We start from the raw sequence: 72,089 nt of genomic DNA on the forward strand, positions 1-72,089 counted from the left end.
GAATGTAATAGGATTCTGCAGACTGGTCAGCTTCTGCTGGGGTTATCCTTGCCACATAACCAGCCTTCTCCAGTTTCCGTATCTCATTACAGTAGACCTCAGCTCGTTTGGGGTCCTTGGTAAGTCTTCTCTCTATGCTGCGGAGGCATGGCAGTACAGCTTCCTTAGGGGCATGTAGTGGAGTAGCATTTGCTTGCCGAAGCAGGGGAGTAGCGTAGCGCTGGACTCCGTCGACCTTGACCCTGGTGGTGAGTGCTTGGAGCACGACCATGGCTTGCTGATCTTGCTTGGAGCGAGTGACTGCCTTCGCGCTGATGTAAGGGAGAGTGTCGACTTGCCAGAGGCGCTCGACGTTCCTGAAGAGCTCTGTGGCTGGAGAGACAGTGGCAATGTGGAGGCACTGTGAAGAAGATGTAGTCTGGGCAAGGTTTGTAGGACCCTGGAGTGACCAACCTAGTCGGGTGCAAATGTCGACAGGACCGCCTGGTGGGCCTGCACGTACAGGCTGTACTGGGATCAGAAGGTGTGGCATATCTGAACCAATCAGGAGTAATGGCTGGGCATGGTCGACTGGTGGTAAGGGCAGGCCGTGGAGGTGCTTGTAGCGTTTCTGTACTGCGGCCACAGGATAAGAGTGTTCGGCCAGGCTGAGGCCTTCGGCAGTGAAGGCCTGGTGGATCCGATACTTCTGGGAAGGCGTGCACCATGGAGAAATATCGAAGGAGACGGAGCTGCCCTGGAGCTGTTCGACATTCTGCTGGACTTTTTGTAGATGGAGAGTCTCTGGCTTTCTGGGAAGGTTCAGCCGCCGCATGGCTTGAGGCAGAACGATACTTCGTTCAGAGCCATCGTCCAACACGGCATAGGTCTCCAAGGCTTGGTCCCCATTCCTCAAGATGACCTTGATGACCTTTAACATAACCTGTTGTGGACGGTTGGGCCGGTCGAGGTATACCTTGGTGGGTGGTGTAGTGACCATGCAGACTGTGGTTTCACCCTGCTGTATAGAGTCGTGCAGAATGGTAAGGTGCTGTTCTTTGCATGTATTGCATGGGCGCGTCAGAGTACATGCTTCGGCAGAGTGGTGATCCACTTCACGGCCTGGCTGGTAGATAGCGTCTTGAAGTCATCACAGGCATTCGAGAAGTGCTCCTTGTTGTCACAATAGGGGCAATACGGTTTGGACTTGAAAGGGGGTTTGTAGCGAGTAGGCTCTGGGGTACTAGCAACTTCCCCAGCATTGAGAAGGATGGTTGTGGTCTTCTCCTTATAATGAGTGACACGTTGGTCTTGCTTGGCTGGCTTGGGTGCGTCGCACTGATAAAGCGCTGCAGCTCGACTTGAGAGGCGCTTAGCTTGTGACTTCATCTGAAGCCAGGCTGCCAGGTCAGGCAGGGTGTATGTCAGGTCTGACCCTGTCCGGAGAATGCCGCGGCTGAGACAGTATTCAATTAATCCGTCCCTGACTGAAGGAGGCATCTTGCTCAGGAGCCGGTCGACATGGGATCCGCATCTCAACTCGTACCCGTTTTGACCTTTAAGTGTCCCGAGCATGCCCACCAGAGACTGGATGGACAGGGCGAAGGAGTCGAAGGCTTCAGTGTCACTGAACTTGATGGGAGGTGAGTTGAGAATGGCACCTAACTCTGATTGGACGAGCTGTCTGGGTTGACCGTACTTGTCTTGCAGGGCTTGCAATGCAGCGGTATACGGTTGAGGGTCATACATGTAGGCTCTGGCAAGGTGGAGAGCACTGGGGAGTTTCAAGTGGCCGAGGAGCACCTGGTACTTATACTGTTCAGGCAGGTGCCCATTACTGCCCATCAAGTTATACAAGGCTATCTTGAGTAGAGCAAAGTCACTTTCGCGGTCACGAAAGACTGGCAGCATCGGCTGTGGGATGCCGTAGGGAGAGGTAATCAGGATCTCTGATCCTGGGTGCTGTAAATGCCCTGATATAACCTGTGGCGGGATAGGAGCCATGTGAGGTGCAGCAGGACTCACGTTCTGGTATGGTTGAGCTGCAGTAGAGATGGTCGCACCATAGGTAAGACTCTGGATACTGTGTGTAGCTACAGAAGCTTCATGTGAGGTCGTAGGTTGCTCAGTTGAACCAGGCATGTTGGGAGCTGGGTACCATGACACAGGGGGAGCGGCAGAGCAAGACATCGCCTGTGCTGGATGGTGTATCACTGGAGTGATGGCGGCTGGATTAGCCGGCGGGGGATGCATGTTCTGTGGTATGGTAGGAAGTGCTAGAGGCACAGGTGCCACTACGTGGTGCTGTAGTCCAGGTGGTGGATAGGTCGGCTCAGATACTGCTGCGGGCACAAGAGGGGGTGCAGGTTGTAGATGAGAGATGGGTTGATGTGGTGAGCCTGCAGGAGCATTGGCAGGTGGGGCATGCATCACTGGTAGGGAGTAGAAGCCCCTGGGAGACGATGCACCGCTACGTGGTCCCGTCTCTGACTCTTAAAGAAGTGAGGTGACCAGTTTGGCTACTTGAAGTTCCTTCTCCTTCTTCTTAAGCTGCCTCTGCCTGTCAAGGCGTGTAGCGATAGCTTCCCGTGCATCTTGTGCTTCCTGCTGTAGGCGTTGTAAGCGTTGGCACTCCAGGTCGGCGTCGCAGTCTTCTTGTACCTGGCGCTGTAGCTCCTCAAGCTCCAGGCAGTGGATGTGCTCCTGAAGGATAGCTTCCTGGACTGGTGAGAGAGCATGTTGTGGGTGTACACTCCCAGATGAACGATGAGAGCCAACACCTGACCTTATGGTGGGTCTAGGAATTGACTGATGTGAGGACCTGAATGAATGAATGAATGAAAACTTTATTTAACAGATTGCAGAATGGGTACAATACAGTACGGCTCAATACATACAATTGTTAAGGGGATGCAGACCTGAGAAAGACGTTTGTCTTGTTTCCATCAGGGTCCCCCATTTTCAATTCATATAGACATATATGACATACATGACATACAGATAGTCAGTACTGCTACATCTATACATTTATGACATACCAGATTTGCAAATACAGTACTGTTTGTGATACAGAAGGAGTCAAGAAAAGGGAGTATATACATTTGACGTAGAAACTGTACATTGGAGGTTGGGTGGGGGGGGTTGGGTACATTGGGATATTGACAACCATACTGGGTAATTTACATTGGAGGTGGTTGGGGGGGGGGGGGGGCGGGGGGCATACTGTATAAACAAGTAACACTGTACATTGAGGGGGGGGGGGGAGGAGACACTGTCCAAACAAACACAATTGTACATTGAACTATTGACAAAACCATACTAGGTAAATGACTGTACATTGGAGGGGGTTGGAATGATTGGGTTAGGATATTTACAGGGGCCAGTGTTGAATTGCAGTCTCCCGTAGGTGTCCCTTGAGAGAGGTTTTGAAAGTGGGTAGTGATCCACATTCCTTTACAGCTTTGGGTAGGGCGTTCCACATTGATGTGGCATAATTGCGAAACGTGTTTAGTCCCTTATTTGAGCCGAATCTGGGTTTGACATGATTTGTGGAGCTCCCTCTGGTGTTGTGATCGTGGTATTCACTGACCTTTGGGAAGTATTTTGACATGTACATGGGTACCTTGGTCGTGTAGTGTATCTTGTAGACCAGGCCCATTGCAAGTTGTTGTACTCTGTCGTCTACTCTAAGCCATCCTAGGTTGTCGAAGTGGGCAGGGGTGAGGTGGGTTCTAGGAGTAAGGTCAAGCAGTAGTCTGACCAGTTTGTTTTGAGATGTTTGTAATTTTGTTTTTAGCGCCTTTGAGGTGCTTTGGTACCATGAGGTGCAAGCATAGTCGTAGTACCCCTGAATGAGTGCTCCTGCCAGAGTCTTCAGGGTGTTCTTGTTTACCAGAGAGGAGATCCGGTACAAGAATCGAGTTCGTTGGTTGACTTTTTTTATTACATTGGATGCCATTTTGTCACAGGAGAGATTAGCCTCTAGGATGGACCCCAGGTAGGTAATTTCATCTTTCCTTGTGACAATATTGTCACCCACTGTAACTGAGAAGCCGTCGGTCTTGCTGAGTTTGTTATTTGAACCGAAGAGAATGGACTCTGTTTTGCCCATGTGTAATGATAGTTTGTTATCAGCGAGCCATATGCAGATTCTGCCTAGTTCCGAGCTGAGGGTTTTTTCAACCTGTAACTTGTTCTTGTCAGAGACCAGCAGGGCTGAGTCGTCCGCAAACAGGAACAAGTTGCAGTCACAAGCTGACGACATGTCATTTGCATAAATTAGGAACAGTAGCGGTCCTAGTATGCTTCCTTGTGGAACACCACAGCTCACTGTGAGGGGGGGGGATAGGGTACCGTTTACCTCCACCATCTGTTCCCTCCCCTCAAGGTAGGATTGCATCCAGCTCACTGATAGACTATCAAAACCAATTGCTTTTAGCTTGTCAATCAGAATGGAGTGATTGACCGTGTCAAAGGCCTTTTGTAGGTCCAGCATGACCATGCCGCAGTATTTGCCTGCGTCCACCTCTTGTTTGATGTGGTCATTCAAATAGAGAAGGCATGTGTCAGTGGAGTGGGATGTTCTGAAGCCAGATTGGAATTCGTAGATTAGATTTTTTTCCGCTAGGTACTTTTCGACCTGTTCGTAGACTATTTTTTCCATGACTTTCGAGATGGAGGTGAGAATAGAAACAGGGCGGTAGTTGCCTGGGTCTAATTTGCTGCCCTTTTTGTGCAGAGGGGTCACCCTCGCAATTTTGAAGTCCTTGGGGACGTGTCCCTGTTTTATGGAGAGGTTTATTATGTGTGTGATGATTGGTGTGATGGCGGCTGCTGAGTCTCTGAGGAATTTGGAGGGGATGTTGTCATGGCCAGTGGCCTTGTTAGGTGTACTACCTTCAGACGGGGCCCTTGCCTCACTCGCCGGGTATGAACGATGGGAGCCGACACCTGACCTTATGGTGGGTCTAGGAATTGACTGATGTGAGGGCCTACTACCTTCAGACGGAGCCCTTGCCTCACTCACCGGGTATGAACGATGGGAGCCAACACCTGACCTTATGGTGGGTCTAGGAATTGAATGATGTGGGTGCTCGCTCCTCATAGATGGGGTCCTCGTCTCGCTAGCCCGGCGTTGTGATGCGTGGGATAGGGCCTTTGGGGGTTCATCTTGTGGTTGAGTACTGGGTTGAGTACTAGGTTGAGTACTAGGTTGAGTACTGGGTTGAGTACTGGATTGAGTACTGGGTTGAGTACTGGGTTGAGTACTGGGTTGAGTACTAGGCTGAGTGCTAGGTTGAGCACTGGGTTGAGTACCAGGTTGAGTACTGGGTTGAGTACTAGGTTGAGTACTGGGTTGAGCACTAGGTTGAGTGCTAGGTTGAGTACTGGGTTGAGTACTAGGTTGAGTACCAGGTTGAGCACTGAGTTGAGTACTGGGTTGAGTACTGGGTTGAGTACTGGGTTGAGTACTGGGTTGAGTACTAGGTTGAGTACCAGGTTGAGTACTGGGTTGAGTACTGGGTTGAGGTTCATATCCCACTTCGAAGTCACGTAGGTAGCTTGGTAGGTGGCGCTCTCTCTGCGAATGAGCGGTGGTCTCTGTGGTGTCCTGGTCTGCCATAGCGTCTTGAAGGAGCTCTATCCGGCTCGAAGGACCGTGAAACGGAGGGCTAGGGCCTCCACAGGGTGCGTTTGATAGAGCTGGCGGACACTATGGGGTTGTGACTCCGATTAAAGAATCACACATAGGCGTGCTGCAGTTAATGATTGTATTTGGGAATTTGCATGTGTGGTTGTCTACAAAGGAATACAATACAGTATACATTAGTAAACACAGTAGTGACGTACATAAACATAATGTCATAAACATGTGGTCTATAGCTACAATAATATTCATTAGTAATATAGTGCAACTAGTAACTAAGACATTCACTTAACCGGAGTTATTATATATAAACTACATAGCCTATGCAGGGAAATTACTCATGGAGTACATGCAAGCAATATAAGTAGGCATACTGTAAACCAGGTGTAAAGATACATTCAATTCACTAACAGTAATGAGCGAGTTATATTTATATAGCCTAGGCTAGCTAACGTGCGGCTAAGCTAACAACGCAGCACAGCAGCATCTCACTAGCAGAGGTAGCCTAGGCTAGCTAACGTGCGGCTAAGCTAACAACGCAGCACCGCTGCATCTCAATAGCAGAGAGAAACAACATCAACAGAATAGATCAATGTGAACATACTGTAAGTGTAGAGTAAGCTGAATGAATGAATTAGGCAGGAACTAAACATAAGTACTGTACTCACGTCTGTCATTGACGCACACGTTCCTCAAAGGGACAGAAGTAAACTACTGCCGCACCGTCAGACAGCTGAACTGAGCCCAAACTTGCACAACGTTAGAAGAAGAAACTCTTAAAGGGCCAGTAACCTTATCAGAAGACTAGAGTGCGACACTAGCTGGAGCACATCACGCTGAACGATTACACTGGCATAAATCAATTACCCTTTCCTGTCAACAACAACATATTAAAGGGCTATTACAGAACAAAGTAGTCTTATTAACAGGGCTTTCCTACAACGAGTATAGGTGCACTGGTTAGTTTACTTCCTCTTTGGGCAGAGATGTTTGACAGTGGAACGTTGTTCAACTCTCTGCGTCGGAGTATTACTGGTCCCATGAATTTGTTTACATTTGAAAGCTTCAGGTGTCATGATGTTCCACGCCCCCCCCCCATAACACACTGAGCTGGCTGTGCTCAGAGAGGGTGCACTAAAACACTTATAACAATACAATGTATGCACCTGAAGCTGAAAAAAGTTTTTACTCGTAACATTAACATTCCACATTAAGCAGTTTCTCAATCAGTGTACTGGTTCTTTAAGTATCAAAAGTAAAAGTACTCATTCTTTATGTTGTTTTTGTATGTCAGTGCTCAGGAGAATTCAGTCCTCAATTACCTCTAATGGTTGTTGGTGGTCTGGTTATGCTGGATTACTTGTTTTTAACATTGGCAGGCTTTACCAAGCCAAATTAGTTTATTGCACTACTGTAGCAGATTTACATTTTTGTCAGAGCATTTTTGTAATGTGGAGTTCTCTCTCCTGATTGGATGAAGTGGGAACGGTTTACTGCAGAGTGGAGGGATTGAAACCCATGTTACTGACCAAACACTCTAAAAATCACATTAGTGATGGCTGTCGGAATGTAGAGCTATAATTTTAACATGTAGACCACTTATTCTAACAAAAAGAAACACCACACCACAGCACCTTTAACATAACCTTTAGAGGTCAATGGGGTTTGAGGACCGAACGCCCACAAGCACTGGAATACACAAACATCATGTAGAATATGTACTTTTACTTTCGATACACAAGTACATTCAATATCTTGTACTTCTCTACTTTTACTTAAGTAGAATTTTTAATGGAATACTTTACCAGAGATACGCCTAATTATTCATCAAGTGAGTAAAGTCACCAGCTGACTAACATGTCAAATTTTGACATTTGTTTTGTCTGGGTGCTCAAACTCCTAACTGTCAGTTAGTGCAGTTAGTGTCCTGCCCACTGAACTACACACAGGATGACTGGTATGGGAATGCAAAGAAGGTTTGCCTTCGATGCACACACTCAACCTTAAGATGGAACATATCAATGAATGTAGTTCACGTTCCGTGGAGTTCTGGGAGTGACAGAGCGAACCGCAGGGCATAGCTAGGGGCATTTTGCAGAGTCTGTTTTGCATTATGGTGTAACATTCCCCTTCCAGGCCTTTCATTACATCCACAGCCGTGGCCCGAGTAGGGGGTGAATCTTCCCGTCTAACAATTCCTCCCGTTTCCTGTTCCAAAGACTTTGTATTTCGTGTTCTGGAAGCATTTGACGGGTCTTTACCCTCTCGAGGACCTCTTCTTATCATTAGGACATGGGATCGCTGGTTGTCGTCTGAGCACTCCACAGTTTTATCAGCAGCTTCAGAGAGATAGTGTGTGTGAGCCGTACCGAGCCAGCGCTGGCTCCCCCATGTCAGCCCCATCCAACACACATTCCTGTGTGGTTAGTGAGGAGCCCAATTCTGATCCTCCAACCACCATGCTTCAGTGAAGTAAGAAGGAGCATTCAGAGGTTATATTCCTAGGAGAGAATGAGGGGGGGGGGGTGATGAAGCCTACATGAGTTTCAGATCAGAACCTATACTTATAGAATCAGCATAATGGCAAATCCATGATACGGATAGTTGGATTTGACAACCATCATAGTTGGACAATACAAAAAGTAATCATCACAATTATGGGTATTCAATCAAAGGAATAACTTCCTCTGTAAGCAAACTATAGGCTATAATTTATATCATGGGGAATTCAAAGGTTGTTCCTAATACAATGTTTCCCCCTGGTGGATGCTCAAAGTTTTGCTTTCCTCGAATAATACCATTCTCTCCTCCTCATTTTGATATGGTAGCAGCCTATCAGGTTTTGATTGTACACGTAAATACACGACAGAAAAAACTAAAAGTGGGAAAGTGACACACCTATGATCACCAGGGGTGGCTGGCTGGGTGGGGTAGAGGCGTAGGTCCTACCTTAACATAGGAAACACGTCGAAGTCTGTGTGTGCAGGTGCGGTGAGTCCGGTGACTAACCGGTGACGGTAACATTCGTAGCCTGGAGCACTAACGAAACTGACAAAAGGACTTGGGGTCGGGAAGACGGACATTTACTGCCCGAAACTAACCAACGCTGTCACTATCAAGTTTAATCAAACGTTTACCAAAATGACGCGGGATTTCACGTTACATGTTTGCGTGTTATTGGTAAGTCAACAATTTTACATTTGACCTCGTTACTGTAATACAAAATGCTTGATAATGCTACTGAAGTCTGGGCATAGTGTTGTCCTTATCACAATTTTAATAATAGGCCTAAACGTTACCTATTCCAAAAACAACGAGGATTAAAAAGTTGGTTATGCATGAGTTATGAAGTAAAGTACCCTACAGTACTAGTTTATCTGAAAGTTGCTCATCAGACAAAGTAAATGAGGGCAGGAAATCCCGACCTTGTTTATTCATAAACTTCAGTCTGGCTATTCTTTAATAGCCTGCTATTGTATGATGAGCACTTTGTCTATCATAAGTGTCATGTTTCACAAATGGATTAAGATTCAAACGTTATTGAAGACTCCTGTGACCAGTAAGTATTTAATGTATTATGCGTCGGATGTGGACATTTAATGAGAAGTGGAGTTTATTAGCTAAATTACTTAGTTGTTACAATCACAGACTCGTGGGCTGATGGTAACGTATATTTTACGCAATATTGTTTGTTCCCGACACAACCCAAATCAACAGACAATAAAGAACTATCTTATATTATCTCATCTTATTACTTAGTGTTCTGTAGGTATGTTGTGACTGTCTATGGCTAGCCATTGTCCTAGTTTGCTTTATTTATTTCGAATATCTCATACTCGATCCTAGATCCTCGTCCCTTGTATGGAGTCAAGTTCTCTTCCTTGCTCTATCAAAGTAGCTGTACCACAGACAATAGCAGCTGGATATGTCATCTCAAAAGGTATTGTATTGGCCCTTACAGTCTCACACCTTTTTATTGATTTGTGTTATTTTTTAAATGTTTTATTTATTTATGTTTTACAAATGGTCATGGCTGATGGGTGTTATCAGAAAGCTATATATTAATTCAGGGCTGGGCGATATAGCCAAAATATCATATCACAATGGTTTTCTTTGTTTTGATGGCATAATGGTATTTTACTGTATTTTCTTTTCCAGTAGGCAAAAAAATTACAGTGTGATAATAATATGGTCTATTTTCCTTTACCTTTCTAATACTGCTTCTAAACTTTAAAATATACAGCATACAGTATATATTTTACAATATGTCATCACTCACGTTAACTTGTATGTATTTGTTTTCAGTTGATGACCACTGTGACACCAACTCGTTGCACTTGAGTGACCAAGACTTTAAAGTACAAAGTGATGGCAAAATAGTTGCAGCATCTAATGTAACAATATCACAAAGTGGGAGGAACTTCTCTGTCTGGGCTGAGGTTCCCATTGGACAGACAAATAAGATGGACATCTGTCTCTTCCACAACACAATAAAAAAACGAGAGGTGAGGTTGTCTAGATGGAAGTGCTGCAGTACATAGTTAATATTATTTGTAGGTATTGCATTGCTTTTGATTACACACGTACCGATACTTCATATGTCATATTCATTGCCATGTGGTGCTGTTGTCAATTACACATTTTACACTTGTAAAGGTATTCTCTCTCTCTCTCTCTCTCTCTCTCTCTCTCTCTCTCTCTCTCTCTCTCTCTCTCTCTCTCTCTCTCTCTCTCTCTCTCTCTCTCTCTCTCTCTCTCTCTCTATCTATCTATCTATCTATCTATCTATCTATCTATCTATCTATCTATCTATCTATCTATCTATCTATCTATCTATCTATCTACGGTATTGATAACAGGCTCAAACAGGGAATCGGTATGATTACTACTTACTTACTTACTTACCCCAAAACTAAAATATAAAAGCCATGTGTAATGTGACTGAATGTTGAGTTTCTCTAGAATAAAGGGATTATATCTCAGGGGCCCCAGTGGGCCCTGCTGTTCAGTGAAAGTAATGTATGGGTTCAGTTGTTATAGTTTAGGGGTCAGAATAAGTCATGTATCAGTCAGGTCAACAGTCATGTATCAGATCAGTGCATCCCTGTTATTGGCCTAATAGAATCCAAATGTTGACGCAATTACCTTTTCTTTTAAAATCCTCTACATGGTTTGCATGTGATTAGGTACCAGGTGGCTTCTTGAAGCGCTCCAAGAGACGCTGGAGCCCTCCTCCCTTCAACATCATAGAGAACGATATCCCGCCGTTTCCAAAACAACTCGATCAGGTAATGATTGAACATAAAACAGTACATCTGCTGTTGCATACAGCTTCCACCAGTTCACCACACTGGACACACACTGTAGGCTACACTTCGTTGAAAGCATGTGTCCGTGTCTATTCGTATACAATTAGAATACAAATACAAATTTACGAGTGAACATCGACGTGCTACACTTGCCTTTTGTCTCTGCCCATGTTTCCTTTTGATTTCTATCTTGTGGCTGTGCACAGCTAATTTCTACTTGCATACCAACAGAATCAGACACCCAGACACGCCCATTGTATAGAAAACTCTGTTTACTTAGTGCTCAACCCCCCTCCTTTTTTTCTGGTATATCCGGAAAACCTACTGTCATTTATTTGTTGCAACTTGCTGAGGACTAGCATTTAAGTACCCCCCGGCCCCCCCCCCTTTCTATGGAAAGCAAGTACAGTAAGCTGCATCCTTGGCATCAGCCACTTTATATAACTTTTTTAAAATATATTTAAAAACATCACTGAAAGAGGAACTGTTTAAATCATATCTCTAATTAAAATTATAACTTAGGAATACAAACTGTCTGTATTATGTATCTATGTTATATGTCAGTTAGTAGGTAGGTGTGTAAACCTACCCACGTTGTATGTTTTGTTTTGTTTTGTTCTTTTGTTTATTGTTTTGTTGTTTATATTCTGTTTATATCTGTGTTCAGGCTCCATCCAAAAGCTTTAAATAGCTTCTTGGGAGACCTGGCACATGCACACAATTGCGACATTGTTATATTACATGAGGATACTTACATGTAATGTATTGTGTGTGTGTGTGAATAAATTCATTCATTCATTAATTCATTCATTCATTCATTCATAACTATACAAAGTTATATATATGAAACACATCGTTTCAACCGTTTTAATTTTCTTCTGCTACAGATTGGATCCGATTCTTCAAGCATGCATAATGTGTACTACGTCATCAGTGGCCCTGGTGTCACTGAGCACCCAGTGGGTTTATTCAGCGTGGACAAGTTGACTGGGATGTTGAAGGTGCATGGCCCTGTGGACCGTGAAGAGCACCCACATTTTATAGTAAGTCGATTTTTGTCTTTTGATTTGTTGATTGCAGGTATATATACAGGCAATATTGTGGCGAGCTAATGTGGAATGAGTCATGAGACAGAGATCTCGATTTGTAAGCAAATAATGTGCACCTTACACCACACAGTTTCAGGAAATGCTCTTTTTCTACATTATCAACACTGTCCAGAAGCCATCAACCAACATAGAAGTGTCGACCATGGTTAGGATGCGTCTATTCTTATCCTAACGCATGTTTGCTTCCGCGTTCGCGTTTTGCGAATCTGATTGGCCACTGCCGTTTCTGGTGCGATCTGATTGGCCACTGACGTTTCTGGTCATGTGACATGTGCGCCCAATCGCGTGACGCGCCCATTTCCGCCTCGACCAGCAGCAAACTACCTAACGCCTAGTTTATCACTGGTTAAGCTTAGGCGACTCTTTCGAAGTTGGTTAAGGTTAGAGTTTGGAATCAGGGCTGGCGTTCTATCGCCCTGCTCTAAGACAAACTCTAACCTTAACCAATTTCGAAAGAGTGCCTAAGCTTAACCGGCGAAAGAACTTGCCGTCACACGATTGGCGCGACCAGAAACGTCAGTGGCCAATCAGAGCGCAAAACGCGAACGCGGAAGCAAACATGCGTTTTGATAAGAATAGACGCGGCCAGGATTTGTGTTGTCACACAAACACTGAAAACACATAGCATAACCAGGACAATCAAAACATGAAAACAACATCAATAAAACAATGATTAAAACTGGAACATTAACATAAACATAAACAGACCTGAACATTAACAGCCTTTGCAGTGCCTACCCCCACGTAGCTTTGCTTTCCAACATTCAAACTAGGGGCCAACTACGTCATAGTACCAGCACTAGTCATTATTTGAATCCTTGAGACAAAGACATTTTGTGTGTTAGTGACATTTGTGTTGGTAACATTTATAGTTAAAGACAGTAGATGTTGAGTAGTTTCATGTGATTTGGATCTGACCTGACCTTGCAACATTTTAACCCGTTTCGTTTTTTTAAATTTTATTTCATGGAATGGCATTGGAATTTGGAATTATACAGTATATCTGATATAAAAATATAAATGTTACTGCTACGAGTGACATTGAAACTCTTTGCAGTTCAACCGCATCCCCTTAACAATAATCTTTTATTTGCAGTTCCAGGCCCAAGTGTATGATATATACACTCACGTGGAGACGGACGCTTATTTAGATGTCAGAGTGGAGGTGGATGATGTGAACGACAATGCACCAACATTCACAAGCCCACTCCAGTTTACCGTGCTGGAAAAAAGCAAGACAGGTGAGAAACAGGAGTATCATAGCAATCGTTCATGCGTAATTGACTTTCAATGTGGTTGTGACAGTTGCTCTATTTCACTATGACGCTACTATGCAGGAATCAATCCTGGGTCCTGTCTTATTTACCGTTTATCTTAATAATATTGCTTCATCTTTGAGTGGCTGTCAAGTTCAATTTAATTAAATTTAGTTATATTTTGCTTCCTTAACATGTCTTATTTCAAACTAGTGGCAATAAAATATCGAAAACACACAATTAGTTGTTTATTTTACTTCATTTTGTCTGATTGTGTCCATAGATCACAATTACAATACAGAACTTTGAGGGCGTTTTCTCAAAAACTAGTTTTTATGCATTTTACTTACACACAAAGACATGGAACTCCATTTCCCTAGTACCTACACACATCAAACTTTCCACATTTCTTCCCATCCATATCCTGCTTCTACTTCCAGAAGGGTTTGTTGAAAATCGTATTTCTTTTATGACATTAGACAGTATTTCCTGATGTATGGGCTGATAAGAGGACATAGCCACAATCCCTTCTGGAAAAAGTTTCGTTTTTAATGTATCAACAAAATTAAAGCAAGTTTTTGAATCTGGCATTATCCATGTTGGTGATTTGTGACTTATATATATAAACATATATAAACATAAAATTCAGAAAACTTGCAATATATTTTTTCTTAGTTTATATGTACATAACAAACTGGGAACATTTCATAGTGATATCTATTCAAATTTGTTATTTCCCAGACGCTGATTAGCAGGTGGTTTTGCACATTTTGTGTTGGATTGTGGTCTTCGTTTTTTTATGTGACCCCTTGAAAACAGCTCCCTGTTCAATCAATAACTAATCAGATGTTTTTGGTGGTCTGGTGGTGTTCCCAGGGTGTACCCAGACTGTTCCCAGGGTGTACCCAGACTGTTCCCATGGGTGTTCCCAGACTGTTCCCATGGGTGTTCCCACACATACCACCCGCTAGGAAATATTCTTTGTTATTATATATATTTGTTCATTCAGCTTAAAGCTGTTGGTGCCTCTTGGAGTCTCTGGAAAGCGTTTGTTGTGCATGCATGGACTTGAACAGGGATGCAGATGCAGCTTTATTTCTGCTGGGCAGGTAAACTCACTCACTTGCTAAGTTGCCTACTGCAGTTTCAATGACCAACCATTTCACCCCAGTCTGCAGTTGCTATTAATTGTTTTATTGATTGACTTTTCTTGTTTTTATTTTTATATTCATTGTGTGCTGTATATTCTTGACATCATTATAAATGAGTTTGCTCACGATCTTTCAGGCTTGAATAACGACTAATGAATGTCAACTTTTACTCTCATTGAAAACAACTTTTTGTAAATCGCCAAATAATGGCATTTAGCTGAAGTCACTACCACACTACAGAAGGTTAACCCTTTCACTACCACACTACAGAAGGTTAACCCTTTCACTACCACACTACAGACAGTTAACCTTTCACTACCACACTACAGACAGTTAACCTTTCACTACCGCACTACAGAGGGTTAACCATTCACTATCACACTACAGAAGGTTATATACTCGTACTGGCATCGCGTCCCGCTCTTAAGCCATACCGAGATATACCTCATCTCATGTACCTAGTGTACTCCATCAACGAATAAAAACCAAATACACCCAGCACCTTCCAGGCCCCGCCCTAGTGACGTACTATATAGTACTAGGCGTGGTCACCACTCACCCTTCCTCTATTTTCTTTTCCATCATAGCGGATGCGTGCACCCTATGCAACTAGTTGTCAATGAAACGTTTAGAGAAATTAGGTTGAGTGCTTACCGAAGATTTGCCTACCCCTGAAATCTTCGCGGCATGTTCTGGCGGCGCTCGTATGGGTTCTGCGACTCTGCAGCGGGATGCATTTCGATGCATCTCAGCGTCGAGTTCTGTAGTCTCCTTGTCTTGTTGACAGCAGATAGAGGGACGGCGTGTGAGGTGTAGCTATCGAGCTACCTCACACAAGGTAGGACTTGCGCCACTAGGCATTATCGCTGGTGTTAGTAAATGCTGCTTGTTGTGAGTTGTATATCTGCGCCAGGGGCAGGATGTTTGGGTAAACGTCCCTCTGAGGTGGACGTTTCCCAGGCTGTCCAGGAGCGCGCTGCTAATACTAAATGCTATAAATGCTGGGTCACTGTTCTACTGTTCCCCGCTGTGGGATGTCACTAGGCATGACAATGCTGGCGTTTGTGATGTGCTCGAGTTGTCCCGGGAGACAACCGAGTTGTGTATTAGCGCAAGCGGCGGGATATCTGGGTAAACGTTGTTTTCCCCGTTATCCTGGAGCGTGCGGCTAACGCTATGCTATATTGGGCTACTGTTTCTGTTCTGGCTCCCTGCTACGGGAATGTCTGTCTATACTACAGTCTTCCCTCCTCTCAACCATTCATGCTGACGGTCAATCGGTGTTTAGTGGGGGAGTATTGCGGGGGGGGCTTTGTTTACCTTTCATGGGTAAATGGGCTGAGGTCTAGGGCTGGTGTGCTGTTGTGAATATTATGAATGAATGCGGGACTGGTTCTCTCTGGTCCGCATCCCCTTAACGTTGTGTGCATGGGCTTGCCCATTCTACAGTATATTCGTGGTGTTAGTTCATTTATTCATTAACCCCTTCATGGTGCACACCACAGTGGAGGTTTCTGGTTGCAACCACCACTGGTGCTCCGTGTTAGCATCAGTCCTTTGCTTTTGACATGTTGAAACAGTGCCCCGCCCGGCCGACGCCATGAGGTGGGTCGGCCCGGCGAGTGGCTGGTGGGCTGCTAAAGCCTGTACCGCCACGGTATGGAATTGGCAGCGATTAGTAACTGTGTTTGAATTGCTGTTTTTTCTATCAAAAAATGGTGTCTGGTGGCGGGGCCTTGAGGGCCAGCCGACGTCGACACATCGCGCAAGGTTGTTGACGTTATTAGCTTTGACCTAGCCGCAAGCTATAACCGCTCAGGGCTCCCCTCTCCGCAGAGGATCTTGGTCTTCCGCTGGAGCGCGGGCGGTATTTGTCCTAGGCCCCACACCGCCTCACGCCGCGCAGCCAGAGGTGAGAGCACGGCCTCTTCAGCGGCTATGGCGAGGCCCTCGACAGGCGGCCATGTTTTCCCCCGCCAGAGGTATCCTGGGCGTTGAATCGACAGGTGTCCACAAGGCCGACAGCCTTGGTGGCCGAAGGATCGGCCATGTTGGATGAGCTCGGCTTGGAATATACAAGCCGTCGCCGTCCTGCCGCGAGCAGCCCGCTCTCCGATCACTCCCTCCCCCAACATCAGTGGAAAAGGGGCTCTGATTTGTTTCCTTTGGCTGCGGGCCGCGAGCCTTCGTTGAAGCGTATGCGGCCCCACGTTTCGCTTCTCATGGGGACAGGGGCTGACACCCAGTTGATGGCTGAGCCTGGGTCTGTCCGTGAGAATGTTGTGCTGTCAAGCGGCTCCCACACCATAAGCTGTGTTTGGTTGAGCCTGGTGTTACGTCTGTCAACTACAAGTGTTGTCAGCAGGGGGGCTCGAAACCTTTTTTGAGGCACACAGTGCAGGCTTTCCCGACCTCGCCTTCGCCAGGCCGGGTATCATGTTGGTGCCTCCCACTCCTGAAAGATTGGCAGTGGTCTCACAGGCGCGCGTGATTTGGGTGGTAGTAATATCACTGCAGGGCTACGGTGTGTAGGAACCCATGGGGGCCTCACCTTGCATGTCCGGCTGCAGAACAACTCCTCAGCATGTTCTGGAGGGGTGTTCAGTGGGGGAACTTTTGTCACCTAGAACTGATGTCAGCTTCCCCCGTATCAAACCGGCCCTTTCTGTCGGGGTCCCCCCTTGGGTGCGATTGCCTCGTGGGTAGTGTCAGGGTCAGATATCCCGACACGGAACGCTCTGTTCGCACGGGTCCAGGGTTGGCTACGCACAGCGGGTGGGACCGGGCCGCCTATCTACAGTTCCTAGCGGACCTGCGCCACATGGTGGCGGGTGCGTTGGGAGTGTCATCACATATGGCTACAGCAGTACCATATGTCGAGGTGGATGGAGAGAACGCTGAGGCGGGGACTTGTATTTACACAACCCCACCCGTTTTCGGGTTTGGTACAGACCCTATTGTCAGGGTCACCAGCAGTGACAGCTCTGGTCGACGAGATCCAATCTCTGTGGACGAAGCAAGCCATCGTCGTGGCGTTTTCCTCCCGGTGTTCTCTGGTGCCTGAGAAATCGGGAGGGGGGGGTGTCAGACGCATGTTGGACCTGTCCCATGGGAAGGTTCAGCATTTTTTTGGATCGTCTCCTACCTGTTGAACACTGTCAGGTGGGGGTCTGGTTCTCCTCCATAGACCTGTAGGATGCGTGTTTGCATCCCCGATCTTCCGTCCTAGGGCTTACCTACGCTTCCTTTGCAGGGTTAGCGTATGAGTACCAGGGGCTGCCGTTCGGCTTTTCTCTGGCTCCCCGCATCTTCACCAAGTGTGTGGAGGCCGCACTGGGGCCTCTGCGTCGTCAGGGGTTACGAAGTGTATTCTGCCCTGACGACGTTCTGGTCCTTGGCGGTCAAGGTGGATCGTCAGGTCTCATACCAGGCAGGTTTCCTACCAGCCTGGGGTTGCTGTAGACTGGAAGTAGAGTACTCCTCTTCCCAGTCAATGGGTGGAGTGCTATGGGCATCTCTCTCAGAGCGTGTTGCGACACGCTCGGGAGGTTCCGTCCTAGGACGGTTACGCCGCTGTCTGTGATACGCCTGCTCGGTATGAGGGCATCTGCTCATTCTGTGGTCCCTCTTGGCCTCCTCTTTACCCCAGGAGGAGGTTACGGAGGTGGTTCTTTTCCAGTATGGAAATAGACCCGGTGAGAGGCAAGTGGAAGCGGCTAAGGTCCCGTGTCAGTACTGGGGGACCTTGCCCCTGGGGAGGGCCTGGGGTCCTCATCAGGGGGGTCCCCATGGGCAGTAGGCTGTCACACGTCACGTTTTTCACCGACGCCTCCCTCGCTGGAGACGCGTCGGGCCAACGCAGTAGGGGGCAGCTGGCAAGCCATGCTGCCCGGTCTGCGCTACGTTCAATGTGTTGGTATTGAAATCGGTCCTTCTGGTCCTCAAACGGTGTTGATCAGGACGGACAATACGATGTCAGCGTTGTATATCGACAGACAGGGAGGAGTACGCTCCCCCCGTCTGCACCGGGCGGCGGGCGGCTGGCTATGGGCGTTCTCCATCTGCGCGGCCTGAGGGCTCTCCACATCCCCGACAGGGTGAATGTGGGTACAGGTGTAATGTCGCAGGGCGGTCCTCACCCTGACGGGTGGGGATTACGTCCGGACATAGTCAGGCAGGTCTGGGACCGATGCCGTGCCGCCTGGGATTCTTTCCCCCATACATCTGTTAGGTCAGTTGTTGGGGCGGGTACGTTGAGGAGCGCAGGTCCTTGATCCTGATTGCGCCGGACCGGGGCGCAGCTGTGTGGTTCCCGGTCCTGATCCAGCTCTTGGTATCCCGTCATGGCCTGTTCCTTGGTCATCGCGGGCCCTCTCTCAAGCGCACGGGTCTCTGTGTTAGTTCCCTGTGCTGGGCCAGCTGCTGGTGGGTTGGCTGGTGAGAGGGTGAGTCTGGAGAGGATGGATCCTTCTGTGGTTGGTACCATCCGGAACGCGCATGCTCCCTCCACTATCGCGGGTTACGCGGGTAGGTGGCGTATTTTCCAAGAGTGGTGTAAGGCCACCCTCTTGTGAAGCGTTTCCTGCTTGGCGTCCAACGCCTTAAGCCGGTGAAACGCTCTTTGGCTCCGAGCTGGGATCTTCAATTGGTCCTCGGTCGGTTGTCCTTGGCCCTGTTTGAGCCTCTTGAGCAATCGCTGTTGGAACAGCTGTCGTTCAAGACTGCGTTCTTGCTGTCCATCACCTCCGCTAAACGCGTGGGTGAGCTTTGTGCTCTCTCGGTACGGCCAGAGTGCCTGTCTTTTCGTTCCGATAGCGGTGCCACTCTGCAGCCTAATCCAGCCTTCATGCCTAAAAATATCCGGAGTGCTTTCCGCTCCAGGGATATTATGGTTCAGGCGTTTCATCCGCCTCCTCACGCTAGTGAGTTGGAGGTGGGCCTTCACCTGTCATGTCCGGTCCGGGCTTTGGGGGTTTACCTCAGCCGTACTCAGGGCCTCAGGGCTACCGATCAGCTCTTTGTCTGTTACGGTGGCTCTCATGCTGGTAAGGCACTGTCGAAACAGCGCCTGTCCCATTGGTTGTGCGAGGGCATTGCCCTTTGCTACACGTTGGCCGGGCTGGCTCCCCCTGGGGGCGTCAGGGCGCACTCCACTCGTGGGGTGGCGGCCTCTGCCGCTCTACTGGGTGGGGCCTCGTGGAGGACATCTGTGCTGCGACTTCATGGTCCTCACCGGGTCCCTTCGTAAGGTTTTACCTCAGGACATGACCGGGGGTTCTGTCTCCCAGGCGGTTCTGAGGTCTGTGGCCTCTCCTGCTTCCCGTCCTTTGGTGGGGTAGCAGGAGTGTGTGGGTGTGGGCCACAATGTGTTGTGTCACACGTGGTTCCGCCTGTGCTGTGCGTTCAAGAGGTTCTAGTTCCCTCTTGTTCGCACTCGGGTGGAGTTGACTGCCGCCCCCTCTTCATTAGGAAGAATGGGGTGATGGGACTCCCCTCCCCCCTGATGTGGGCTTACGGGTCCTCAGGGGGTGCATTTGTCGGGCCTTGCGTCCGCTCTACCCCATATCTCGGTATGGCTTAAGAGCGGGACGCGATGCCAGTACGAGTATATAACGATAGGTTATGTATATAACCTAGTTATATGAGTACTGGCTAAGCGTCCCGCTCTTAGCGTGCCCTGAGTTCCCTTGGGGAAACATTTTTTTGGAAACGATTTTCCGAGGAAGAGTGAGTGGTGACCACGCCTAGTACTATATAGTACGTCACTAGGGCGGGGCCTGGCAGGTGCTGGGTGTATTTGGTTTTTATTCGTTGATGAGATATATCTCGGTATGGCTTAAAGTGGAGATGAAGCAGTGAACAATGTGATCCTAGTTTGTTTGTTGTGTACCTTGTGTAAGACAGGGTTCTATAATCAAATGTGAAATCTATCTTATTTGTCTGAAAAATCAAATATAATATCCCTGTTTTCAACATGGGCGCCGCCATTTTGTTGCTGACGTCATGGCTGACGTCATGGGGCTTGTTTGGTGTATACACTGCTGGTTAGCTGCCTATAGTGAATGGGTCAGTAAGTAAATAAAATGTTGCCTACAAAACAACGGGACCGCGGTGGTTCTGTTTGTATTGCTCCTGGCTGTTCAAACTAATTTTACCATGTGAGAGAGAGGAAAGTTGGTTAATTTCCACAAACTACCAGTGAAAAAAACAGTGTTGTTGGCACGTTGGCTCAGGCTGGCTGCACTCAGGCGGCGCGACCAGCCTGTTGGACAGGGAAGGAGGATCTGCAGCTGAAGCCGGACGCGGTTCCCTCAGTCTTCGACAGACAGACCGGCCCAGGCAGTTCAGCGTCGCGGAGCATTCAGCCTGCTGACTACCTAGATCCACTTCAACCAGCCGAGCGTCGGGAGCTCCAGCAGCTTGTCGATGTGCTAATAGCCTGGAGCCAGCTACCGTTAGCTTGCCGAGGCTCCAGCACACCGACAAGCTGTGTAGCCAGCTACCGTTAGCTTGCCGAGGCTCCAGCACACCGACAAGCTGTGTAGCCAGCTACCGTTAGCTTGCCGAGGCTATTAGCACACCGACAAGCTGTGTAGCCAGCTACCGTTAGCTTGCCGAGGCTATTAGCACACCGACAAGCTGTGTAGCCAGCTACCGTTAGCTTGCCGAGGCTATTAGCACACCGACAAGCTGTGTAGCCAGCTACCGTTAGCTTGCCGAGGCTATTAGCACACCGACAAGCTGTGTAGCCAGCTACCGTTAGCTTGCCGAGGCTATTAGCACACGACAAGCTGTGTAGCCAGCAGGCTGAATGCTCCGCGACGCTGGTTGAAGTGGATCTAGGTAGCCAGCAGGCTGAATGCTCCGCGACGCTGAACTGCCTGGGCCGGTCTGTCTGTCGAAGACTGAGGGAACCGCGTCCGGCTTCAGCTGATTAGTGGTCTTCTGGACAAACATCCCACCCCAACAACATAATCCGAGGCAATGAAGTGTTCGCTGCAGATCCTCCTTCCCTGTCCAACAGGCTGGTCGCGCCGCCTGAGTGCAGCCAGCCTGAGCCAACGTGCCAACAACACTGTTTTTTTCACTGGTAGTTTGTGGAAATTAACCAACTTTCCTCTCTCTCACATGGTAAAATTAGTTTGAACAGCCAGGAGCAATACAAACAGAACCACCGCGGTCCCGTTGTTTTGTAGGCAACATTTTATTTACTGACTGACCCATTCACTATAGGCAGCTAACCAGCAGTGTATACACCAAACAAGCCCCATGACGTCAGCAACAAAATGGCCGCGCCCATAATGATAAATGCTTCAAAAATGCACATAACAAATCGTTTTTTCTTAGAAACTGCTTATTTTTATAACGTGATTTTTTCTGTGGCTTATCTAAATACTAATGTGATGCTATGAATATGTATTTATCGCACTGCTTCATCTCCACTTTAAGAGCGGGACGCTTAGCCAGTACTCATATAACTAGGTTATATACATAACCTATCGTTAACTCTTTCACTACCGCACTACAGAAGGTTAACTCTTTCACTACCACACTACAGAAGGTTAACTCTTTCACTACCACACTACAGAAGGTTAACCCTTTCACTACCACACTACAGACAGTTAAACCTTTCACTACCGCACTACAGAAGGTTAACGCTTTCACTACCACACTACAGAAGGTTAACTCTTTCACTACCACACTACAGAAGGTTAACTCTTTCACTACCACACTGCAGAAGGTTAACCTTTCACTACCACACTACAGAAGGTTAACCTTTCACTACCACACTACAGAAGGTTAACCTTTCACTACCACACTACAGAAGGTTAACCTTTCACTATCACACTACAGAAGGTTAACCTTTCACTACCACAGTACATGAGGTTAACCTTTCACTACCACACTACAGAAGGTTAACCTTTCACTACCACACTACAGAAGGTTAACCTTTCACTACCACACTACAGAAGGTTAACATTTCACTACCACACTACAGAAGGTTAACTCTTTCACTACCACACTACAGAAGGTTAACCTTTCACTACCACACTACAGAGGGTTAACCTTTCACTACCACACTACAGAAGGTTAACCTTTCACTACCACACTACAGAAGGTTAACTCTTTCACTACCACACTACAGAAGGTTAACCTTTCACTACCACACTACAGAGGGTTAACCTTTCACTACCACACTACAGAAGGTTAACCTTTCACTACCACACTACAGAAGGTTAACCTTTCACTACCACACTACAGAAGGTTAACTCTTTCACTACCACACTACAGAAGGTTAACCTTTCACTACCACACTACAGAGGGTTAACCTTTCACTACCACACTACAGAAGGTTAACCTTTCACTACCACACTACAGAAGGTTAACTCTGTCACTACCACACTACAGAAGGTTAACTCTTTCACTACTACACTACAGAAGGTTAACCTTTCACTACCACACTACAGACGTCTGTAGTGAAACAGGGCAGTCGATCAGCAACTTCTGTTTACACTACAGGAACGGTGGTTGGGAAAGTGAACGCGACAGACAGAGACGACGAGGAAACAGACCACACCAAGATCCAGTTCTCCCTCTTGTCTGGAACAGACCTGTTTGCCATCAGCCCAGAGACCGGCGTGATCAGCACAGTATCTCAGAACCTGGACAGAGAGGTGAGGGTCACCACAACGTGAAGCGATATCAGCGAGCATGTGGCGAGGAAAACGTCACCAATGATCCACAGTGTAGATCATCTCTTTACCCTCATCCACAGCATTCTTTCTCTCCATTTGAGAGTAATTTTGCAGGTCTTTTGTTGTTGTTTGTTTTTAAGGTGAAAGACAAGCATTTGGTCACAGTTCAAATAAAAGACATGAAGGGCAAACCCAACGGTCTGTCCAACACCGCCACCGCCACCATCACGTTGGGAGACATCAACGACAACCCCCCCACCTTCACGAGGACCTCCGTAAGTGATTATTGTTTTTAAAATTATTATAATTTTTTTTACACGCTTTCAGTGAACATAGTTTGAATAACCTGTTCTCCTTATATTCACCCCGTAGTTCAATGCGGACGTCGAGGAGAACCAGAGGGAAGGCCTCATCCTTCGGATTCCAGTTGAGGACAAAGATTTAGTGAACACGCCAAACTGGATATCGCAGTTTGTCATTACCAGTGGGAATGAAAATGGCAATTTCAGGATAGAAAGAGACCCAGAAACTAATGACGGACTTCTTTACATCACAAAGGTGAGTGGGATCTCATACAGTATTGACTCCTTCTAGGTGTACCTTTTGTTGTCGTCGAATATTTTCTCTGAATCCTATCGGGGAATACTACAGTAGAACTCCATTGCCTTTAATGATCATCATCATTAGAATGTTCAGTTCTCCAAATTCGACCTCACGTGTGAGATTGTTCACCTGAAGTGGTAACGGTATTATTGTCTTTGCTGACTACACTTTGGGCGGGATCCACAAAGAATGGATTGCACGGTGCTAATTGCACCCTTACTTACAATTCATTATGAATTGAAAATGGGGAACCCTGATGTAAACAAGATAAAAGTCTTTCTCTGGTCTGCATCTCCTTAACCGTGTATTGAGCCGTACTGTATTGTACCCATTCTGCAATCTGTTAATAAAATGTTCAATCAATCAATCACAGCGCAGGTGATTATTATTATTAATAATAAGCAATTGGATCCGATTTTAGTTTCCTATCGTATCGAAGAGAAAGCAGCATCTATGCATTGTTCCCCCTATAGCCTTTAGACTACGAGCAGACCCAGGACCTGAAGCTGCAGGTCACGGCTCGCAACGAGGCCGCGCTGAGCGGCACCACGGCGTCCTGGCTGTCCGTCCCCGTCGCTGTGTCTGTGGGCAACGTGGACGAGGGCCCCGAGTTCACCGCTCCCACCGTGCGCTTTATCGTCAAGGAGAACACGCCCAATGGCACCGTTATAGGAAGATATGCCGCTCTAGACCCCGAGACCAAGAGCGGCGCCGGCATCAAGTAAGTTGGCATTGCCCTCGTTAGTATAGTGGTGGCGACAGTGGCTCAGGAGGTAGAGCAGTCATCTGGTAATCCGGAGTTTCCCGTGTTCGATTCCCACTCCTACCAGGCAGCTTGTCGAAGTGTCCTTGAGCAAGACACTTAACCCCTAATTGCTCCCGGTGAGCAGGTTGGCACCTTGCATGGTTGCCTCTGCCATCGGTGTGTGAAAGTGTGAGTGAATGGGTCAAATGTGAGGAACAAATTGTAAAGCGCTTTCTTTGGATAAAAGCGATATATTATAAATGCAGCCTCTCACTTCCACTAGTGGTGAGGATCCCCAGCCTGTCACGTGGCAGACCGGGGTTCCATTCCCCCAACGGGGACCAATCTTACCCCCCAAGGGGATCAATAAAGTCATATCTTATCTCATCTTATCTTAAGCATTTGTACTTCATAGTGTTCTCACAATGTTTTACACCGACCAATATGATGCAACGCCATGTTGCCGTTTAATGATAATCACTTGTCATTCATCCAATTCACACATCACCCATTCACTCACACATTCACACACCGACGGCAGAAGCAACCATGCAAGGTGCCAACTTGCTCATCGGGAGCAATTAGGGATCAACGTTAAGTGTCTTGCTCAAGGACACTTCGACCTGCTGCCCGGGAGGAGTGGGAATCGAACCGGGGAACCTTCCGATTACCAGACAACAGTTCTACTTCTACCTCCTAATGTTCAATATTGTAGTAGTTGACAACAATGGTGGTGTTTCTTCAACACAAGATGGAGTTGCCGTTCTGTGGCAAGAATCCCATTTAGATCTTTCTTTTTGACATTTATTTCATATTTTACTTTTCTCAAGCACACGAGGGCAGACTTTCACCACTGAATCGAGGAATGATATAATAACACAGAGGTACTCTGTGCCTCTATCCTCACAGGTATTACAAGGTTACAGACCCAGCATCGTGGATCCGTGTAGATGTGAATTCGGGAGAGCTGAAAGTTGCCAACACAATCGACAGAGAGTCCCACTTCGTCCAGGATGGTGTTTACAACATCACTATGAAAGCTGTGGATGCCAGTAAGCCAACGCACACACAGAGATAACTGTTCTAAATTGTGTGGTAGGAGGGAAAATTGTACATCATGACAGTGAGACGGCATGACAGATACTGTATGTTGTTACTGTTTGTTATAGAAGGATATCTGTCTGGCACATTACTACAGAATGTGTCTCGAGACCTCAGATTACCTCAGATGACAGGTGTGTGTGCGTGTGCACACGTGTGTGTGTTTGTTTGTTGCTCTCATACTTGGTTACATTGTCTTGACAAGTTTCACAAATCACTGCCAAACCTGTCTACGCCCTTCAGCACCTGTTTAAAGAGTAGCAGGGTGTGGTGACACGGGATTCCTTTTACTTTTTTTCCTTTTACCGGAAATCACTCTGGTGAGACGTTTTATGGTTGTAGGGGTGTAAAGGTACACGTATCCGTACCGAACCAAACGGTTTCAGTGTGTACCGTACCGTACCGAACGGCTGTGTAGTGTACCGAACGAATACAATGGTATGTTAACCACTAACGACCGCCCACCGGGGGCTGTTTTTTTCACAATCTAATATAATTATTATTATAAAAAAAAAGAAATGTACATGTCGATTATTCATTTCAATATAGAATATTCGTTGACAGCCCTACAAGTACAATTAGTTACTGCACACTACATCACCCCTGAGTGGAACATGGAAAGCCAAACTTTCCCCCACTGTACCGAAAACCCGTACCGAACCTTGACTTCAAACCGAGGTACGTACCGTACCGTGGTTTTTGTGTACCGTTACACCCCTACTAACTAGTGAACCTAAGGTGTCGTCAGAAGTTGGATCATTCTCATAGTCAGGATACAGGCTTTATCTCGGCTCTTGCAAATGAGACATTGCATTTTACACCGACTCACAAAATACTCCAGTATCCAGAATATTATCACAATGTATACCCCAGCCATTTGCTGTTTTGGTTACGTGTCTCCTACAGTACCATGTGTGTCCCCCTTGCGTTTCAGGCATGAAGACTGGGACAGGGACCGTCATAATCCAAGTGGAGGACGACAATGACCACGTGCCGGAGTTCCCTGCCAAAGAGCTGTTGCTGTGTGAGAAGGAGGGAGCGCTCGGCTCGGTGCTGGCCGTGGCTGAAGATAAGGACCAGTCTCCCTACGCTGCCCCCTTCAGCTTCGAGCTGGCGGACAAGGAGGATGGCAAATGGGCCATGAAGAACTTTAATGGTAGGTGATTATGAGAAAATTGCTCTCACACAGCCTCTTTACCCATCTCATCCACCTTCGTCAATGTGTGTCTTTTAAATGAGATGAGAGGGGATCTTAAGCATTTGATGGGAACGCCTTATAATAGTATAATTCAAATGTTTTATAATGGAGTGTTATTCTCATCTCCTTTGAAATATTAACTTCCAGAATGCTACTCTGCTGCACAGTGTAATAACCCCCATATTAACTCCTGATATTTACATTATGCCCACTCCTCTTGCCCCCGCCCCCCACAGGCACGGCGGCCTGGTTGGTGCAGACCATGGACCTTCCTACTGGGATATACCATGTTGCTCTGGTGGTGAAAGATTTGCAGGGCTTGGGTCGAAAGCAAACGGTGCCTGTGAGGATCTGCCGGTGCCGGAACGAGGCCTGCCTGCCCAAGGAGCGCTCCATTGCACTGGGGAAGTGGGGAATCCTAGCTCTGCTGCTGGGTCTGGCCCTGGTCCTGCTGCTCTGTGAGTTTCCCGCTGCTATTACACTCTTGTGTGTGAATCATGTGACGTTTATGAAGAGACAGAATATTTTGGGGGAAATTATAAAAAAAAATATATATATAATTACATTAATCTAATCACTGTATGTAAGGTTGCTGTAATGTTTTGGAGGTTTTGGGATTATGGTGAATGGCAAGTTGATACTATGGTATTACAGCATGTAGTGTGTTAGGAGATTTTGATCTGGCTGTTCCACGCCTTCCCCCTGCATGCGGCCATGTATCGTTTGCCACCTCCCTGATCTACCTGCCATTCCTGATCTGCCTGCCTCTTTAGACGCTTTTACTGTTGTGTTCAGAAACAATGATGTCACGCAATTTGCCGACATGGAACGTCTCCGGGGACGCTCTGGTCGAAAAAACCATGTGACGTCCAACAACGTCCTGTCACTCCCTTGGCCAAGACTCCAGAAGTCATGTCCAGGGCTCTACGCTAACATCTTTCCCAAGGAGCATTTAGGAGCACACAAAGAAATTTAGGAGCACACAAAGACATTTAGGAGCACAGTAAAACATTTTCAAGTAACACAGAGTTTATTAGCAAGCTATTTATTACATGCATATTATACTGTGCGTGCATACTAAGGGACAAACATCTGTGAAATAGCACATTAGAGCTGTCCCCAAAGCCTGTTTTTGGGATTCGAATTCCAGTGCGGTTTTTCGAACGGACGTTCGAACCATCGGTTTGAATCATGCAAAAAATGTGCTCCTAAATAATTTTTCTGGTTCAGTACTGTTGAGTCTTGACTTTACGCACATAGCGCACATTTATGCATATAATGTAGAACATATGCGCATAATTTGCTGTGGTCAAAATGGTTATTAAAAGTAGGTGTACACTGAGTATATACTCAAACTGAGTATATTTGACTCAAACTGAGTAAACAACTCCATTTGTTGAAACAACATCTTTGTTTGTATCTTAACCTGCTATCTTAACATTAGCAAGCTAAACGTGCATAGCATACCTGTGTAACGTAACTTAATTGTGTTCCACTGGGAAAGTTCAGCATCACTGCATACACTTCATAACCCTCCATGAAGAATGCCTCCACAGGTCTCCCCCCGAAAGATACGCTTGCAGTTCGGAGACAGAAGCACAATTTTGCCTACAAGATGATGTTGATGGGGGAGAAAAGGGTCTATAGATTCCTTGAGCAACGTCAGACCAGGGGTGTGGCTGTCCTCTTGATGCCTGAGCAGAACGTTAGAAATATGCTACCGGAATTGACAGTGACCGCCTCGACTACTGCAACGCACTGCTTGCTGGCCTCCCGGCCACTGCCACCAAGCCTCTTCAACTCATTCAGAACGCAGCGGCCCGCCTGATCTCAAACCTACCGAAGTCGGCCCATGTCACCCCACTTCTTAGGGACCTGCACTGGCTCCCCATTGCTGCACGAATCCGCTTAAAGGCCCTCGACCTGGCATACTGTGCGGCAAAGGGAACCGCTCCTGTCTACCTCTGGTCAATGGTCTCTAACTACACACCCTCAAGACCCCTACACTCTGCATCTTCTGGCCGTCTCAGACACACCCCTATCCGAGCTCCGGGAGGGTCATCAAGGAGAAGCCGCCTTTTCTCAGACCTTGCCCCACAATGGTGAAATAAACTGCCCACCCCAGTTAGGACAGCCGAAACCCGTCCAATCTTTCGCCCTCGACTAAAGACGCACTTATCTAAAGACGCAACCATTATCTGGAATAAATGTTTTTTAATAAAAAAAATATCTAACCCTAACTAACCTTACTGTCATGCACTTGTCCTAATAAACTAACCTACACTGTAACACTCAACACTTTGATGAACATTGTTACTCAGCTGATAGAGTTGTGCCCTTCCTGATGACTTGTCATACAGAACTTGTAAGTCGCTTTGGATAAAAGCATCAGTTAAATGACTAAATGTAAACGTAATGTAAATGTAAAATAACACGTTCGCTCAAAACCCGTGCAGGTCCCGTGCAGCTCAACAGGGTAGAGTGCTTTGTTAGCATTCTCACCAACACTGCAGACACTGCCAACTAGGCTTGGGCGGTATGACGGTATTAATGTATACCGGGGTATTTAGAAATACCGACGGTATTGATTTTCAATACCGTCCGTCACCGTCAAAATCACAGATGCGCTTCAGTTTCTATAACAGTGAAACCGAGTTTTGAGTGTAGTGCACACACTGAGTGTAGTGCACACACGCGCCAGCAGAGGGCGAGACCGCTCTAGTGGAGCGAGTGGGTCACAACGGTGTTCACGTTTTACGGTAATGTTGCGACAGTGCTGTGAAAATACCGTAAAGCGTTGTGACGAGAGCAGTGTTGTTGTGGAGCAAGCAAATAATCCGTCTCTTATTATATGTGAACTAAAGAGTACAAGGTTTACACAACAGCCCCCACCCGTCTTTTTATTGTATTTGTACCGTCCTGTACTATCCGCTGTCAGCTGTTTATCTCTCTCTGTGAGCTACTGAGCTTGAATAACTAGTGTTAGTTCACGTTAAGTAGCGTTAGCTCTGCGGCTAATCTTAGATTACCCTGAACTAAATCAATGACTAGGTTATAAAGCATTCGAGTAGTTTTCACTGCACATAGAAGTAGCCAAACAACGGGAGCATTTCGGGAGCATATCACCAAAACCCAGGCAATTTCTAGCCCTTAAGGAATCAAATAGTCTGCCATGCCTATAGGCTAGATGCTAACGCTAAAACGGTGCAGGCTTCTACCGGTGCGGGACTACCATTCTGAGAGCTGACGATGATTTGTTTACTTGGTAACACGTAAACCCCCCCCCCCCCGCGCTGATGAAAATGAAAGTCATACGTCAAATACCGTGCACCGGGGTATTATAACATAAAGGTTTGCCGGTGTGAAAAAAAGGATACCGCCCAAGCCTACTGCCAACGTTAGCGATTCAATTCCCCACTGAGGCCACTTGCACTGAGTAATGTACAGTCATTCAATTGTAAAGTACTTTGAGTGGTACTTGTGCTAGAAAAGCACTATAGAAACGCAGCCATTCATTCGTTCCATTCGAGCGGTAGTCAAATTGGGGGCGGGGCCTGACGATTGGGTAGTGACACTGTTCACCATGGCAACGTACTTTATTTTAACTTATTATAAACTGAATGTTTGACTCTCGATTGCAGGTTTGTGCTGTGCGTTCTTCTGTGTCACAAAGGGTGACGCAAAGCAATTTGAGGAGGAGTGGGGAGACAATGGCGGAATCCTGCTGAAATCAAACATCGAGGCGCCTGGGGAAGAAGTGGTAAGTGCGACGGAAGGCGCACATCATCAACATCATCATCATCATCATCATCATCATCCAATCATTCTTTCGTTTTTTGTGTGCATTGTTTGGTTCTGTAGGATTCCAATCTCCTCATTCCAGTTCCCGGTACTGGTTTGGAACAATCCATAAAAGGTGGCTCAACCAAGGGCTCTTTGCATGACATGGCATGGGTGGGGAACAAGAGCTCAAGCTCGATTGGAGGCTTCGGCGTCAACCAGAACAGTCTCCATCAGTCCAGTGGTGTCCTGCTGACAGACGTGCAGAACCGATTTTCCAGCCAGTACGAAGGAAGCCAGTTTGGCACCGGCCAATATGGCGCTGGACAGTTTGTGAACGGCGGTGCGGGGATGTGTGAAAACGGGCGCTCCGTCCGCTTCCAAGGCTCATCTGCTCACGAGGCCTGGCAAACAAGCGGCCACTTAATACAACAGGTAATCTTGCTTTGCAGATCTAATTCGATATTTGCTGTCAACATATTGGGTGAATGAACTACTGTTGAACTGAACCCTACTCTGTTTACTTGAGAGTTCATTCACCATAAACTGCTGGAATGAACACTGAAAAAGCAAGGGACAGGGGCAGGTTAGCACACAACGTGACAGTGGCAGCAGTAACGTATCTGGTATCTGTACGAGCAAACATTGCGCTCGCCAAGGTTTAATAATATTCCCATTGCTAAAAGCTTCGATAACCCTCATCTGTAATTTAATCTCTCATTGGCTGTACAGTGGTGGGGCTTCCTTTGTAAACTTTAATATTTCTGTGTGTGATGTGTTTATCCGTTCTCTCTGTGTAATATCCGCCAGCCATATCCCGAGCAACGCTGTAATAACACATGGTGTAATATCCCCCTCCCACCGGCCTGTTCCCTGGCTCACTCTGTGAGGGGTAATAATATAATAATAATAACAACAACAATCTCTCTCTCTCTCTCTCTCTCTCTCTCTCTCTCTCTCTCTCTCTCTCTCTCTCTCTCTCTCTCTCTACCATTTTGTCTTGGCAGAAGTTGGCGTATCTGGCCGCGGAGGAGGAAGGGCGGTACGCGGACGACATCCTCCACAGCTACGGGTTCGAGGGGGTGGGCTCCCCCGCCGGCTCGGTGGGCTGCTGCAGTGACCATGGCAACCAGGACAACCTGGACTTCCTGAACACACTGTCTCCAAAGTTCAAAACTCTAGCAGAGCTCTGCACTAAGAAGTGAACAATGAAGCCCCGAGCGGCATTTTTAATTTGAATTGTAAGAGAGGACACGCGCGAATCCGAGTGGAATCTCGGATTCTTGGATGTTCGGTTACAGTAGGATACTGTACGGCAAAAGAAAACGTGATCCAAACAGGTCACAGAGTCTACACTGGTTTTTGACAAAAGCCTATTTGCACTAGAGATTATGTAATACTGTATATTGTGTATATTGTGTGTATGTGTTGCCTGTTGCTATTTGCTTTAGCCTATTTTCCTTTGCTTTGCAAAGGCTTGGATGTTGGTTACAGTAGGATACTGTACAGCAAAAGAGAACGTGATCCAAACAGGTTGCCTCCGAGTCTACGCTCTGATGGTTTTTCACAAAAGCCTTTTTGCACTAGAAAATATGTAATACTGTTGTCAGTGTTATGTATTGCCTGTTGCTTTGCTTTAGCCAATCTTCCTTTGTTTTGCAAGTATGGTTATTTGCACTGAATGTCACAGAAAGGGGCAATCTTCCTTTGTTTTGCAAGTATGGTTATTTGCACTGAATGTCACAGAAAGGGGCACTTAAGGTTTATAAGTTAAATGCTGCTTGCTTATTTTGTATGTGCTTGGTATTATAATTAACCAATGATTTGATGGTGACTGGATACAAGAATGGACTTTCATAGTTGAACCCCCAGATTTTGAGCCCTTCCCTTTAACAATGGATACATTCCACATGCAATTGCCTCATTTCAGATGGAACACTTCCAGTCAGCTTTTGAAAGAGGATCTTTCACAGCTATCTGTTAATGCCTGTACTCCCCGATCCTACCCAGAAAAATGCTATAGTCGTGTCCTATTGTCCTGTTGTCTGTTGACTAGGTGTAGCTAGGGCTAGTGAGTCACTGTGACTGATGAGGCAGTCTGATCGTAATCCAGTGAAAGTCAGCATGAGGGTGTGACTGGGAGGAGTGAGAACGTGTCATCCACCGGATTAGTCTGAAAACATGATTGACCTGAGAAAAGGAGCATCTGCATTATTCATCTCTAAAGTCGTCAGCCAGTTCTCAAGTCTCTAGAGCAGCTGGATATTCTGTAGATTTTGCAACGTTCTATTCTCTTCTTGCATGATGGCACCTGGTAATGTCAGAGGTTTAGTTTATCAGTGGTCTTTGGTTACATTAAACATTTTTAAATGTATGTTCATGATGTCACAATTCTTTGACATCTAACTGTAAAAGAAGGAACCACGGTTCTCTAGAACCAAGCAGTCAGCCTGTTTACGAACGGGGCACGCACTCTGAACGGGCACGCCCAGCCCCCCCCCCCCCCCCCCCCACAACACTGCAAGCAGCAATACCGGAGGCCATGCAATCGGCCCGTTCCAAGCGGCCATGCTCCCCGAACGGGCACTGCACAAGTTATGACAATGTAAATGAAAATCACTTTCTTCTAACATTGTAACTTTCTAAATTGCAGTGTTACGCAGAGGCGATAAGTGATAAATTTTTTTCCCCTTTGACTCTGTGTTTGACCCTTTTGATACAGATATTTACTATTTTGGTCATGTACAAACATGTTTTTGATACAGTATGAATAAATGAATGTTGTCAGAAGGACTGTGTTGATGCCAGTCCCTGTGAGAAAGCCACAATCTATATATAATTATAACAAAGAACGTTGTTGTTGCTGCTCCTGCAGCTCAGTCTGTGTATTTTGTGCTCAATGATTCATAAGGTGTGGCTCTGTGTGCACTTTCTGTCAACAGTGATGATGTCATACTGCTTCACTAGCATTGTTAGCATTATAAGCAGGTGATTACAGCGCAGTTCACTGTAGCACACGGTGTGGTGAATTGTCATTTTTGTCTGCAGTGGAGCCAGGGGTGTAGCTCCAGATTCTGGGCCCCATGAAAGAATGTCTTTGTAGGCCCCCAGTGAATCTAAGCGCGCAAGCGGATTTTTTTTTGGCAATTTTTTTATTGATGAAAACGCATAATATGGTTTTACCTATACATTCGGATCAGCAGTTCAGCACCTGCACTGTTGGTGGGTGAGCCTAGTAAAGGATGTCTCATTGCGTTCATCTTCAATGAATGGACCAATGCAATAGTCTACCAAAGCCCCCCCTCTCTCTATATATCTCACACACACACACACACACACACACCGCCACACACACACACACACACACACACTTCAGAAACAAACATAGTATCAATGAGAGCATCAATAATATACCTGAGTGATGTCTGGGCCCTTGGAATCATCCTAAGCTACCCCCCCCCAGCTACGCCCCTGAGTGGAGCTACTAGCTATGTGTGTCTCGGTGTGTGAAGCACTTGAACAAGTTGGAAGTGTGAATAAATTACAACATGAAAAATGGGATCTTAACACCATTGTTTTAGTGGCTTATTTACATATGGCTGCAATCAAATGATTAAATTATTCGATTTTGAATTGTGAGATTCTGTAAATTATGCATTAACACCCTATAAATTATATTTGATATGTTATCCGGTGAAACCCCAACTCAAACAAATCCTCCATGGCGTTATGATCTCATCATTAGGCTTAAGGAACATTGCAGCTTTATTGAGCTTATAGGTCATTCAGAGGAAATATTGGTATTCACAAACAATACCAGTATACAGTATTTTAGGTTAGATAAGATGCAGATTTATGTCTCAAATGGATGAATTGATCTCTGAAGCTGAAGACATGATTAGAAAGCACAGAATGGGACCATCTGTCGTTATGATTATGTTGACGAGTAGTTGATCTCGGCTGACAGTGGACCAGTAGAGAGACGTGGAAATAAATGATCTGAGTGAAACTGACCTCTTTCCACGATCAAACATTGAAATCCTGTAAAAAAGAAAATACAACAATGTTATCTGCCCAGATTACAATTATATGCCATCACAATTACGAGAGGATGTGGCCGAGGTTTGAACATCAAGGATTCCCACTCGGAACTCCCACGGGGGCCAATTAAGATTCTCTTGAAAAGTCACTCAACTCATGTTTTAATCCTCAAATATTATTTAATTGGTTCCGCACCACAAAATAATGAAAATAAGCTGTTAACCCAAATATGTTAAGAGGGCATTTTAAGCACTAACCGCAAATCTGTTATTCCCCACAGTTGTGTTTAGCAATGAACATTTTTTTTTTTTTTATGTTGATTCGAATAGTGTAATGCATTTTTCTCCACAGAAATAAACACTATTTTACGATATAGGTAGAAGCCCACAAACCATATGTATAATTGCGATGAGGCAAACACATTAATCACCTGTGGCACCAATTACATGTATGAAGAATCACATGAATATTCAACACGTTGACATTGTATTCGTGGTGTCCCTCTAACGGCTGTGGGTGTGTGAGTTCACATTCTCCACAGTGACTTGTTAGAGTTGAAACACGGATGGCAAAGTCATGCTGACCTGGTGAAGGGACTGCAGGGTTGGTTTGCACGTACAGTAACAGCAGTTGTCTCTTAATGTTGTTGACCATATTCACACAGTGGCCATTTTGCTCCTATGGCAACCTCAGCATGACATAATGATCTGGCTGCCGTGTGAATATGGTCAATTGTAATAAGTTATATTCCACCCACTCGGTGTAACGTGTACTGTAGGGTTGGAATGAAAAGTCACAGCTGAGAGTTTGATATGGGTGGGGAATCGGATGGAGGTTTTTGATTGATTGATTGAAAACTTTATTAACAGATTGCAGAATGGGTACAATACAGTACGGCTCAATACACACAATTGTTAAGGGGATGCAGACCAGAGAAATACTTTCGTCTTGTTTACATCAGGGTCCCCCATTTTCAATTCATAATGACATTAATGACATACGCAACATACAGATATATATCTTGACATTTCTGACATACAAGACATACAGGTATACAGTATACTGTTACATTTGTGACATACAAGATATGCAAATATACAGTAGGCCTACTGTTATCTTAACAGAAAATCCTAACAGAAAATATATACATACGAGGGGGAGGAAACTGTACATTAGGAGGGGGTGGGATGGGGGGGTTTGTACATTTACAGGGGCCATACAGATATATATCATGACATTTATGACAATACATGACATACAGGTATAAAGTACTGTTACATTTGTGACATACACAATAAGCAAATATACAGTACTGTTAAACAGAGATCCTAACAGATAATATATAGGGGAGAACAGGGATAGTTGTCACACTTTTTACTCTAGTGTGAATTGCTCATCATCAAAACATCTTTATAGTCATTGTACATTAAATTGAAGCTTAAGATGTTGGCTTGAAATGTGTATCCCTCTCATTTTCCAACGTATTGTAACAAAGAGTTAATCACCTATCAAAGACACTCTGACAACCAACCCCATCATGGGGATGATTTTCACACACTGCCCACTTTGACTACCTGGATGGCTTAGAGTAGACAACAGAGTACAGCAACTTGCAATGGGCCTGGTCTACAAGATACAGTACACCACTAAGGTACCCATGTACATGTCGAAATACTTCCCAAAGGTCAGTGAATACCACGCCCACAACACCAGAGGGAGTTCCACAAATCATGTGCAACCCAGATTCGGCACAAACAAGGGACTAAACACATTTCGCAATTATGCAACAACAATGTGGAACGCCCTACCCACAGCCGTAAAAAGATGTGAATCCCTACCCACATTCAAAACCTACGGGAGGCTGCAATTCGAAACTGGCCACCGTAAATGTCCACCCCCCCCCTCCTAATAGACAGTCTCCTCCCCACCATATGTATATATTCTCACCCCACCGTATATATATTTTTTCTCCCACCCACCCACCCCCTCCTAATGTACAGTCTCCTCCCCATCATATGTATATATTCTCTGTTAGATCTATGGGTAACAGTACTGTATATTTGCATATCGTATATGTCACAAATGTAACAGTACTGTATGTCATGTATGTCTCTATGCCATAAATGTCATGATGTCATGTATGTTGTGTATGTCATAAATGTCACTATGAATTGAAAATGGGGGACCCCGTCTTTCTCTGGTCTGCATCCCCTTAACATTGTGTGTATTGAGCCGTACTGTATTGTACCTATTCTGCAATCTGTTAAATAAAGTTTTCATTCATTCATTCATTCAGCTGCTCCATAGATGATTAATTGGGAGAGATATTCACACTGAGAGCACCCAGGCAAATGTTCGGAGTTCATACAGTAGGTACATTTTCTGTTTCATGACTTCCGGTTTGGCGAGGAGCAGGTGAGCAGTTGCAGAACAGAGCTCCCGGTCCAAAATTCAAGAAAGGTAATAAAAAGTTATAAAACACGATAAAAAGTAACAACTCGAAGATAAAAGAACGATGACAAGACCCAGTGCAAAAAACTCGAGGAGAAGTGAGAGAAGAATGACCCCTGACAAAGAAAATACAACGAAGGGAAAGGTACAACACGAGGGGATGACGCAGCAAGTAAAACAAGCTAACATAACGTTAGACCACAGCGAGGCCTGGCTGGAGACGGAGCTACAAGCTAACATGGAAGCTAACACGATGAATATGCAAGCACGCATTCGGATCAGGCTAGAAGCAATGCAGAACGCTAACGATGCTAACATGCAAACCAACACGCAGACTGGACTCGATGCAATACAGAATATTCAGAGGAGCATGGAGGCTAATTTAAAAGAAATAAAAACATTAGACAACAGCGAGGCTGGTGACGAAGCTACAAGCTAACATGGAAGCTAACGATGAATATGCAAGCTAGCATTCGGATCAGGCTAGAAGCAATACAGAACGCTAACGATGCTAACATGCAAACCAACACGCAGACTGGACTCGATGCAATACAGAATATTCAGAGGAGCATGGAGGCTAATTAAAAAGAAATAAAACAAATGACCCCCAAAAGAAGGACAAAGAGATGCTGGATACACCCGGACCAAACAGGACTCGGTCACCGAGGTCAACCGGACCATCCGAGATGCAAGCACGGAGATTGCCCAGACCGGCCAAGATGCGAGCATTGAGGTCACACACACCAACCGGGATTCGAGCACCGGGATCAACCAGACCAGCCAGGATTCAAATAACGAGAACTCACACACCAAACAGGACTCGAGCACTGAGGTCACACACACCGACCAAGATTCAATACCACATATGCATATTATTTGATAGTGAATGGATGTTATGACTCGAGACACACTGCAGATAACACACAGACCACTGGGAATACAGACAAGGTAAACACATTAGTTGGGAAAATTGGGTCTTGATTCGGGACATATAATATAAATAACACATACTAGATTAAACTGAAGACACTAACACTAACACACATGGCGCACAACTAAGACGACGGGGAACATGGGGAAACACATTTGGAGACCTGACCGGGAGCTCTGGAACTGTACTATCATATGAAAGATACAAATTCAAATAAAATGTTGCACAATAATAGGGGCATTGGAGAATCCCCATTGGGGATATCTCCGTCGTTATAGGAGGGGCCCTCTCCAGAAGAGCCTTACCCCTCCAGCCCACCAACAGGGGTAAAAAACCTGGGAAGTGCCAATTGTCTTTAGCCTTTTTTTATGTTAGAATAGCAGTTGCTTTAAATGTGCACATGGACAATTGTGAAGAACAAGAATTCAAAATGTTGGACATGAAGAGAGGCTTGGAGAATCTCCATTGGGGGGTATCTCCGTCACTAGGGGTGGGGCTTCTCCAATAGGAGAGCTGATTCCCCTCCAAAACGCCAACGGGGGAAAGAGTGCTAACCATATAGCTTATTTTATTTTCATTTAATTTTTTCTTATTGTGTTGTCAGTTTAATTTTTTCATAAATGTATATAGTGATATCGGTGACATGGGAGGTACAGAAGTGGGCAGGCTGAGTTCAGTGGGGGGGAATGTCGGGGGGAGGGGTCATCGTTCCGGCGGTTTGACCCGGGGGAGGGGGGCCCTTGTGTGTTGTGGGATCGGTATGGGGGGGTGGGGTTTCCTGGGGCCCCTCGGCCGCCGATGCCTGGGCGGTATGGTCACCGGGCCGGGGGGGCACCGGGCTTGGGGTCGCGGGGGGTCGGGGGGCCATTGAGGCGTGGTGCTTAGGCCTTCTGTGGGCCTGGGCTTGGGGGTCTCGTGGGCCGGGGGCCTGGCGGTCGGGCGGGGGCAGGGGGGGCTCTGGGTGCTCGGCTCCGTGCATGGTGGACCAGGATATGGGGGTGTCCTGTTTCTTGGGGAGGAGGGCGGGAGGGAGGGGTTTCTCTTATGGGGTCAGAGCGGCTGAGCTTTGCCCAGTGGGGTCCTGTGTGTTGCGGGGTCGGTGGGCGTGGGGTGGGGCTCTCGGTGACATGGGAGGTAGCGGGCTTGGCTCGGTGGGGGGGAGACTCGGTCCCTCTCCTCTACTGGACCTGGCCCAATTAATTTAAGGGACCCGTGTTGCTGGGGGCCCGGCTCCGCGCGCATCGGCCTGGGATATGGGGGAGTTCTACGGGCTTAGCTCAGGGGGGGGGGGTCTTGTAGGTTGTGGGTTCTTTGTGTGTGGGGTGGGGTGCTTGGTGACATGGGAGGTAGCGGGCTTGGCTCGGTGGGGGGGGAGTACCACCCCTCGCCCATCTACTGAGCCTGGCCCAATTAAATTCAAGGGACCTGTGTCGCTGAGTGCTCGGCCCCGCGTGGGACGGACCTGGGATGTGGGGGAGCCCAGTTTCTAGGGGTGGATGGCGGGAGGGGGGGGGGGTCCCTCTTATGGGGGTTTGGGCGGCTGAACAACGCCATATTCAAGGTACCCATGTTTGTATATTGTTGTGTTATGGATGTCATTGTAAGTATTGTCTGTGTTGTATGTCTATAAATGTTAAATTAAAATGTAAGTAAAAAAAAAGAAAATCCTGTTTCACAACTGAGAAACTGTAGAGAACTATAGAAAAAAGAAAACAAACGTTATGTGGGTCCACAAAATCCCCCCCAAAGACTTTATACTTTATGACATCACAAGTTTGTTTCATAACTTCTCTGTTTTCTGGCTTTGGGAGAGACTAGCTCATGTTCACAAATATTGATATTGAACCTTTCTAGGCCATGGAAATAACATATTGGAATTGGAATGGGTGGTGCTCCTCCTCAATTTCCTAACATCACCTAAATCATTTTTAGTCTGCCGTGAAACTTGTAAACTCTTCAGTAAGCTAATGTATGTGTCTACTATAACATCCATGCTGTATGGTGTGAAGCCTACTGCATTGAATTCTTGATAAAAAAAAAAAAAACGATCTAGTGTGTTTCTTGAAGGAACACAAAGTGACCTCCTGCGCCTGGCCTGACACTGGCAAGTTGTCTAAACGAACGGAACACTTTGTGTGTCCACACTCTTATCGCTACTGCTTGAGCCATCACTTCCAGTCACTTCTTTAAAGACGCAATTAATTCCAAGGCAGCAGCGTGAAATTAATTTATTTCTTGTAATTAGTTTTCTGCATACTCTGAAAACAATCTCTCCAGATAGGGCGCTTTTGCCCTCCGCCAGAGTCTGAGGGCACTTGGCTTCATTTGAGTTCAGTATGGAGTGGCTCCTTCAGCATGCCAAGGATATGGAGCACACGTCAGGGTCTCTTACTGTAATCCTCCGCTGGCTCTGACCTCCCCACCACCAGATGCAGTACAGAGGAAAGTGACATGTCCATTTTTACCATAGTACTGATGGAAATAATGTACAGTATATGGTATATCTATAGTTTTAGCTTAGGACTAACCCAGACCAATACCAGTGAACATGTTTACAGCGTAGATAGATGTTCATTATATTCTATTTAATCTTTGAGATTAAGAATCTCTTTTCCAACGGAGACTTGACAAGCGATAGATAGATAGATAGATAGATAGATAGATAGATAGATAGATAGATAGATAGATAGATAGATAGATAGATAGATAGATAGATAGATAGATAGATAGATAGATAGATAGATAGATAGATAGATAGATAGATAGATAGATAGATAGATAGATAGATAGATAGATAGATAGATAGATAGATAGATAGATAGATAGATAGATAGATAGATAGATAGATAGATAGATAGATAGATAGATAGATAGATAGATAGATAGATAGATAGATAGATAGATAGATAGATAGATAGATAGATAGAAAAGCAGCATTGCAAGTACAATTATGAATGAATTAATAGTTTATTTTGAACAAATATACATATAATCAAGTAAGGAAAAAAGGAATAGGAAGAAGCAGTTAGATTATCTGGTCATACCCCTTATTGCAATACACCTTAAAACAATTCAAACAGTGTTCAATTGTCTTCCCAAAAAATTATCTGCAAACAAAATCACTTGTTCATCGGTCAAGTTAATATATAATCATTACTGTTAATAACAAAATAAGACAATCAATAGGCTACTGTTCATCCAGTATCCAGATTAGAAAGCAAAAGGTATATGCTGACTAGATCAGAACAAAAACTGTAACAAACGAAAACAAGACAAGTCAAAATAGATCAAATAATACATACAGTATCTAGATAAAAGTTAGATATTAGATGGGAATCGAAACATATAGACATAGTGAGCAGCAATGTACCATGGTGTAAACGGTGCAAATGGGCTGATATATTATATCTATATATGATACAATACTGTAGGTGGAGTTAATAATAGACCATGTAAACCAATCACAACAATAAAGACTGGTTCAGTATGTATAGATACCAATACAGATGATTAGAAGGTACAGCTTTGTGTGCAGACGCCAATACAGAACCAAACTATATGTAAGGTATGTGCAATTGCAATTTTATACCTGTTCCTGGTGTAATTGACATTGAGAATGTGTGGTTGTCGCGCCTGTCCCGTCTCCCTGTCTCCCTGTCTCCCTGTCTCCCTTGTCTCCCTGTCTCCCTGTCTCCCTGTGAGTTGCTGTCCCAGAGTGATGACCAGAGTGCTGGACATCCCGCGATGATGTTGCGACCCTCTCTGCGCCGCCCCCTGTCTCGCTGTCTCCGGCTGTCTCGGAGTTATGACCGAAGTGTTGAACGTCCCGTCTTTGCGCCGCCCCTGTGCCTCAAATAGATCCGCTATCAGCTCTATCTTTAATCTTTCAAAATGTTCAGTTGCTAACTTGCTATCGCTATCAGCTCTATCTTAAATTTTTCTAAATGTTCAGTTGCTATTGCATGCATTCATCTGTGTTTCACTACACACATGAGTGCATGCTTACCAACTGTCCGTCTGCAACACTACTATCACCGACATCTAAGAAAGGAGATCCCCCCTTGAATTGGCCCTTCTAAGTGTAGCAGGGTGGATTATCCCTGCTTTATGGGAGTGGATGTACACGGCCACCTGGTAGTGAGAACGCAGCAGAGCTGGGTCCGGCTGAGTTCCCGACTGTAGGCCAGGAGAGTTGAAGTGGAGGTCGAGCAGCGGGAGTGGATGGGGCCTAGGATTCACTAACCTAGGGATGGTGCGCTGGTCCTTCTTGCCCTCCAGGGCGATCAGCAGTAGCTCCCCACACACCCACACTTCCCCCAATACTTCCTGGGCCCTCCCACACCCGATGGCAGTAAGGATGGATAATATATTCGCTCCCCAAAGCAGTACCCTTCCTGATTGACGAGTAGAGACCTTTCCCAATGAACTATAGGCAGGGGGGTGAGGAAAGGGTTAAATTGTAATGAGCATTACCCGGAAAGGAAAGGGTTAGATAAAATGCACATTAACACGCACACAGTGGTCCGATTTAACTCTCTTTTACTGAAAGTCTGGTTTACGTTACAAGGATGTACACATGGATGAAAGTTATTCCCGCACTGGGCACTTAGTGCTCTCGCTCTACAATACAGACTAAAGTTCTTCCCACACTGGGCTAGACACAGTAATAACCTCTTCCCTTTAAGGGTTTATCTACTGCTTCGCTTCCCCGTAGGTGGGGAGAGAGGGGAGGAAGAGGGAGAGGGATAAAGGAGTCATTCAATGGGATTTTTGTAAAAGAACAGACATTATTATCACATTCAACCAAAATTACAGTGGGCCCACGTTGCAAATAAAAGTCCTACCTATAGCCAGCTTTCCCCAAAATAATAAAGGTTGGGGCGCCCCTAAACACTGTTACCAGCGTCAGTTCAAAGCACTGCTTCTCTTCGCCCCTTAATGAGCCCGCGCCGCACAGAGAGAACGTCTACCGATAAAGTTTCAGCACTCGGAGCGCTCGCTGTAACCGGCTTCAGTGTACTTAACCAAGTGGCGGGCCTGCTCCCACCACCAACCGTCCGTGTGGTGAGATGGCCATCGAGAGGTCCCGTGATAGCAGGCAGCGGGGCTGGGTAGACGTTGGGCAAGTGACTCCTGGGGTAACGGCTCGGAGGGGCTGGAGGAGCGTGCAGTGTAGTGACGTCCGCTGTTGGGCTGAAGGGGTGGGGCGACACGCGGGCTAAACTGTGGTGCTAGCCTAACTGAAGCTAAGCTGTGGGTCGTGGTAAACCCCCTGTCATGACGCCTATACTTCAGCTAAAACGCAATGTGGGCAATATCTACCACACTCTTCGGCAGTAGCTCGTCTGCTTCTTCGTTCACAATGTCTCTTCCGCATTAACTAAAAGCTAAGCTATCGCATACTCATTACTAACCCGCTTCGTAACTGGGTTTATATCTCGTGTGCTTGATGTCCGGAGCTCCAGCTCCGTGCGTCCTCTTCCCTCTCTGGAAAACGATGAAGAGGAAGTTCCTCCGTTGGCGCCGCGCCCTGAGCCCATCCTTCTTCACCTGTGTCTCCCTGCCCAACGTCGCCACCAGCTCCCCCTGGCGGTACCTGTATCATGTCCCACTATTAAGTGTCAATGTTACGATAGGGAGGATCAAGGGAGGTCAGCAAGTTAAGTGTCAATGTTAGGATAGGGAGGATCAAGAGCGGTCAGCCAGTTACACAACGTCCTCGCGGACACAGAGAATGCAAGGAATTCACGTTAGACACATTGAATTATTGTTAGACATATTCAGGTGTCTACATAAGGTTTCTCTCCTCCACATTGCCTGTGGTGCATTTTTTCCTATTGCTAGGTTTTAGTGAGTTTTTCCTTACCTTCGCGTGGGGTATGTCTGGGAGTGTTTGTGTAACTGAGGGGTACAATTCCCTGACTGTATTAATCAAGTACTGATATCATTAAATCACTACCGTCTATGTACTCCTGGCCAATACTGTACATAAGTATTTTAGATTAGAACACTCCCACAATAACACGGTTTTCCACACAAAATACTCGTTTACAATATTTATTACATAAAGGGGATATTAGATTACATCACTTTGTCACTTTGGATGCGCTTATAAGGCAAATAGAATGTGCAGGCAAATCAATAGTGAATATTAAGAATTATCTAGGGATATTCTGGGATAGGGGTGTACTACCGGTTGTAAGCCAGCAGGGGGGGGGCAATGCTCTAGGAATGTCAATGGTCCACGGAGCTGTAGCAAGGCACCTGGAGACGGTGTATTTACTCCCTGCGTCAGCGGAGAAAGCAGCCTGGTAATCCCAGGGTGCGCTCCGCGCAGATGAAGGTGGAAGCCGTGGGGTCTCTGGTACGACAAAGACGGGCTTGAGTGATGTCCCCACGGGCACGTGGGTCCCACAGCAGTGGGTGTAGACGGTTCTCTGCTTCCAGTAGCTTGGTGAAGAATGAAGAATAATAATCCTTGCCGGAAAAGTGGCACTGCGGGCGGGGTGTAAATCCCCCGTGGTGCTGCTGGTCCGGTGTAGATATCCTCCGGTGCGGTAGTGCACGGTTAAACTTGACGTTACTATACTATTAGCACGGGCAATAAGTGCTCTATGTCGACGCACAATTACTGACTCCACGTGGTCTTTGACTCGTAATGAAGGTTTACTAATAAATAGAGAACGATACGACAAACAGACGTATTAGGATAACACGAGGCTCTATCTTGGGGCAATGCGAGCCCTGCCCTGCCCACGTTGCGTAGTGGGTGAGACGTTACTTGGATAACTGAACCAGACTGAACTGAAGGCGAACTGAAAAGGGAACTGCAAGGGAAGTTCTACATTTCTTGCGCCCTATTTATATGTACCGTGGACAAATAGTGCCTATCTCATTTCTGTCGCCTCTCGGTCTCGTAGCCGTGGGCGAAAGCGGGCATGTTTGGGCAAGTCCTGGCGGTAGCTTTTAAGTCAGCTCGAGGGGGGTATGGCGCTGGGGGATCGCTTCCAATAGGAGAACGAATATTATGGTCTGTCCTGCTACCAGGTAAAGGGATATTCCGTATATATTGTACAAGGAATATACAGGGGATATCAAACGATATGCAGATATTATACATGGGATCTCAGGCAATAAATATATATATTCGGTTTAATCTGACCCTTTGTAACAGCCGCCCCCTAATTAGTCCCACCTAATTAGCTAAGCAGAGACAGATTAACCGCACTGTCCACTACTCAATGTCTGTGAGGGGTCGGGCAGTTCACAAAGTCAGGGGTCATGGTCGTCATTAGGCGAGTCGGGGAGCCTTGGCGACTCTATCAGCCTCGCCACGGGTCGGTTGTAGATCCGCCCTTGGCCGAGCACTTCTGCCACTCTGACCTTTCCGTCGGTACCAGTGGTCACTTTGCTTACGCGGCCGGCCGGCCACGCAGCTCGGGGTAGTGACTGGTCTATGGTCATGACGACTGGACGGGATGAAGGGGGGCTTAGGAGGAAGCGGGCCTGAGACTGCTTTGATCTGTGCTTGGCTGTGCTTTCTCCTCCTCCGTCTGTTTCTCTTGTTCGCTCTGTACCCCGTGTGAGGAGGGGCCGGTCCCGGCCGCCCCGTCAAGGAGTCGCTTGGGGTGCTGGGTTCGAGGTCAGCTACGTCTGAAGCGCAGCTGAGGGGGGTGGAGTTCCGAACTCCCTCTGGTACCCACGGTTCTCTCACGGGCCTCTCGCTTAATGTCAATAGCCTCTGCTGTATGGGGGAGAGGCCGGTGTCGCTCGCCTCTGTGTGTAGGCAGCTAGTGGCTGCTGTTCGGTTGAGAGATTTAGCGAGGGGGCCTTGTAGTGTCCACCCTAGGCGGGTCTCGACTGCTGCAGGACAGCCTCGGGTTCCGGTATGGACCCGGTCTATCGGGACGATGAGGTCTGCATGGTCGGAGCCTATCAGCAGGGTCGGGGTGGCGCCGTCTATGAGCGGGATAGGTAGTTGACGCAGGTGCACACACTTATCCATCAGCTGTGGGATGGGGTAGGTGTACTGTGATAGTCCTATTTCTTGGCTGGTGAAAGCATTTGTAATCCTATACCGTCGCTCTGGCTGCCCGCTTGCTGCGATAGTGAAGGAGACATTCTCGCCCTTTATCGTCTTTAAATCTCTTCTTATTGTCCGAATCGTCATTTGGTTCTCGCTCCCCCGCAGTCCCAGCTGGGCCGCAGCGGACGCGAGCAGAAGGGTCTTCTCTGACCCGTCATCAAGGACGGCGTAAGTGTCCATGACTTTGTCCCCGTGGCTCAGGAGCACTCTGGCCACTTTGAGGAGCACTCGGGGGGTCTCGCTGTGCTGGTCAATGTGGAGCACTCCTGTTGGTCGGTTGTCTTGGACCTTCTGGTGGGCTCCGCACAGTGCTGTGCGGTAAGCTGCGCCCGCCTGGGCCGCCCCTGCGCGGTAAGCGGCGCCCGCCTGGACCGCCTCACGCCACTGGTTCACTTGGACGGGGTTCAGTGTCTTATATTCGGCGCACTGTGCCAGCCAGTGTCCGCCGTCGCAGTAGGTACAGTAGGGAGCGGTCTGGTGGCTCTTCGGTGCTGGTGCCACCGCCTCGGCATGGTACAGTACCGCGACGGGCCCACTCTGTTGTCCTGGGTGACGCTTGTTGATGTCGTGCAGGACCTCCAGGTGGGTGCCACCGCACCTGCTGCACTTTTTCTTCAGGTGGCACTCAGCTGCTAGGTGGCTGCGCGCGCAGCGGAAGCAGCGGCGGTGGTCCTTGACCCACTGGCTCACATCATCCGTGGTCAGCTTCTTGAAATCTTCGCACTGATGGAGCCGATGTTCTCCCTCACAGTACTGGCACTCAATCTTCCACTGGTCCTCTTTCGTCGAGGGGGTGTTGTGGTTCTGGTGCTGCGGTACTGACTCTGATTGGTGCATGACAGTCACCGATCTTCTTCCATCATTTATTCTCCTGGGTCCCTCTCTGGAGCTTGGCGTGCTCCGCCCGAATGTATCCAGTCGTAAGCTGCTGACTTCTCTCGCCAGGAAGTCGGCTAGATCAAGGAGGGATGGTTCGGGGCCGTCGGGATCTCGGTAGTCTCTCTGCCGCCTAAAACGCTCCTGTCTTGCGGGTGGCAGCTTCTCCAAAATCCTCTCGACATTAGAGTTGGCGTATAGCTCATGCCTGCCCTTTTCCCGTTGCGCTCCCAGCATCCCTACCAGGGACTGCACTTTGATTGACAGGTCGTCTAGTGAGCGATTGTCTGTGGCTGGGGGTAAGCGGTCAATATGCCTTATCTCTTCTATTACGTAATCCCAGATACGTCCATATCTCTGGTCCAGCGCTGCCAGGGCCGCTGTGTATGGTGTCGAAGAGGTGGCATAGGCCAGCGCTATATTGTGCGCTCGCGGTACTTTCAGGTGCTTCAGTAATATTGCATACTTGTGGCGTTCATCAGCGACATCCACCATCATTGTCTCTAGGCACATCCGGAGCTCCGTGTACTGTGCTCGACTCTCGTAGGCGAAGTCGGGAAATGACGGCGTGGCAATGTATGATGTCATGGATGACTGGCACATCGGTGAGCGTTGGGGGAGAGGCCTCCTAGGCGAGTCTCCTCTTGCGTGTCGTCTTGGGCTGGTATTTGGTGGGTACCGAAGGTCGGGTACCCAGGTGCTGTTCCTCGGGGCTGACGGTGCGTCAAACTCACCCGTGAGTTGAGTCGGGGGTTTGTAGCGCAGGGCCTCGGGGCTGACTTCTGGGCTGTACTGGACCTCCTGGTCCTGAGTACGTTGCTGCTGGTCGGCTTGAAACTCCTCCTCTTCCTCCTCCTCTTCCTCTGCTAGGACCTGGAGTCTTCGGTTCAGTCTCTCGGCGTGGTTCGGTTCTGTACCCCGGTTGCTAGGTCTCGTATGGACCGGCTGGGGAGGGGGTTCGGAGACGTGGACAGGATCCTCCTGTAGGCGGGTAGGGGAATGTGTCCTAGACCCATGTCTTGACGACCTCTGAGAGCTCCGTGCGGAGTGAGGGGGTGTCGCCATGGCAACCAGTTTGTCCATCAGCTCCGCCTGCAGCCGGTCGCGCTCTGCCTCGCGCCGGGCATGGGCTGCGTCGCGCGCTGCTTCGCGCTGGGCATTGGCGATGTCGCGCTGCGCATTGGCGCTGGCCTGGGCAGCGTCGCGCTGTGCGTTGGCGACGTCGCGCTGGGCATTGGCGCTGGCATGGGCGGCGTGGAGCTGTGCATTTGCGACGTCGGCGTGGCTTCTCTCGATGTTCTCTTCTGTCTGGAGGCGTCTGGTCTCCAGCCTTATGCAGTCGTCTTCACTCCTTTGTTGCGCCTGGAAGCGCTCTCGCTCACCTGCGTAATGTTCGCGCTCGCACGTCTGTTGCGCTTGAAGTCGATCGCGTTCGGTGGAGGCTGCCAGGGTGGCGATGAGTGCCTGCGCCAGCATCTTGTCCGCCTCGCTGGGGGAAGACGCCGTTCGGGGCGATCGGCTCCCGGCAGTACTGGTTGGAGATCCGTTCTCCTGTTGCGTACCGAGGAGATCCGTCTCCTGGGTGCGCGTTTCGGTATTGTCTGGGGGTAAAGTCGTGTCAGTTCCCTCCTGGTCCCCACCGTGAGCTTGGTCAGTTACATTAGAACCCAGTAGGGCCTCTGTGGTCGGGGTAACCTGGTTGTTAAGGTCAGACATAATTTTACTTTCTACTTTTTCCGCGTTTAACTTCCCTTTAAAGCTAGGTATTGGACTGACAGAGTATGCCTCTAGATAGGGAGGTGGCTGTCGTCTGCGCTGCGGGCGATCTAGCTTAGGAGAACCGTTTGTGGAGTGTTCGTCATCGGCCATGTCAATATTAATATTATATTAATATTACGCTAATTATTATCCGGCTCGAAGGACCAATTGTAACTGAGGGGTACAATTCCCTGACTGTATTAATCAAGTACTGATATCATTAAATCACTACCGTCTATGTACTCCTGGCCAATACTGTACATAAGTATTTTAGATTAGAACACTCCCACAATAACACGGTTTTCCACACAAAATACTCGTTTACAATATTTATTACATAAAGGGGATATTAGATTACATCACTTTGTCACTTTGGATGCGCTTATAAGGCAAATAGAATGTGCAGGCAAATCAATAGTGAATATTAAGAATTATCTAGGGATATTCTGGGATAGGGGTGTACTACCGGTTGTAAGCCAGCAGGGGGGGGGGCAATGCTCTAGGAATGTCAATGGTCCACGGAGCTGTAGCAAGGCACCTGGAGACGGTGTATTTACTCCCTGCGTCAGCGGAGAAAGCAGCCTGGTAATCCCAGGGTGCGCTCCGCGCAGATGAAGGTGGAAGCCGTGGGGTCTCTGGTACGACAAAGACGGGCTTGAGTGATGTCCCCACGGGCACGTGGGTCCCACAGCAGTGGGTGTAGACGGTTCTCTGCTTCCAGTAGCTTGGTGAAGAATGAAGAATAATAATCCTTGCCGGAAAAGTGGCACTGCGGGCGGGGTGTAAATCCCCCGTGGTGCTGCTGGTCCGGTGTAGATATCCTCCGGTGCGGTAGTGCACGGTTAAACTTGACGTTACTATACTATTAGCACGGGCAATAAGTGCTCTATGTCGACGCACAATTACTCACTCCACGTGGTCTTTGACTCGTAATGAAGGTTTACTAATAAATAGAGAACGATACGACAAACAGACGTATTAGGATAACACGAGGCTCTATCTTGGGGCAATGCGAGCCCTGCCCTGCCCACGTTGCGTAGTGGGTGAGACGTTACTTGGATAACTGAACCAGACTGAACTGAAGGCGAACTGAAAAGGGAACTGCAAGGGAAGTTCTACATTTCTTGCGCCCTATTTATATGTACCGTGGACAAATAGTGCTTATCTCATTTCTGTCGCCTCTCGGTCTCGTAGCCGTGGGCGAAAGCGGGCATGTTTGGGCAAGTCCTGGCGGTAGCTTTTAAGTCAGCTCGAGGGGGGTATGGCGCTGGGGGATCGCTTCCAATAGGAGAACGAATATTATGGTCTGTCCTGCTACCAGGTAAAGGGATATTCCGTATATATTGTACAAGGAATATACAGGGGATATCAAACGATATGCAGATATTATACATGGGATCTCAGGCAATAAATATATATATTCGGTTTAATCTGACCCTTTGTAACAGTTTGCATTCATTTATTTTGCATTTATTTTAAATTGGTTGGACCTTATGGTGTTCTTGTTTTGTTTCTTGACTTATTGTGATGTTTCTTCTTGACTTGTTTAAAGAAGACGTGTCCGGCCCATGGGGACATTAACGTGTGTTGTCGGGCCTTACAAATACATTTGATTTGATTTGATTTGGTTAAAAGAAGTGTATGCAAATGCCAAGAATGTCAGTCTATGCACAAGTAGCAGTTAGAATAAAGTCTGTCTCACAGTATGGGCAATAGCAATTTGCCAGAATATACAGGCTCCTGGTGTAATCAACACTAAGAATGGAGCCTATAGTTCAAAGAAGGGTATGCAAATGTCCATAATCACAGCGTTTGCAGTGCACAGGCAGCAGCCAGCACTACACAACTACTTTCCAGCTGGCTGGGGCTGAGAGAGTGCATGGTAGTCAGCACACATTATTATTATTATTATTATTATTATTATTATTATTATTATTATTATTATTATTATTATTATTATTATTATTAGTATTATTAGTATTATTAGTATTATTAGTATTATTATTATTATTATTATTATTATTATTATTATTATTATTATTATTATTATTATTATTATTATTATTATTATTATTATTATTATTATTATTATTATTATTATTATTATTATTATTATTATTATTATTATTATTATTATTATTATTATTATAATTATTATTATTATTATTATTATTATTATTATTATTATTATTATTATTATTATTATTATTATTATTATTATTATTATTATTATTATTATTATTATTATTATTATTATTATTATTATTATTATTATTATTATTATTATTATTATTATTATTATTATTATTATTATTATTATTATTATTATTATTATTATTATTATTATTATTATTATTATTATTATTATTATTATTATTATTATTATTATTATTATTATTATTATTATTATTATTATTATGATTATTATGATTATTATTTTATTATTATTATGATTATTATGATTATTATGATTATTATGATTATTATTATGATTATTATTATTATTATTATTATTATTATTATTATTATTATTATTATTATTATTATTATTATTATTATTATTATTATTATTATTATTATTATTATTATTATTATTATTATTATTATATTATTATTATTATTATAGCGAATGGCTCCTGGCACAAAGGAAGACATTAACCGTTCCTTACTACATCATACTAGAGTGCACACGAGCCCATAAACTGAACATACAGCAAACCGTACTTACTTTTTTGCTCTCAGCACAGTTCAACTTAAAGTGAATGTGTTCTATCTCTGAAATACGCTGCGAATTAAATGTAAATAATTCATACTCATGCACGTGTCGCTGACCCTTGTAAGGTCTATTTCTGCTCTCATCAGGGACCGGTGTTGCAGGTTTGAGAATGTTGCTACTACCTTCAATTACCACTAGGTGTCACTCTTATCTCTCCTCTCTTGTCGACACAGTGTACTGTGTGTGTGTGTGTGTGTGTGTGTGTGTGTGTGTGTGTGTGTGTGTGTGTGTGTGTGTGTGTGTGTGTGTGTGTGTGTGTGTGTGTGTGTGTGTGTGTGTGTGTGTGTGTGTGTGTGTGTTTGTGTATGTGTGTGTGTTCTTCAGAGTTGGCTGGAGGGGTACATTCTTCGAAGGTGGCTGATTTCAGTCAAGACACTTGCAGGGTCTGCCACACAAAGTGTAACACCTGGAATCATTTAAATTAAGCGGATGAATCACGACAGTGCATTTACGTGCTGTGGCAGATGTCAAGTCATGTTTAGACGTGGCATGTTCAGGACTGTACAGTATTACGTGCTTTACTGCTTTTAGTGTTCTTCATCAATGTTTGATGTCACTTCTGACTTTCAGGAGGATGTGAGACTTTTGTGAGATATTCATTATAACTGCAGTGCGATTCTAACTTGCTGCACCGCGTGCCATGAGATCTCACGCATGGCGATGCCCCGTTGTGCTCATGTGTGGGGGTGAGGTCCATGAGAGTGATTATTGGTGAGCTACACTCAACAACAACATTGATATTGTTCAGTTTCAAACTTTCATCTATAGTGATCGGGGGAGGGATCTGAGGAATGGATGTGTTGTATGATTTGCTCCCTTCCCAAGGAGTCTCACTAGAGAGTTTATGACAAGAAAGAGGTTTCTGTGAGGCAGTTGAAGGAAACAGTATTTCAACGTATTGGAATAACTGAATACATAGATCGGATACGACGTATAACACAATATAACATACACGTTCTTGGTATTGATACCATGTGATTTGATGCAAGTTTTTTTATATCACTTTTTAATTAAATTATGGAATATGGCATATGATTAAAAACAAAAGCTGTATGACTAATATGATATGCCTAACTGTTGTTATGGTTTGTAACCGACCTCAAACGCAACGGCACAGACAGGTAGTTCAGAGTTAGCCAAATACTAGGGCGTATTTATTTACAGAGTCAAAAAAAGGGTAAAGTACTATTATCAAACAAACAGGGAGACTGCCCTCGGCAGAGTCATCTGTGGCACTGCAGAATCCTCCTGGTGATAGCGGTGGGGAATTGGCATGTGACGTTGTAGCGGCTCTGCAGATACTCCCAGCTTTAACTCAAGGTGGAAAACGGAGAGAGAGAGGTATCAGAAACAGTCCAACGAAACACAGAGGCAGTGTGGTTCCCTCCTCCCTTAGCTGTGTCCAGAACCAATTGACAGTGACAGTCTTCAGTGTTCCCCACAACACACAACTTAGCTGAGTCAGTGCAAACAAAACGAAATCTTCAGTGTCTCTTCTGAAACACACAATCAGAATAATCCAGAACCAATTGACAGTGACAGTCTTCAGTGTTCCCCACAACACACAACTTAGCTGAGTCAGTGCAAACAAAACGAAATCTTCAGTGTCTCTTCTAAAACACACAATCAGAATAATTCAGAGGGGTTTGGTTCCACTCACCAAAGCGCAACGCGTAAAGCGGGTAAAACGAGGCGCAGCTCCAAACGGGGAACAAGGTTCTCAACAGCGGTTCTCCACAGAAAGGTCCTGGAGAGAAAGTAGACCAGGAAACAGCAACGGGGAAAAAGCAGGCAAATGCAGTTGTATTCCAGAACGACCCGACAACGATAGAAGGAAGGTCCAGGTATATAAAGCCCTCTGGGGCGCTAATCACAAACTATGACAGCTGCGTGATGAAAGTGGCAATCGCTCAAAAAGCGTGTGGTGGGGAATGCACCAATCAGCACCGTACCTCAGGAGAGCGTGTGGCGGGGAACGAACCAAACATCACAGTACCCCCCCCTCCACGGGAGCCACCCGGCGACCAGCCCGACCCGGCTCGCCCGGATGGGCACGATGGAAGTCGGTGTTTAGGCCGGGATCCACGATGAGCTGGCGGGAGACCCAGCTCCGTTCCTCCGGGCCGTACCCCTCCCAGTCCACCAGGTACTGGAACCCCCGACCCCGCCGTCGAACGCCCATCAACCGGCGGACCTGCCACTGGGGGTGACCGTCCACCATCACGGGAGGAGGTGGTTCCGGAGCAGGAGGCATCAGGGGACTGAGAGAGACAGGCTTAACCCGGGACACATGGAAAACGGGGTGAATGTGCATGGACGCAGGAAGCTTAAGACTCACCGCCGCCGGACTGAGTACCTTCAGAACCTCAAAAGGACCGACGAACCGGGGGTTAAGCTTCGTGGCCGAGGACCAAAGCGGAAGGTCCCTTGCGGAAAGCCACACCCTCTGCCCAGGGTGGTACGTCGGCGCAGGGACCCGGCGCCGGTCAGCCCCACGACTGGCGCGCTCCGATGACCGGAGCAGCGCAGTCCTGGTGATCTCCCAGACCCGGCGGCACCGGTCGAGGTGGTCCTGTACGGAGGGAACTGCCACCTCCGACTCCTGTGCAGGGAAAAGAGGGGGTTGGTAGCCCAGGGATACCTCAAAAGGTGAGAGGCCGGTGGCGGAACTGACCATGGAGTTGATGGAGTACTCGATCCAGGGAAGGAAACGGCTCCAAGAAGCGGGTTTCTCGGCAGCCACACACCGAAGAGCAGGCCAGTACGAACTCCTTGACGTCGTTCCTCATGGTGGGCCACCAGAAGCGACGAGCCAGGAAGGAGAACGTGCGATGAACGCCTGGGTGGCAGGCGAACCGGCTGGTATGGCCCCACTGGAGGACCCGGGACCGGACTGAGTCGGGGATGAAGAGACGATGAACCGGTACATTGCCTGGAGCGCGATGGAAGCGTAGGGCACGCCTTACCACCCCCTCGATGCCCAAGGTGACTACTCCTACCACCCTGGCCTCTGGGAGGATGGGAGTCGGGTCCTCAGTGGTTGGAGCCCCCTTGGAGTGTAACCGGGACAGGGAGTCGGCTTTCGTGTTGCGGGAACTAGGGCGAAACGTCAGCGAGAAGTCGAACCGACTGAGGAAGCTGGCCCATCTTGCCTGCCAGCCATTGAGGCGCTTGGAAGCACGGATGTACGTCAGGTTCTTGTGGTCCGTCCAAATGGTAAATGGCTCCTCGGCCCCCTCTAGCCAATGACGCCACTCCTCCAAGGCAGCCACAACCGCCAGCAGCTCCCGATTGCCGATGTCGTAGTTCTTCTCGGCAGGGAGGAAACGATGCGAGTAAAAGGCGCACGGATGTACCTTCTGGTCCGTTGCCGACCGCTGGGATAAGATAGCTCCTAGTCCAGTATCCGAGGCATCCACCTCTACGATGAACCGTCTCTTGGGGTCTGGATGGAGCAAGACCGGGGCGGAAGTGAACTTCTTCTTGAGGGAGCGGAACGCAGCACACGCCGCTGAGGACCAGTCGAACGGCAGGGCGGGAGAGGTCAGCCTGGTAAGTGGTTCCGCCACCTGACTGTAGTTCCGGATGAATCTTCGGTAGAAGTTGGCGAACCCGAGGAAGCTCTGTAACTCCTTCCGAGAGGTGGGTTCCGGCCACTCCTCCACGGCCCGGATCTTGCGAGGGTCAGCTCGGGTCAAGCCTCTCTCCACGATGAAGCCCAGGTAATCGACGGAGTCGGAGTGGAATCTGCACTTCTCTGCCTTGACGAAGAGCCGATTGTGGAGGAGGCGCTCCAGCACACGGCGGACATGCTGGATGTGTTCCTCGAGGGTCTTGGAGAAAATGAGGATGTCGTCTAGGTATACTACCACAAACTCCTCCAGCATGTCACGAAGGACGTCGTTCATGAGCGCCTGGAATACCGCCGGAGCGTTGGTGAGGCCGAACGGCATTACCAGGTACTCGTAGTGGCCCCTGGGAGTCTTGAAGGCGGTCTTCCACTCATCGCCCTCTCGGATACGGACCAGATGGTAGGCACTCCGGAGGTCCAGCTTGGTAAAGACGATAGCCTGGGTGAGAGGCTCGAAGGTGGAGTTCATGAGAGGAAGAGGGTAATTGTTCTTAATGGTGATCTCGTTGAGCTGGCGATAGTCGATGCAGGGTCGAAGGTCTCCGTCCTTCTTCCCAACAAAGAAGAAACCGGCCGCCACAGGGGAGGAGGAAGGCCGAATGAGTCCTGCTTCCAAGGACTCAGAGATATATTGATCCATCGCTGCCTTCTCAGGGACGGTCAGACTGTAGAGGCGGCTGCCGGGAAGGGGAGCCCCTGAGCGGAGGTCGATGGCACAGTCGTAAGGCCGGTGAGGCGGAAGGGCCTGAGCCCTGGACTTACTGAAAACCTCCTCGAGGTCGTGGTACTCGGGGGGTATGGTCGAGAGGTCCGGCTCACAAACGGATCTCCGGGGCGAGGGACAGGACGCCGCCTGAAGACACTGGGCATGACAGGAGGAGCTCCACCCCCTGATGGTACCGGAGGACCAGGCGATGTGGGGCTCGTGCAGCGCGAGCCAGGGCCGGCCCAGGACTACTGGGACAAGAGGGGATCTGGTGATAAAAAACTGGAGTCTCTCAACGTGGTTACCAGCAATGGTGAGCAGGACAGGACAGGTGCGTTGAGTGATGTCAGCCAGGCGGTGTTGGTCCAATGCGAACACCTCCAATGGCCTCACGAGGTCCTCTAGTGGAATGTTGGCCCGGGTAGCAAACTCGAAGTCTAGGAAACTCTCGTCAGCACCCGAGTCAATGAGTGCCTCCACCGTGGCCCGTTGGTCCGCCCAGGCCAGGGTGATGCTCATCAGACGGCTAGGTGGTGCACGGCTCTGGGAACGAGAAAAACGGCTCACCAGGATCTCCCGGGGTCCCGGCAAGCCTGGTCTTTTGGCCGGATGGGGCAGTTGGAGATACGGTGTCCATCCCGACCGCAGTAGAGGCAAAGGCCGGACCTGAACCTTGCCTCCCATTCAGCTTGGCTAAGATGTGAACGTCCCAGCTGCATGGGTTCCTCCCCGGGCACCGAACGGGAGGGGAAGGAACCACCAGTTGTGTTGGGAGCAGGGCGGACCGCAGTACCGTCACGAGTACGGGGGGTCTGGGGAACCTCTGGAGGTCCCGGTCGGGTTCTCTCACGTCTTCTCTCCTGGAGGCGTCCGTCGATGCGAATGGCGAGGCTGAATAGGTCCTCGAGGGACTCAGGTTCCTCACGGGTCGCGAGCTGGTCCCTGACAGCATCGTTGAGCCCCCTCATGAAGGTGAGACGAAGCGCTTGATCGTTCCAACCGCTCTCCGTTGCCGCCAGTCTGAACTCCAGCACGTAGTCGGTGACCCCGCCACTGCCCTGCCGGAAGGTGCCCAACCGAGCTCCAGGGTCCTGGCCACGGGCTGGGTGGTGGAAAACCCTGCGGAGCTCAGCCACGAAGTCTGGGTAGGAAAAACAGAAATCAGCCCCCATTGCCCAGGAGGCAGTAACCCACTGTGCCGCCCGGCCTGAGAGCAGGTTAGTCATGTAAGCCACTCGGGCTCCCCTTGAAGTGAATCGGCTGGGTTGATGACGAAAAACCAACTCACATTGCATGATGAATGTGGCACAATCCTCGAAGTTACCATTGAACAACCGTGGTTCGGAGAGACGGGGCTCCCGAGGTGCGGGATCGGGAGGCGCGGGGCCTGCCACGGCTGCGGGTGATGCTCCGGCCGAGGCTCCTGTAGTAGGTGGGGTTACAAGCAAGGTGTTAACGGCTTCACTCAGCGCTTGTAATTGGTGGAGAATATTAGTCTGCTGATTACCCTGGGCTGTCTGCAGGCTAGCCAGAGAGCCAAGGGACTCCTGAATAGGCAGGACCTGGTCTCGGAGCTCCTGTACAGCAGCCGCAGCCGCACCTAGCTGTAGGCTGTGGTCGTTGGTTAATTCAATCTGGACCGCCAACGCTGTTCTGACCCTGTCTGTGTCGGCTGTGGTCGTCATGGTCGGGTCGTAATGTTATGGTTTGTAACCGACCTCAAACGCAACGGCACAGACAGGTAGTTCAGAGTTAGCCAAATACTAGGGCGTATTTATTTACAGAGTCAAAAAAAGGGTAAAGTGCTATTATCAAACAAACAGGGAGACTGCCCTCGGCAGAGTCATCTGCGGCACTGCAGAATCCTCCTGGTGATAGCGGTGGGGAATTGGCATGTGACGTTGTAGCGGCTCTGCAGATACTCCCAGCTTTAACTCAAGGTGGAAAACGGAGAGAGAGAGAGGTATCAGAAACAGTCCAACGAAACACAGAGGCAGTGTGGTTCCCTCCTCCCTTAGCTGTGTCCAGAACCAATTGACAGTGACAGTCTTCAGTGTTCCCCACAACACACAACTTAGCTGAGTCAGTGCAAACAAAACGAAATCTTCAGTGTCTCTTCTGAAACACACAATCAGAATAATCCAGAACCAATTGACAGTGACAGTCTTCAGTGTTCCCCACAACACACAACTTAGCTGAGTCAGTGCAAACAAAACGAAATCTTCAGTGTCTCTTCTAAAACACACAATCAGAATAATCCAGAGGGGTTTGGTTCCACTCACCCAAGCGCAACGCGTAAAGCGGGTAAAACGAGGCGCAGCTCCAAACGGGGAACAAGGTTCTCAACAGCGGTTCTCCACAGAAAGGTCCTGGAGAGAAAGTAGACCAGGAAACAGCAACGGGGAAAAAGCAGGCAAATGCAGTTGTATTCCAGAACGACCCGACAACGATAGAAGGAAGGTCCAGGTATATAAAGCCCTCTGGGGCGCTAATCACAAACTATGACAGCTGCGTGATGAAAGTGGCAATCGCTCAAAAAGCGTGTGGCGGGGAATGCACCAATCAGCACCGTACCTCAGGAGAGCGTGTGGCGGGGAACGAACCAAACCTCACAACTGTTCTGCAATCATCATAACATCTACTCTCATCATCCGAGGCTAATATACTCCTTAATTATTTTCACATTAATTATGCAAGAGCATCATTTTCCTGTTTAATGATTTGTTTGGGCTTTCAAGCTTCTTTTAGGGGTTCAAGTCAAGTCAAGTCAAGAGTTTTATTTGTCACGGCATACAAGTATACAATGAAATACGGGTGGTCTTGCCCGCAACGATGTGCAATACAGTAGTACAACATATAATGGAATCCAATAAACAACATTGTGCAATAAACAGGTAACATAGTGGGACATCACGGTATTTGTACATAGTTATTTACAGAGCATGAAGGACATGCTAGGTCCCTTGGTAGTGCAATACACTGTTACTATACTATTTTTAAAGTGACCTTTCCTTTGTGGCCATAAGTGTGGGCGTGTGCAGCATGAGTGAGTGCTTTCTCATGTTAAAGTGGCTGCTAGTGTGCGAGCGTGCACAGCGTGCGTGTCGTGTGTGTGCTAATGTGTGCTTGTGTGTGGAGAGTTCAGTGTTCATTGTTCAAGGCTCTGATGGCCTGGGGGAAGAAGCTGAGCCGAAGCCTCTCTGTCCTAGTAGCTGGTGTTTGCAGGCGTCTGCCTGACCTCAGCAGCTGGAACAGGCTGTTATTGGGGTGGTGAGGGTTACAGTTTATATGATACACGCTGATTTAAAATATTCAGCGAGGAGTTAATGAGAAAAATCTATTTAGCTGTGGAAAATCCCAAGTGAGAGATCTGTCTTAAGTAGTCAAAATAAAAAATAAATAAAGAGAGAAAGACTCTAAACAACACGTGTCAACTGTAAAAAGAATATGCTCATTGTTGTTTTTTTGGATACTTTGAAAACATAATGTACAACCCACATTGATGTTTCTCATATCTGTCATTCTGTGTCCCAGTGTCCCAGAACAATCCTCTCTTCATTCTTCAAGATCAAAATCAATCAAGCAAGTGAGTATAGGAGGATAGGAAGCCCAAATGTAATTAACACGGTTGTGTTTGGAACCCAATGTGCAGGCAAGGAGAAGCGGCAGACAGAACTGGATAAAACCCAATAACGTGCGTTTAATGGATGGTCAATACGCAGGCAAGGCAGGGATCGGTACACTGGGGTGGGGTTATAAACCATGATGTACCATGCCCACAGACCTCAGATCAGCTGCCTCGCTGACAACACACCAGAACCTACTTGACCATAATGACAGCGGGAGAAGGGACAAGAGAAACAGAGAGAGGGTGGAGCACCGACAGATAGGAACCCTGACAGTAATATTGAAATATTGAAATATTTATTTTTTATAATTTTTGAAAAACCACAATAATATAGAATTGCATCTGATAACTATTTGGCATTGGTGGTCATCCATCCATCTACAAATCCATCCATTCACCCATCCATCCATATACTGTATCCATCCATCCCTCGTATTCATCCATCCATCCATCCATCCATCCATCCATCCATCCATCCATCCATCCATCCATCCATCCATCCATCCATCCATCCATCCATCCATCCATCCATCCATCTATCCATCCATCCGTCCATCCATCCATCCATCCATAATAATAATAATAATAATAATAATAATAATAATAATAATAATAATAATAATAATAATAACAATAATAATAATAATAATAATAATAATAATAATAATAATAATAGATTGGATTTGTAATGCACTTTTTGTTCGCTGGGATCCCAAAGTGCTACACTACATGGTTAAAACAGTTAAAAAAAATAGAATAAAATAGTTATTAGTAAAACAAATAAAATAAAATACAGAATAAAAATAGAACATAGTTAATTAAAAACATAGTATAAACAGACAATTTAAAAACAAAGCGCAATAAAATTTAAATAAAAAGCTAACAGTCAAAGGCCTTTTTGAACAGATAGGTTTTCAGGCCTGCTTTAAAAGAGTCCAGGCTCTGTGGTGCCCTCAGCTGGATGGGGAGGCTGTTCCACAGGCGTGGTGCAGCCGTGCAGAAGGCTCGGTCACCCATGGTGCAGAGCCGGGTATTGGGGACCTGAAGGAGCAGGCTACCTGCGGATCTGAGGGTGCGAGTGAAGGATTGTGGAGTGATGAGTTCCTGAAGGTAGAGGGGTGCGTGTCCGTTTATGCAGTTATGGGTGATCGTAAGGATTTTGTAGTTGATCCGGGATGAGACGGGGAGCCAGTGTAGTGAGTGGAGGATGGGGGTTATGTGATCGTGTTTACGGACTCTCATCAGGATCCTGGCAGCACTGTTCTGGATGTATTGCAGCTTTTGGATGCTCTTGCCAGGAATCTCGATGAAGAGTCCGTTACAGTAGTCCAGTCTTGAGGAGATAAAGGCATGGACAAGCTTCTCTGCATCTGACAGGGTTAGAATGGGACGGAGTTTTGATATGTTTTTTAGGTGATGAGGTCTTGCAGAGGTGTTTTATGTGGGTCCATCCATCCATCCATCCATCCATCCATCCATCCATCCATCCATCCATCCATCCATCCATCCATCCATCCATCCATCCATCCATCCATCCATCCATCCATCCAACAATATTGAGAGTAGGAATGATCAACATGAAAAAGCCTTTTCGCCCCGGAATCGTTGTGAATAGAGGGCATGTAGATTTCACTGAATAGAAGCCACGTATGTATGCACTATACATCAGTAATAATCCACAAGAGTGGATACAGGAGTGACACACTTTAAATCATATTCATTATATATATATAATATATATATATATATATATATATATATATATATATATATATATATATATATATAAGTGCTGTCAGGCGATAATTTTTTTTTATCTAATTAATTACAGGATTTGTAATTAATTAATCTAATTAATCGCATTTTAATCGCATAACCATTTTATGCCTGATATTCTATATTCTATAATCATATTTCAAATTGCATGTGTCCGGATGGCAGAATTCAGTACTGTATCTACAAAACCTTCTGTTTAATCATCTTCCATCTATTAATTTGCTTAGATTTTTCAGGTCTGGTCAATTTGAGCATGGTGTTATTCACAGTCAAATATTAAAAAAAAATATGTATTGATATTCTCATTTGGTTCATTACAATTTACTCAAAATAAAATGTTCATTCAATCAATCACCACGCAGATTGATTGATTGAATGAAAATGTTATTAACAGATTGCAGAATGGGTACAATACAGTACGGCTCAATACACACAATTGTTAAGGGGATGCAGACCAGAGAAATACTTTCGTCTTGTTTACATCAGGGTCCCCCATTTTCAATTCATAATGAATTGTAAGTAAGGGTGCAACTTGCACCGTGCAATCCATTCTTTGTGGATCTAGCCCACAGTATTTCTGACACTGGGAATACATTCCCTGAGATTCATAGATGTACCTAGAATCAGTGGCGGCTACGTGGCGTAGTGGGCAAGGCGCTCGCCACGAATGCTGGAGACGCTGGGCTCGCCTGTTCGAGCCCAGCGCTCCACATTGCTTTCAGTTTAGCTGGTCGTCTAATACACATTGGCCGTATTAGGGGGTGGGAAACTGATGGGTGGGGATCGGGCGTTGTGGACAGCGACTCCTACAGGTCGGTTGGTGCGCCTGCGCAGTAGAATCAGGAAGTGTCGGGGGCAGCGTGAGCCTCCCACGGCCACGCGTTACTCCTCGCCACTGAGAGATCGAGCTGCGCGGGTGAAAAAAGATGCGACTGCTGTTACCTCAAGTACCGGAGGGGACTTGTGCTATGTATGACTTAGTCCACATTGCAGCCGGCTTGTGGGAGGCAAGAAACAGTGTTCGTGACAGGGGAGGGTTGAATTGGATGATACGAAATTGGGATGGGAGAAAAATATAGAAAATGGGAGAAAAAGTGGATAAAAAAAAAAAATGTACCTAGAATCAGATACCAAGAACATGCAAAAAAAAGTCTGTAAATGTGTATTCTACATTCTTATGGAATGAATGAGATACAAAAAAAATATTATAATTTTTTTTTTTTATTGTAATTAATTTTGAGTTAATTTTCATAACGCGATAATTAGCTGTGTAATTAATTAATCTAATTAATTATATATATTATATTATATATATATATATATATATAAGGTAGAATCCAGTTTGTTAGGCAAGAGAATGGTCGTAATACAGTCCGATGGTCAAAAACACCAAACAGGCTCGCCGACAGAAAAAGGGATTGTTCAATACTCAGGGTAGTCGTCCGGTTCAGGGTCAGTACACAATAAACACCTTTTTGCCTTCACCTCTCCTCTCACTACCTCTCACCTTACACAACTCTGAATATCTCAATCTCTCTCTCTCAATACAACACCTCCAACCTCACCTCCGCTCAACTTACTTCTGACTAACCTAGTGGCTTTGTAGTCTGTGTGTCTCGGGTGTGTGCACATGAGATGTGGGTGAACTAATGATGCGCAGGTGTGTTCTATCAGTACTAATCAGCTACCTAATTGTCTCTACTCCTTCCGTGGCAATAATATCTCCCATACTTCACATATCCATGAGAGGGGGGGTGATATTTGCCACAATATGATTTCCAATTTTTTATTTTATTTTTTTCAGTCAGGTCACTGAACTTAGAAGCAGGCCAGGACAGTGTTTCTAGTTTCAGCAGCGCAATAGTTAGAATAACCTAGGTGGGGAACAACCAGGAGATCACTGCAACTCACACAAGTTGGAGAACTATCTCTCTTTCTCTTGCTCTCACACACACACACAAAAGGAGCCGCATGTGATTGGTGGAGGCGGGACCCTTACAAAAAACTGTTGTTGCTAATCATTGACACATGCTAGCGTGTAATAATCCCCCCCAGAAAAATCTACTTTGCATTTGATATATTGCAAATAATATGCCATCACACACACTGGCATTTAAAAGGTTAGAATTATAAAATGTATATGTGGTGTTATGATCAGGGCTGAAGTTGAATAACATTTTTTATTATTTTCAATCTGACATTACAAAACAACTGAAAATCCAGCAAAATCAGTGTTGTTGCTAATCATACATATGCTAGCCTGTTTTTTAACAATAATTTGTGATGCCATCACAAACACTGGCATTTAAAGGGTACAAATAAAAAAAATGCCTGCACCAGAATGCAGGAAATGAAGTATTTGTAACAAGAAATGTCCTGGTGGGGGACCCCCAGACCCCCTGCTTAAAAAGTGGCCTGACTGGGGCTATATTTTGCACTATATTTCCTGGCCTGAATGATTTCCCCAGTCCGGCCCTGGTTAAAAGCCTCCAATGCTTATTAGTGTGTGTGCGTTTGAACGTGTGCATGTTTTAACCATACATTTCCATTTATATAAAAAAAATAAAGATATATATATATATATATTTTTTTTTTTGTAACTTTTTTTTATACCTCCTATAATAGTGGGGGTCGCGGCTCTCTGACACCGTTATTTTTGGGTCGCGGCCTGAAAAGTTTGGGAACCCTGATTAGCACATTCAGCGCCGGGCCTATATGACCAAATTAGGGCTAGCAGGCCAGCCTTTTGGGACTGATTTCGCGATATTTCATGATCTTTGTGGAGCTATTTCTATATTCTATATTATAGCTATGGGGAAATGGTTCGGCTCATTTGACAAATACTATTTGCTGTACAATATGAAAAAAAACATTAGTTTCTACATGCCTTCGTTCGTTCACTGAACCGGACGACTACCCTGAGTATTGAACAATCCCCTTTTCTGTCGGCGAGCCTGTTTGGTGTTTTTGACCATATTACGACCATTCTCTTGCCTAACAAACTGGATTCTGCCTTATTTCAATAAATATTCTTATTGATTGATAATGCTCTTGTGTGGACATTCGAATTTGTGAACCTATATGACCAAATTAGGGCTAGCAGGCCAGCCTTTTGGGACTGATTTCGCAATATTTCATGATCTTTGCAGAGCTATTTCTATATTCTATATTATAGCTATGGGGAAATGGTTCGGCTCATTTGACAAATCCTATTTGCTGTACAATATGAAAAAAAACATTCGTTTCTATACATGCCTTCGTTCGTTCACAATTCCAAGCTAAACATTGTAAACATTGACTGAAATCCAGGCGAATTTCCTAGAAAGAGAGTTATGGAGCGTTTTGTGCAGCATGCGCAAATCATGTTCTTTGCTCGCCTGCACATTATTCCTAGTTCATAGGGTAAAACACACCTGTTGAATATAGAGGGTGTATGTATGGTTGTAACTGACTGTAATTGCTCTCTACTGCCCTCATGACTGCATGTATATCTGTGTCCACTGGAGAGCGCTGTAGGCGGAGCGTCTACTGTCTACACCAGGTTGGGACTATATAAACCTTGGTTCCCTCCTGTTCCTTCTTCTTCTCACTTCTGTCCCTCCCGGAGAGGAGATCATATGTGCTGCTGTATTATGAGACTACATGATAAATAAACCGCTGCCAGCAGAGCAAGGCCAAAGATAGAATACCATGCCTCTTGTATACATTATTGTCGCCCCATTGCCAAATCTGTTAACAAGTTATGGGCCCAGATCTCGCAGGGGCGAAATAATAAAGGTAGTTAGCTTAGCTGTAGGCCAGAGCAGCACCGGGAGTACCGCGTGGCTAGATACTAGGCCAACAGAGCTTAAGCTACACCAACCACCTACCACCAAGAAAGAGGATGGCGACCAAGGGAAGAAGCAAGTGGCCCACATTTAATGGGAAAGCGGAAGGATATGAGCTCTGGGAAGAGCGCATGCTATGTTGCATGCACGGCGCGGGACTCAAGGCGGTGATCCTGGCGGCCCCCGCGGGGCCACTGACGGCGGAGGACCAAGCACAAGACGACAAACTAAACGCAGACGCATACTGTGAGTTGGCGCCGCTGCTCGACGATACAAGCTTGGGACTAATATTCCGCGACACGAAGGACAAAGGCAGAGAAAGCCTGGGAGTGTTGAGGGAGCATTACATCGGACGGGGAAGGCCTCGAGTAGTGTCCCTCTACGTAACGTTAACGGCCCTGAAGAAGGGGCACACAGAGACGATGACAGAATACATCATCCGAGCTGAGCAGATCATGACGGCGCTCAAGAGTGCAGGAGAGGCACCAGGAGCTGACCAACTGGCCCCGGTATTCACTGACATATTTAACCTGTCCTTAGAACAGGCTGTCATCCCCACCTGCCTGAAGAAGTCCACTATCATCCCTGTACCTAAAAAATCCAAGCCTGCTTGCCTCAACGACTACCGCCCTGTAGCTCTCACCTCCATAGCCATGAAGTGCTTTGAGAAGCTAGTAAAGGGCTACATCTGCTCCTCCCTCCCCATCAACCTGGACCCCCTGCAATTTGCATACCGCCCCAACAGGTCCACGGAGGACACCATAGCCCATGTGCTGCACACAGCAGCATCACACCTGGACAAGAGGAAGGGGAACTATGTGAGAATGCTATTCATCGACTACAGCTCGGCATTCAATACCATAGTCCCCTCCAAACTCATAGCCAAGCTCAGGGACCTGGGCTTGAACTATGACCTCTGCCAGTGGGTCTTGGACTTCCTGACGGGCAGACCCCAGGTGGTGAGAGCAGGCAACTGCACCTCCTCATCCATCACCCTCAACATAGGGGCCCCCCAGGGCTGTGTTCTGAGGCCCCTCCTCTACTCCCTGTACACACACGACTGTGTGGCTCAGCGGAGTAACAACACAATCATCAAATTTGCTGACGACACAGTAGTGGTGGGCCTGATCTCTGCAAAACGACGAGAGGGCCTACCTGGAAGAGGTCAAGGTCCTGGCGGGATGGTGCCAGGAGAACAGCCTCTCCCTGAACGTCAGCAAAACAAAAGAGATGATTGTGGACTTTAGGAGGTCGGGGGTCAAGGACTACAGCCCCCTCAGCATCGACGGGGCACCGGTTGAGAGAGCGAACAGTTTTAAGTACCTCGGAGCCCACATATCCGAGGACTTGACATGGACCACACACATTGACAGTGTTGTGAAGAAGGCACGACAACGCCTCTACTTCCTCAGGCGCCTAAGGAAGTTCCAAGTCAGTCAGAAGATCCTTAAGAACTTCTACTCATGTACAATAGAGAGCATCCTGACTGGCAACATCACCTCCTGGTTTGGGAATAGCACTGCACAAGACCGAAGCAGACTACAAAGAGTGACACATTCAGCCGAACGCACAATTGGAGGGGGGCTCCTCACCCTCCAGAACATTTACAATAAGCGGTGCAGGGGTAAGGCTAAGAGAATCATCAAGGACTCCAGCCACCCGAACAACTGCCTCTTTGAACTGCTGCGGTCAGGCAAGCGATACCGGAGTCTCAAGGCGAGCACAGAAAGACTCAGAAGAAGCTTCTATCCCCAGGCCATCAGGCTGCTCAATGAACAATAAACACTATACAACAACCATCAAATGCACACAGCACACACATCCACACACACACACTCACTTTAAACAAACAACACACTGCAGCACCCACTCTCCACACTTTAGATCACCTAAACACACTTTATATTTATTGATAAAGGATTTGCACTACAACTCATACACCTTACTGTAAATTGTACCTAAATTGTACCTCATCTCATTTCTGCTTTGCACTATAAAGTATTGTATATTAGTACACTGCATAGTATATTGTATATCATATGGTAACTTAGTTACTTCTATTCTGCATCGAACATTGTACATATGTCTATACTGAACACTGTGACCTCTTTTTTTACTTCTAATTTACATGCTATACTATTTTATTTCATACTTATCTTGTCTAGCACAGTCTCTGGAGCGTAACAGTAAGAAGCATTTTGTATAAAAGTATTCTGTACTTTTATAATACTGTATGCCAACTATTAAAGAAACTTGAGAAACTTGAGGAGAGGGGCTAATGATGGCAATGGTGATGAGAGGACTGCCGGAGTTATACATACAATTATGGGTAGTTTACATCATTGGTATATAATTTCATAATTTATTTTTTTCCATTTGACACCGGAAATGCCACTCCGAAAGAGTTAAAAAGGTCCACGCACGAATAACATGCACGCGCGAATCAAAAAAGCTTATCAAACGCCGACGTCACTACAGGTGCATATTAATGAGCCGAATCTAAAAGCTTATCAGACGCTAGCACGTGACGTCACTTCAGGAAACGTATGCCTTATGCCCGTCCGGGTCATAGTACTACTCGATATATGGCGCTGGCTAACGTTAGCATTATGTCTACTGTCGTGAACCATTTGAGATCGGGGCATGTAGAGGAGTTTGGGGAACGAGTAAAATCATGTGCAGGTCCTCTTCTCAGACCTGTGTGGCAAAGCACTGCACACGCATCATGCAAGCTACACGTCGCTGCATGTTGATCAATGGTGGCCCACTCGGTGCATCACAGTTAGCCTATAGCTCCGCCGTCCCTGCTACAGTCGGGACCACTACACTGACGTTAGCCTATAGCTCCGCCGTCCCTGCTACAGTCGGGACCACTACACTGACCGTCCCTGCGGAGCTATAGTGGTTCTCTCCCCTTTGTGTGCCCCCGTTCTCGCGTGTGTCCTGCCGGGGAGCTTATGGACGCGACAACAGCGGCGACCGTAGCGTTAGTTAGCTCATAGCTATCGTGTACCACTAGCGTTACGGCGGGCTCGAGCACCCTACGGCTGCCGCCGTTGTCGCGTCCATGGGCTCCCCGGCAGGGTACCCGTGGGGACGGGGGTGTACAGAGAGGAGAGAACCATTTTGTGTCTGGCGTTCATGCCAGCCAGCGAGCCGGACGTCGGGATATGTTGTTAGGACAATAGCTACCAAGCTAAGCTATGTTAGCTTATAACGGTGTACACAATATGTACAACGACACAATGATTTACATTATTACAAATATGGTAACGTGGTTATGGCTTTTACAAATAGTGGTTAGCTTTAGAGATGGATGGCTATGATCACGGAGCAATATTGTTGTTAGGTGAAACAGATACATTTTCATTCGGCTAGTAGTAGCAAGGCTCGAAGTGCCTGCCACTAGCTGTGTGTGACTCTCAGCGCCCCCTGGTGAGCCCCCTGGTGCCCTGCACCTCTTGTGACGACATCATTTCGATTACACACGCACGTTATGAACCATTGATTAAAATATCCACGTGCGTAGGGCGGTTAGGTGGCCGAGCGGAGATTGCGTTCGTCACCAACCCCGGAGCTGTGAGCTGGATTCGCCTTTTCGAATCCGGCTCACAGCTCCGGGGTTGTCACCAGCTTGGCTGGCCGTCTGCACTAATACAATTGGCTGTATTAGAGGGTGGGAGAAGCTGGCGGGGTGGGTCCGGGTCGTTGTAAACAGCGACTCCTACAGTTCGGTCGGGGCGCCTGCTAAGCGCGGATAGGACTTGAGGGGGATAGTGTGATCCTCCCACACGCTACGCCCTCTCGATGAGAATCCGCGCTGCCAGGTGAAAAGAAGCGGTGATTGGCTGGACGTGTGTCGGAGGAAGCACGTGGTAGCCTCCACTCTCCCAGATGATCTGACTGTGGGGGGTAAGTGCGCAGCGACCAGGAAGGGACTGGGAATTGGCATACGACTAACATTGGGATGGGAGAAAATCGGAGGAAAATGGAGGGGGAAAAAGACAAAAAAAAAAAATAAAAATAAAAATCCACGTGCGTGGTGATTGTGTTAGGCAGACAAAATGTTTGATAAAAACGCTAAAACTGGGTCAATTTCAATACTTTTTTTTTCCTTCTTCATGAAAGTCACCGTTGGCCTAGTCCACATTGTTTATTGAACAAAAATACAACATGAAGGTTGGCCTTTAAAGGTGAGAGGCATAGACCTGACAAAGAACGTGAAGTTTACATAAGAGGGAAGTTTACTCAAACAAGGAACAGGGGCCCCACGGAGAAAGTAAAGAGACCGCTGGAGCTAGTTAACACCGACCTAGCCGGTCCAGTAAGGAACGAGTCCATAGGTGGCTTTAACTACGTACAGTCCTTTACAGATGTGGGTACAGGCGTAGTGTTCGTCTATTTCCTCAAAGCAAAGTGTGATGCGCTCCAAGCCACGGAAAAGTTCCTTGCCGATGTAGCCCCCTATGGGGAAGTAAAATGTTTGAGATCAGACAACGGGACCGAGTTTACGAACAGAGAGTTCCAATCACTGCTAAGAAAGAACAGGATCAGACACGAGACGTCATGTCCCTACTCCCCACATAAGAACGGGGTAGCAGAGAGGGAATGGCGCACCCTTTTTGAAATGGCCAGGTGTAAGCTAGACGATAGTAACATACCGAAGAGCCTGTGGCATTATGCGGTACAAGAAGCTGCTTATACCAGAAACAGGTGTTTTAATAAACACACGGGCACCACCCCATATACAGCAATGACTGGGAAAAGATGTAATCTAGCCTGTAACTGAGGGGTACAATTCCCTGACTGTATTGAGAGTATGGTATCATTAAACCACTACTTAGTTATGTACTTTAATTACTGGCCATACAGTACACGGTATATATGGTGAACACCCACACAATAATACGGCTTAACAAAGAAAGTTATATTTAGAAGTATTTATTATCAGAGCAGCAACAGTAGGTTACAATATTGAGAATTATGAATTGCGCTTATATGGCGAAGAACACTTAAGTAAGTCAAGAGCGTAAGTCCATGAGCATATTAAGATGGGTATAATTGACACCACCTGTAGCATAAGAATTACATAAGGCACACTCGTAGTCAGCTGGAGATACTAGGGGGGTTCCCTCCGGTTGTAAGCCAGCAGGGGAGAGGAATGGTCAGGAGCAAAGTCTGGATCAACGAGGAATAAAGAGACTCCAGATACAGGAGACGGTGCAATAATCCTTTGGTCCGTAGACAAAGCAACAGCTATACTCCGGTATGCAAAACAGCATGGATGAAAGCTAGCCAGCCTCTGTGGGTCCTAGAGGCGGGCTCGACGGTGCTCCTCACAGGGTAGATCCCACACAGCAGTGGGGTAGACGGTTCTCTGCTCCAGCAGCCACAGTACCAAAGCAATATAATCCAGCCGGAAAAGGCTCTGCATTCGTCAGTGTAGGTTCTCCGGTGTACATATCCAACGGTTCTCGTCTAGGACTCCTCGGATGGCGGCACGAGTTTAGGCCGCCCAGCCTGGATAAGTGCACTAACTCGGTACGACGAACCGGTGGTAATGCTGGTCACTGTAGAACGGTAGCCGCACGATACACTATAAATAATAGACTATTACTTTACAATAGAATAAGTCGAACTCGACGATACAGCGTTAAACTCTGACACTTTAGCTATCAATTCGCACGCGGTTCTCAAGGCTCTATTTAGGGGCAAAAGGGGCCCACTTCACGGCACGTTGTATCGTGGTGAAGGCTTCAACTTGTTGGGTCAACTCACTTTTAGGCTAAGTGCTGCTGTATCCACCTGCGACGTATTTATACGTAAGGTGAATAATCTAGTGCCAACCTCAGTTCTGTCTCGTATTACTGCGCAAACCTGGACATGTTGAGACATGTCTTGGCGGTGGCTTTGAACTCGACATTGGGGGTATGGTCGTTGGCGCCTAGGGGTCGCTGTCCAATAGGAGAACGAATATTATGGTCTGGCCTGTACCTAGGTAAAGGGATATTCCGTGTATATATACAAAGAATATACAAGGGATATCAGACGATATACAAATATTATACAATATATCTCAAGTAATAAATATATATATTCGGTTTAATCTGACCCTTTGTAACAGCCGCCTCCTAATTAGTCCGCACCTAATTAGATAAGCAGAGACAGATTAACTGTCTTGTCCACTACTCAATGTCCGTTGTGAGGAGTAGGGCAATTCACAAAGTCAGTGGGTCATGGTCGTCAGCAAGGGAGTCAGGTAGCCTTGGCAACTCTATCAGCCTCGCCACGGGTCGGGTGTATGTCCGTCCCTGGACGAGCACTTCTGCCGCTCTGACCTTTCCGTCGGCACCAGTGATCACTTTGCTTACGCGGCCGGCCGGCCACATAGCTCGGGGTAGTGACTGGTCTATAATCATGACGACTGTGCCCTCCGTCAAATTGTCTCTTTCTTTTACCCATTTCTGGCGGGTCTGTAGAGACGGTAGATAGTGGAGGAGGAAACTGTTCCAAAACTTGTCAGCCAATACTTGACTGTACCTCCACATTCTTCGGCCGTTCGCTTCCTCAGATCTGTACACTGTCTGTGGGAGCGCGGGGTCCAGCCGCCCCATCAAGAGAGTGTTGGGGGTGACTGGGTCGACATCTGCTACATCACTTGAGACGTAACCGAGGGGCTTTGAGTTCAATACTCCCTCGATCTCTGTGAGGACTGTCGTGAGGACTTCTTCCGCCACGGTCTGGGCCCCAAGCACGGCGTACAGGGCTGTCTTTATTGAACGTACTTCTCGTTCCCAGGTTCCCCCGAAGTGAGGGGCGTTCGGGGGGTTAAACTGGAAATCAATCTGCGAGGGAGCGAGGTGGGTCTTAAGTTCTGGGCCCATAGCTTGGAAGCTCTCTCTCAGCTCTCTTTCTCCGCCTTTGAAGTTTGTCCCGTGATCAGACAATAATATAGACGGTTTTCCTTTCCGCGCTGTGAATCTCCGGAAGGCCATAAGGAATGAGTCCGTACTCATGGTTGGAAGGAG

At 46.9% G+C, this 72,089-nt stretch overlaps 1 protein-coding gene across 1 annotated transcript; it reads left to right on the top strand.

Moving 5' to 3' along the window:
• The first annotated feature begins 8,554 nt into the window (after positions 1-8,554).
• On the top strand, positions 8,555-32,948 carry LOC311239098 (desmocollin 2-like protein). Its single transcript, XM_084327341.1, has 16 exons — positions 8,555-8,806; positions 9,473-9,566; positions 9,932-10,131; positions 10,813-10,914; positions 11,823-11,978; positions 13,141-13,285; positions 22,972-23,126; positions 23,288-23,422; positions 23,520-23,705; positions 24,224-24,471; positions 25,405-25,547; positions 26,531-26,752; positions 27,031-27,252; positions 30,436-30,554; positions 30,656-31,009; positions 31,582-32,948. The coding sequence occupies exons 1-16, from the start codon at positions 8,768-8,770 to the stop codon at positions 31,777-31,779; spliced, it is 2,718 nt and encodes a 905-aa protein (XP_084183467.1). The 5' UTR covers positions 8,555-8,767; the 3' UTR covers positions 31,780-32,948.
• The last annotated feature ends 39,141 nt before the right edge of the window (positions 32,949-72,089 follow it).

Source organism: Notolepis coatsorum (genome assembly GCF_963971535.1).
Source record: "Notolepis coatsorum genome assembly, chromosome: 13".
Lineage (NCBI taxonomy): Eukaryota > Metazoa > Chordata > Actinopteri > Aulopiformes > Paralepididae > Notolepis > Notolepis coatsorum.

Excerpts from the sequence above, each read along its gene's own strand:
- LOC311239098 (XM_084327341.1), top strand. The coding sequence starts at position 8,768 with ATGACGCGGGATTTCACGTTACATGTTTGCGTGTTATTG. Across the intron at positions 9,567-9,931 it reads TGGATATGTCATCTCAAAAG|TTGATGACCACTGTGACACC; the intron begins GTATTGTATTGG and ends ATTTGTTTTCAG. Across the intron at positions 10,915-11,822 it reads TTCCAAAACAACTCGATCAG|ATTGGATCCGATTCTTCAAG; the intron begins GTAATGATTGAA and ends CTTCTGCTACAG.